Raw genomic sequence first — 72,089 nt, 5'->3', positions numbered from 1 at the left:
CTAAATCCCACTGAGAGCCATGCTCTGAAACCCCAAGGTTTCCTCCTCAAAGTCAGATGTGGCTCTACCCCTGGGCTTGCCTCACAACAAGCAAGACAAGCACATGGTAAGTGAGTTGAATTTTCTGACTTTCACTCAGGAAATCCAGAAGTCATTTTACCTGAACTAATCACAAGGCTCCTAGACATCCTGAGGACTGCAGGAATTTCTCTTAATCACAAGTTTCACCCAATGGGGGCAGCTAGAAATGAACGTGCACAGCATTCACTCCCTAAGATAAATTTCTCATAAATTTTATTTATAATGCAAATAAAAAGGCAAGGTTACTATGCTCATACCCAATCAAAGACAGAGCAGAGTGATTGCTACATTTTATTACCATCTCCTTGACTTGCATATTTTAATAAGTAGACAACATACACATATTCTCCCAAAATTCACAGGGTATCGTGGGAACTATAAATTACAGTCAACATTAACCTGCTTGAGATTGACACTGTTACATAAAAACAAATGACATATTCGACTTTAATTTTTAGTTTACCTTGGTTTAACAAATGAATGGGGAAGAAAAATATAATAAAGGAAAAAATGTGTTTATTTTATCATCACAAGAACTTCTGTGAAATAGAGAAATCATTATTCTCATTTTACACAGGAGAGAAAACGAGGCTCAGAGACCACAGAGTAGGCTAATTAAATAATGTCAGCCAAGTCATGGTCAAAACAAACAAAAAGCTACCCTTTAGGATAGCCACATTTCATGTAAAGAGTTAGAGCTTTTAGAACCAAAACACCCAGGTTCACATTCTAGGTCCATTACCATTTATTTGCACAGCTTGGTTATGTTTATAAGTCTCTTGGTGAGCTGGTCACCTCAGCCATCAAATGGTGACATCTCTTTTTCCGATTTGCTGCGAGAATTGAATGAAGTAAAGTATGCAATGTATGTTGCACAACTACTACACCTCTTTGCCTTTTTATTACTACATCTTTTCACTCTACCTGCTACTGAGGAGTCACTAGGGTCATAATGTCAGATGTGATCTCCCACCCCATTGGATAGATCGCTAGGAAGAATAGCTCAAAGTCAGACACACAGTGCAACAAACCTAGAGCCATAATTCCACCGCCTTGTGCCTCCTTCCTTCCTAACAGCTTCCTTTAGGAACTGAGGCTAAACTGAGCCTAAACCTGGGTTGCTGTACTCTTGGCAGTGGAGACGCCATGCTGCACATCAGCACAGAACATCCCCAGAACATGTCCTAAGTATCACTTCCTCCACTAGCTGGTGCTGCCTCGGTACAGCATGGCCATTCCAGGGTCCCCATGTCCATGTGCGCATTAGGTGAATAGCACAGCCACATCCTCTGTGTTCTCCACTGATTACAATTTCCTTTCCATGGTGGACCCAAAGAGTATTTGCTGGGATCAGTGCTGTACAAAACACAGTTTCGTTGACATGGCCTCAGTAGTGACAACTTGGATGTGGAAAAGGCTTTTAATCCATCTGGACTCTTACTGAAAACCTTAAGTTCTGGAAGTTCTAAGTGTTGATCATCACCACATCCAGTTGTCTCACATTACCCACAGGTAGAGTGAGGTTAAGAGATGATATTTTCCTAACACCAGCCAATAGATGGTGGGAAATGTGAGCCCTGAATCCATTTCCCCAAGTACCATGCAATGCTGTCTGCAAAACTACAGGCCTTTCTGTGTTCAGCATGGGCCACAGATTGGAGCACAGGAATTTGCCTGACACTTTGTAAGCCATTTGTTCATCTATAAATACTCATTGAACACTTTCTTTCTCCTTGTGTACTAAAGATTGAACCCAGGGCCTTCACACTGAGCTACACCCCAAGGTTTTATATTATATTTCTGTCTTTGTTTCAGACAGGGTCTCTTGATAAATAGCTCACTAAATTGCCCAGGATGAGCTCCAGCTTGTGATCTCTTGCCTCAGCCTCCCAGCGTGCTTGGATTACAGGAATTACAGGCATGTGCCACCTTGCCCAGCTTGAACACCCTCTTGACGCAAGAAAACTCAAGTGCCAAAGAATTTAAAGCTCTGACCGCTCTTTTTAGGAGTTCACACTGTAATGGGATTTCAGACATACAAATATCAGCATAAGCAGGCAAGCTCATCCTACTCTCAGAAGGACAGAGGGAACAAAATAAGACAACAAAGAGACAGAGGAGGCTCCCAGAGGTCAGGGGCTCTGGAAGGAAAAGAGGCATCTGCATGTCATTAAGGTCTGCAAGGAGGATTGGAGAGGACATCACAGCCCACAGGCGAGGCTACGCATAGACACAGAGATGTGGGCTAGGATGCAGTGCTTGTGGAGCCACCACATTTCCTTGGTGGTATCAGGGCACGGAGGGGGAGGTTTCTGACTTGTCACTTCCATTCTTATGCTTGCTCATTCACTCATTCACTCATTCATTCGCTTCATAAATATTGGTTGGCATGCACTGTGGATTCTGGGCATGGGGGATACAATACCAGGTCCTTTCCACCAACCCTGCCCCAAACCTCTGCTCATCCCTTCTTCAAGCACATGTGCGTTCCTGTTCTCACTCTTGGCTTAATAAGCACAGTAGAAGACAGTAACTGTTTGGAGTGTAGGAAAATCTCTACTAGTTAAAACTCTCCATGGTCTGATAAAACTCTCCCCTAGCTTTTAAAATCACCTGCCCCCCTGGCTCCAGGCTGTTCTCACAGTTCATAACTCCCCGCAGCTGCCTTCTCTTTCCCGGGACCTCTCCAGGCTCATTAACTGCCTTTCAGATGGTTGCTGTTTTTCTGCTCCATGGGTGTGCGAGGAGGGTTCCTGCTCTACCCAGAGTGCCTAGAGTGATTTGCAGTACTCCAGCTCCTTTTCACAACTCCAGAAATGTGCTAGTAGCTGAGGCCAAGTGCCTTAATAGACAATCTGTCTCTGAGGTTTAAAGAAATTCCATCAATCTTGAGAGGTAGATCTTCAGTTTTCTTCTAAGAATTGACTTTGAGGAAACAGAGTGTGAAGTGCCAGAAAAGCCCTAAGCTTGGAGATCAGAGGAAACTGACTTTCTCTCTAGCAATTTATTTTACCTCTTTATGGCTCCGTTTGCTGTATCAGTACAGTGGAGAAAGTATGTAGAGATATCTACCACATAGGGCTATTACTATTTAAGTAAGGTAGCTCAAGTCAAGCTCCTGATAGGTAACTGGTAACTGGTGACCATTCTAGCTCTTACCTCGGCTTCAGCCCCACAGTGCTTCTGCTTCCTACGAGCTGAGCCATGAGGTCTCAAGTTTCCAAGGTAACCAAGGACAACAAAATTCCCCTTAGAAGAAAGTTTAATAATTGGTTTCTTTGACTATCTCCTTGAACAGGTAACTCATTAATGTACCTACAAAGTAGATGTTACACTTCTTTGTGGATCAAATTACAAAGGGTGTTTACCTATGAAAATTCCTCTTGTAATTCTAATTTATTAATGAAATCAGAATAGCTGTTTTGTAGTTAGTTATCCACTTGAAAATTGCACTTCTTATAAATAACAGGGTGGGGCAGGGATATAGCTTACTGGCACAATGCTTACCTGGCAAGCTTGAGGTCCTGAGTTCGAGTCCCAGTAGCAAAATACCAATAAAAGAAAAAAGCGAATAACCATGGGTCCCTGGGCAGGTAATTTAAGTTCTTGACTCTCAATTTTCTCAATATAATTATGTGTGTTATAGAAATATCATGAAGAATAAGTAAGAAAAATGTACATAAGGCATAATTCTTCTCAATGTTATCTCTCTAGTAATTAAAAAATGAAATAGAAAACCATCCCTACTGTCAGTTCAGTAGTGTTCAGGAAAAACAAAGCAAAAGAAAAAACAAAAGAGAAAACAAACACAAAAAGTTAGCTGTAAAATAAAGAAACATTCATTATGAATTTTATTACTCCAACTACTGTAAACTGTGTAGGAATCGGAGCTGCAAAGCTACCCATTAAACTGTCTGCTCTTTCCTGTTTAAACAAGGCCCCTCTTGGGTCGTGGCAGCCTGGGCCTGCGTGGGTCTGCAACCAGGAAGGAAGACGTTTCTACGGTAACCATGGAGGCCTCCTCTGGAGGTTTTCTGGGAGCGGCCAGGATCTGGTGCAAGTGACAAACCCCAGTTCCCTTGATCGTGCACAGAAAGGTAGCAGCCATGGTGTCCAGCAGGAGCAGAATGAGAGCATTCAGGCATGAAATCCCTTTCAATCAGTCGCTTGTTCCCCCAGATGGAGAATTCCCTTTGTGCCACTCTTGAAAAATGGCCAATCTAGGCTCAGTGGTGTATAAATAATAAATGTTCCAGGAGAAAAGAGATTTTTTGTGATTTGGGGAGGGAGGTGATTAGCATCCTGTCATCATTTGGTTCAAATTTTGAAAAGGCTTGAAGTTGCAGGAAATCATAGAGGAGAGCCCAATAAGCTGTATTTTATAAACTGCGCATCCGTGTCCAGGTCAGGCACAGCGGGTTGGGGAGAGAAGACTGGCTAAAGTCACAGAGTGAGGTGGTTGGTATCAAAACATAGCCTAAGCTCCCACTACATAAAGCTTGAATTGTATGACTTTGACTGTGGCCGCAGAGTGTGGCAATTGCTCTCATGGACAGCTGAACAAGAAGCAGTGGGAATATTAAAGAGGAGTATCTGAGGCCACCAGTTAGAAAGAGTTTGAACTGAGAATCAAGAACGTGTAAACGCTGCTCTCATTTATAGAATGGTACAATGTTGTTGAGTACTTTATACGCATTGTCTCAATAAAATCTTCACAACTGCTCTCTTGGATGAGTACCAATCCTAGCCACTTTTCTTGATGGAGAAATGCTTAGAGGCCTTACTTTTCCACCTGTTAGTAGGTGACAAGGCCATGATCAAACTCAAGTCAGTTTGACTCAGCACATGCTCTTTATTGACTCCTTAGCTCACTGCCTTCCATAAATAAATGCCAGAGTCGGGCATGTAAGGGAAGTTGGGGATTGTTCTGCACAGAAAAATATAATGCAAAGAAATGCAGAGAGGTGTGCTGTGTGCTGCGTCCATCTGGCACCTGTTTATTCTTAGTGAACCCACAAGCGGTACAAAACCTTGTCGTGAGCTCAGGAAGCCTTGGCATTGCTTCTGAACCCTGAGAACACAGCTCTGTCCAGAGCGGGACACTATGTGACTTACCAACAATAAAATCCCTCACACAGTTGGTGGCCTGAATGTATCCCCTGTATCCTTCTGGAACGTGGAGTAGTAAAGTCTATAATAAACCATTCTGTCTTTTACAACTCACTTTTACAGCCCATGGGTTTCTGGAGGCTCTGATCATTTGTATCCCTCTCTTTTTGGACACACAGCGTATAAAGAATTTCCATCTCAACTTCTTTCCATGGGGACACGTTGACCCTAGGTGCCTAGAGCCAAGTGGTTCCAGTTCAGTGAACAGTCTCTCATGGAAAATCCATGGTTGAAGTTGATGGAAAAATTGCCTGCCCATAAGGAGGCCACAAGAGCCCATGCCAAACAGAGTGAAAAATGAAAAAGGTCATCCAGAGGTCAAGGCCAAACTGGCTACGTGTGGATAGAGACTCTCCAGGATGTAACAGCCGTAGTCGCGTGCTTGCTCATAAAAGGGGAGAGAAGTGGGGAAGGAGAAAGAGAGAGGGAAAATGAGCTAGCAAAGCTCACATTTTATAATAGATGTCGTATCTTCACTAGGATCCCTGTTTGCCATTGTACAAGGGAGAAACCAAGTGTCAGAGAGTTTACAGTGTCCATAAGACCATATATGGAGTAAGTGGTCAAGCCAGGACCTGCATACAGAACTCTCTGACCCCAAACCTCCGCTATCTCCACGGCACTTCAAAATGGTCAATCTAGTGGTCAGTTGCAATTAAAAATGTTGTCACTATTTTGTCTTGTGGTCCTGTGAGGTTTATTGGCTTTTTTAGCCCATGTTTTGGCAGAGGGGGCAGTAGAGTAGGAAGTCTTGTCTGAGCCCTGTGTCCATGATAGTTCCAGAGAGGTCAGAAATTCCTCTGTCCCATAGGTTAGTTAGTCAGACAATTAATGTGTTCAAGTGCCAACTCTGTGCAAGGTGTGATGCCAAAGGGGTGAGCAAAAGGTGAAGACCACCCCTCAGAAACATTCTCACACAGTAGCTAGTACTATGAAGAAGCAGGACACGGAGCCCAGTGAGTGACAAGGTTGGGGAAGGAGGAGCTTGTGGTACCATTGAAGTCAGAGAAGGTTCCTGTAAGAAATGATAACTAGAGTGTTAATGAGGTAAGACCAGTGTGGTCATCAATTATGGTATGTCAGCGTGACCTGAGTAAGAACTACCGAGCAAAGCAGTGAGCTCTGGGTGTGCCTATGGATGATTGACATGTAAGCCAGCAAACTGAGAGAGTAAGACCCATCCCAGATGTGGATGGCTCATAGCTTGGACGGAATAAAAAGGGAAAGAAGAAGGAAGTGTTTCCTTTTAGGAAGAGCTCCAGTCTTTGCCGTCATCTTTGGACATTGGTCTCAGTGTCAGCCTTCCAACATGGGCTCACACTGGTGACTCCAGAGAGAGCTTCTAGGACGTACTGGATCCACAGGCTCGCCAACACACAGGCAGCCATTTTGATTTCTTCTGCCTCTAATCCCACAGTGGCCACTGTGACTCTTCTGCTTCTAGTCCTGGAAGATTACATAATGGAGCCGTTTGTTTAAATATACATAATTTTATAGTGATTCTGTTCCTGCAAAGAACACTAATACAACTGGGATAATAGTTGGAGCAGAGGAAGGTAAGTGGGGGAAGATGCGACAGGGAAGGAAAAGTAAAGTAGGCAAAAAATATATGCTTCAGTTGTGGGACAGCATAAGACGCAGTGCTATGGAAAAAGAGAAAAATGGTAGCTTACTTAACCTGGGGTGGAGGGTGGTCAGAAAAGAAGTGATATTTGAGCTGGGCACTGAAGGATACACAAGAGTTTGAGGGATGGATGAAAGATTGCTTGATTGTATACACAGAAGAAAAAATGTGCCAGGATTCAGAGATGAGAGAGAACGTCATCTGTCTGGGGAGCTGCAGGACTTGCTTATGTTAAGGAGAGAGAGAAGAGGGGCAAGAGGAAAGTGAGTTGTCAAAGACAGCGGAGTTAGTGGCACACAATACTGCTACTGAGGGACATTATTGAACCTAGGCATGAGTGAGTGGCAGATTTGCTCTGATGTGGACATCAACAAGGCAATGGCTGCATCATAAAAGGGGCAAAAATGAAAAAGAAAGAAAAATGAGCTAATATTTATTGAGCACCTACTGAATGCCAGAAAATTCAGGTAGGACTCCATCCTGTAGATGAGAAAACTGAAGCACATGAAGGGGTATGAGTCTGGCACGTCACAAAGCTAGTTAGCCGTGACCAGAATTCAGACTCTTCTTCCTGACTTCTGGAATCCTCTTGTGCGTCTATTTCCAAGGGGTTTCTAGTCCCATTTGAATGTGACCCAAGCAGGTCATCAAATTTGACAAACAGCAATTGCATTAATGATGACCCTCATATGTCAATGACAAAAATTTAACTTCAATCCATTCATCAGAATTGACCAATGTAATTACAAAAATGCAGATCGCTCAGACAGGCAAGAGATTGAACCTAAACTTATATTTCTCACCATGTACAAAATTAAAATCAAAATGGGTCAAAGATCTAAATGTTCAAACAGAAACATTGAATCTGCTGGAAAATAAAATAGGTTAAAATCTTGAATTCAAAGGGATAGACAAGGACTTTCTGAACAGATCACAAGTTGCACAAGATATCACCAAGAATCAACAAAGGAGGTCATATCAGATTAAAAGGCCTTCTGCACAGTATGGGGGGGGGGGAAACAGTGTAAAGAAACAGCCTATAGAATGGGGAAAAATGGCAGTTATTAAAAAAGGACTAATATCTAGGATATAAAAAGATCTCAAATTAGACACCCTAAAATAAAAGACCTATTATGGCCTGTATCTAGAAGCTCCACCTAAAGCCTTATGCAGTCCTGGGAGTGCTTTGCAGAGGTAGCTGGATCTACAGCATGTGGTGCTGGGATTAAGGATGCGTGATTACTAAATCTGTCCACTGATTGGTTGGGCTGGGATGAAGGGTGTGAGTACTAAACCTACCCTAGGGTGGTCAGCCTGCATGAAATATAAGAGCAGAACAACGGCTAGTGTGCTTTTGCCTGCCTCCTTGCCTAGACTCTTTCTCCTCTGTGATGCTCCTCTGCCATGCCATGCTGCCTTGGAGCCAACCAACTATGGACTGAAACCTCTTCAAAATGTGAGCCAAATAAACCTTCCCTCCTTTACCTGCAAGGCATAAAACTGGGTTACAACAACCCCATCCCATACTTTTCTACTGTAAATTTGTACTTTAGCCTAATAGTAGCTGGCTGTACGTCTCAGTAGCTATGTGTGGGGGATACAGGAAACAGTCTTTGTGTTTACCCATTTGGTATGAAGAGTGGCAAGGTGTGTGCATGTGTGCAAAAGTGTCAATCTGGGATTTTTTACTCACGTTATGTTCCATCTAACAGATTTTCCAAATGTTTACCTGAGCATTACAGGGTAAACCCACAACACTCTCATATTCTGTTAACAGGTATTTTACCACAAATGAAATTGAATGTGACTCACAGTAGCTGCATCTGGGGAAAGCAAAAACCCATCTGTGCATTCATCCACCTTGCAGATGAATGGCAAGGTGTGTACCAGAGATCCAAAGCAGCCACAGGTGAGTTTTACTCATAAAATACTCGTTGCTAAATTTCTATGCATTTAGGATTTATTTTTTGAAAAAGTTTTCTTTTAATTTTTCTGGTAGAAGTAGCCCAGTTCATTATAATGCAAAACCAGATTGCAAGTTTTGGAGGAGTTTGAAAGTGAATTGTCAGATCATTCATGCATGGATGATGAAGATGATAATGACTTTGACATTGGCCATGTGAGCCAAAGTTCCTGTGACTGAAATGGAGGAAGAATCTACCAATACAGACACAGAGAATGCAGACCACATTGATTCAGATGACAAAATAAACAACAACGTGAGTACATGTTTGACTAGTAGAAATGTACAAAATGGTCATGCAATCAAATAGTACAATGTAATGTTAGAAATAGGTCTGAAAAAATAATGCGTATCTTGGCAGGGGTGAAACTATTGGATAAAACGCCAGCACTGCCATTCAGTGTTGGAAATTGTAACAGATTAAATGTTACAAAATACTGTGAAATACACAAATGCTAAAATACTAGTAAAATGTTCTGTATGCACCAATAGCCATACTAAAAAATATATTTACTTTGACGCCTCACTAGCTGAACTGAAAGTATTCATAAGCCTGCTGTACTTAGCAGGGCTTTCTCATGGATATTGCAGGAATGTAAAAAGCTCATGGAAAAGCCATGGGTGTGGGCTTGAGGCTTATAGAATAATGATGACACTGAGGCAATTTGGTTTCCTTCAGAATTGCCTGAGGTTTGATGACAAAACCACCCACCAAGAAAGAAAAAGAACTGATAATCTGGTTTCTATACGGTCATGGTTTGAGATATTTGGGGTAATTTTCAAGCAGTTTATACATCATCTGAATATATGACTATTGATGAACATCTTGCAGCATTTTATGGCTGCTGTAGTTTCAGGCAATGTATTTTTAAAAACCCTTCAAAATATGGCATAAAAATGTATGCCCTTATAGATGTGAAGAGTTACATTTTCAATTTAGAAATTTATCCTGAAATTCAGCCACTAGGTCCTTACTCATATAGTACTAAACCAAATGATGCTGTGAACAGACTTGTTGCTCCCGTCTCCCAAACTGATCAGAACGTGACGTTTGACAATTCGTTCACCAGTTTCCCGTTGATGTTACATTTGCTAACAGAGCACAAGTTGACCAGAGTAGGAACTGTCAAAAACAGTTTGCTTTGTAGGAACAAAGCAAAAATTTCAAATGAAATGTTACAATTTCAAAACAGAGAATTGCATAATACAATCTTCGGATTTCAGGAAGATTTATGTTGGCCTCATATATGGCAAAGAAAAACAAACCAGTACTGCTGATGTCAGCATTGCACCATAATGGAAATACTGATAGGGAAACCTTGACAAAATGGAAACCTAAGATGGAAACTTTCTACAACAAACCCAAAGGTGGAGTAGATGTTGATGAGTTATGCAGCAATTACAGTGTCACTTGAAACACAAAGCGTTGGTCAGTGGTTGTGTTTTACTCAATCTTAAACATGTGTAGCATAAATAGTTTGATAGTTCACAAAGAAAATAACAGTGCAAAATATCATGGAGAAATTGTCTTAAAAGCTTGGGACTGGAACTCATAAGAGATCGTTTACAGCAGAGGAAAAACAAAATGTTTCTGCAAAAATGTTCCGGAGCACACTGGTGAGCCAACAGGTGACTAGGCAGGTGCAGCATCACAAAGGCCTACTACAGCAACAACAGGAAAATCAAAAACATGTCACCTTTTCACCAGAGGAAAAGATAGGAAAACCAAACATACATGCTATTAGTGTAAGCAATAACTTGTGTACGGCACTGGCAGTTTTCATGTGTGAAGGCTGCCTTGGGTGTGACAATTGAAGCAAAGCTTATTTCTATGGCATATTTTTGTTTTTATTTACTTTATAGTTCACATCAGTTTTTCTTTCTTATGTTATTTTAGGTTTCATAAGCAAATAAACACCTGAGGTGAAAATGTTGATGTCTATTTTAAGCAGTTGTTACATATTTGATATTTTATTCTATTAATATCTTATTTTCCTACTAAGTACACATTGTGCAATATAGTAGGAAGCTCCTGACAAAACAAGAAGATGAGAGAGATGACAAGAATGGCCTGCCACACAGGAAAAGAAAGCTAAGCACTTGGGCTGTCAGGGTAAGTAAGATGTGTGCATGGAACAAGCAGTTGTCCTGTGTGAAGACTGCCTTGAGTGTGACAATTGAAGCAAAGATTTTTTTTTAGAGTTCTACTGGTATATTTTCATTGTAGTTCATATAGAAATTTATTTCTGGTTTTATCTTCGGGTTTTTTTAAAGAACTACACAGCTAATGTGAAAACGTTGGTGTTTACTCTAAATGTGCAATGTATATATATATGAAGAATTTAGTACTTTTTTATTGATATTTTACGTTCCTGTTAACTACACATTGTATAACATAATAAGAACCTCCTGACAAAACAGCAAGACCAGTAAGGCCTACAAAAAGGCCAGGAAAGTAAAACACATGTGCTGTCGGTGTAAGCGATAGGTGTGTATGGAATGGGCTGTCATGTGTGAAGACTGTCTCAGGTGTGATAATTGAAATAAAGATCATTTTTTTGTAGCGTGCTATTAGTATTTTCATTGTAATTCATATAGGAATGTAATTATGTTGGTTTTTTCTAGACTTTGTACACTAAAAATTAGTCGATGTTGAAAATTTTGATGCTTTTTTTAAACATTCAATAAATATTTAAAATTCAACACTTTATTTTTTGTTAAGTATTCATTGCTTAATATAATAAAACTTATAAAGTTAATAATTCATCAATAGAAAAATTCTAAAGAATAAATGTGGAAGGGGCTGGGGATTTAGCTCAGCGGCAAAAGCGCCTGCCTGGCAAGTGCAAGGTCGTGAGTTCGGTTCCCGGTACCGGAGAAAAACCAAAAAATAAATAAATAAATAAATAAATAAATAAATGTGGATACTATACACCCACAGTAATGCACCTTTATGACAGAATTGGTGTTATGAGTGTCAGGTATTTTGTCTCAGCAAGGAGCAAAGTAATTTAGGATAAGACCCAATCAAAAAATAGGCCAGTGAAATGAATAGACATTTCTCAGAAGAAGTATAAATGGCTAATAAATACAAGCCAAAAATGCTCAACCTCTCTGAGAAATGCAAATTAAAACACCACTGAGGGTCCATCTAACTCCAGAAAAAAGGCCATCATCGAGAAATAAAATAATAACAAAAGCAAGGAAGGCTCTGGGGAAACAGCACCCTTTGACAGTGTTGGTGGAAATGTAAACTAGTGCAACCACTATGGAAATCAGTATGGTGATTTCTCAAAGAACTAAAATTAAATATTTCATTTGACCCAGTTATTTTCTTTCTAGGTATTCTCCCCAAAGAGTTAAAAACATTACATTACACTGGTACATGCACACCCATGTTTATAGCAGCACAATGCATAATAACTAAATTTTGGAAATGTCCCATATATCCACCAACAGATGAATGGATGTAGAATGTGTGGTATTTACACATAACAGAACATTGCTGTGCCAATAGATAAAGTTGAGTCATTTGCAGGAAAACAGATGCACATTGAGACCATAATGCAAAGTGAAGTGAATCAGACACACAAGTTTAAATAGCACATGGCTTCTCTTATATGAGAAACTCGAAATGTAGATGAAGAACAATATGAAAGACAGACAATAGGAAGTAGGGAGCTAGATCTTTTGCAATAGGGAAAAGGGCAAGAGATAGACGGAGGGGTAGAGAGGGAGGAGGAGAGGATGTAAAAGGAACTAAAATGTGTTGTGCACATGGACCAACTTCCCATGAGGAATATAATCATTGTGTACTGAAAACAGGTACTAATAAAAAGTAGAAAGCAAAGACCCACCTGACCCTCAGGAGCATCACAACCCACTAAGACCATCTGTCCTCTTATTAAGCCCAATGACTTTCTTCCTCCTTATATGTGTCAGGTGCATGATTATCTACAGCTCTGGAGCCTCGGGGCTCATAGTCTCCACCTCTACCAAAGAACTCACTGAGTTTTGCGACATCAATCCAAGGAAAAGTCTCTGATTGGCTCCATGTGGTCAAGCGTTTGCCAACCAGTCAAAAGCACACAGCCAAGACTACTTCAAGGAACCCTAACTTGTCTATTGAGGGTCCATCTCTGAAACTCTTTCTGAGTTGAATGGCCACTTTAAAGTGTATCCACTAATTTAACAACAGTGAATCTCACTGATGGGAGGTTAAAAGTGCAGTAGACCCTGAACGAGGTAGGATGTAGCTCTCTCACTGTCTTCTATGACTGTCACAACATGCATGAGAGGTGATGACCATCTCCAGGCAGAGAGAAGAAGACTGGGAGTCAGCAAGGACATCAGCTTGTCCAAGGTCTCACAACTAGTGAGCAGCGGAGACAGATTCAAACCCTGGATTCTGACTCCAAAGTCATGCACTTAATTCCCTTGCTTGCTACAGTCCACTGTGTGTGCCTGGTGTGCCAAATCCACACCCAATACAACACAAAACTCCTAGGACTCCTAGGACACACCTCTGCCCCCGCCCAGCTGTGTAAACTAGAAACAATACCCACCTGCCCCGCCACCTCGTTCACTTTTGTGGTAATGAGATTGAGACTACAAGTGAACATTTAGAAAAAACTTCCTGCAAAACAAAAGCGAGCTAGTACTTACTACTTTATTTCTCATAATCTTCATATGCCATGATTTTGAAACTTTCTACATTTAAAGTGTAATCTGTCCTTTGAAATAAGAGCAGGTTTATGAAGCACCAATGAGCAGGCAGACCCAAATTTGGGTTATATATATATTTTTAGAGCTCCAGATTGACAGAATTTAACTGAGGAAATGGGAGTGTGGTTAATTTATCCTGAATTCAAATGTTGGGCTCTTCACAGTTATTTAAAACAGACGTAAACACTGCCCCTTGGGTGGGGCTCCCCCTGTGCGGACACTAGCTGCTTTCTGCTTATTTTCTCATTTCACTTGGTTCATTGGTAACGCTGAGAAGAATGATCAGCAACAACAACATAATGAGATCTTTCTTTCATTTAGTCAGTAAGCTCTCTGCCCTGCTGCCGAGGCTCAGATGGTCCTCCTTAGAGTGTGGGTTAATCCCCATCCCTAGAAAGTGCAGAAACTGCCAGCCCTTCGGAGATGCCTCTGACAGCCAACATCGTGTTTATGGCCCATCAGCTACAAATTTGCCCAGACTGAGAACTGTGACCTGATCCTTCCAAACCCACACGGGCAGTCAGTCATGGCCGGCACGTGGTTTCTCTGGATGGTGTCCGGCCTCAGGCCCCTTCTCCACAACGTGCCACAGCCTTCACCTGGGGCCTTCACACCTCTTCCCCAGGCTGTTTAACACCGCCCTGCCCACCAGCCTTCCCCGCCAGCTGGAGCCAGGACAGGCCATATCAGCCACGCTTTGACTTCCTTACCACAGGGTAAGGAGGTGCATGCTCTTTCCTCTTTCCTACTGCTCCATCACCTGGCCGTCTCCTCCCTTGGCCTGTGCACTCCCATTCTCACACATGCGCCAATACCCGCCCTCTCCTTCTCACAGCAATTCTGACAAGCACAGTCACCTCTTAGGGCAGGTCCACTACAGGCCTAACTCTGTAAATCTTTTCCACATATTCTCAGCAACCCCCCTGTGATATATTTGTTCCTCTACTATGCTGACATTCATAAAGTTGAAGAAACTGCCCAGAGTCACAGGAACTCCACATGCAGGTACCAAACTCCTGTCTACCTGACCCCTGAATGTTTTCTACTCTGCTGCATGGGCATCCTGCAACCCTGTTAGTTCCCTGTATCGGTTGCTCCCTTTCTACACTCCACTGTCTTTGCAGTTGCTCCTCCTTCTACTTTTAAAACCCTCCCTAATTTAGACAACCGGTGGCCATGTACCTCCAAAGACTGGCTCATATATCACTGCTTTCTGGACTCCCCGTGATATCATAATGAAAGCCTTGCCCACTCTTCTATATGTGCTCATAGAATAGTGAAATAAGGGGCTGGGGATTTAGCTCAGTGGCAAAGCGCCTGCCTGGCAAGCGCAAGGTCGTGAGTTCGGTTCCTGGTACCGGAAAAAAAAAAAAAAAAGAATAGTGAAATAAAACTGAACACAACCATGGAAAAGTAGTTGCTTTGTTGGCATGAGTTGTACATCCAGAGGAGGCATGGAGACTCAATCCAGAAAAGCTGTCTGAGCCTAGATCCTGGTTCTGGAGTCAAAGAGCTGAGTCAAAGAGCTGCTTTACAGGCAAAATCTTGCAACAGAACACAAGAAGGGGAAGGAATAGAAGAATGAAGCTGATGCAATTGGCTAAATGCAAGATACCAAGGCAGCAAATAGGACTCGCAACCAAGAAAATGGAGGAAAAGGGCCAGACCTGGTGACAGAATATCAGGGTAGGTGAGTGAAAAGGAGAAACTGCCAAGAGAATACCAAGACTTTGAAACCGGATGTCACAGAAGGAGAATGAGCAGCCTTGAGGGAGTAGAAAAAGACTGGACACAGTAAGACATGGTGAGGTATTGCCCAGACCACTCAATAGCCCAGCTTGGACAAAGTAGCCAGTGCTGGAACTGCCTTCTTAGAAGTTATCAACAGATGAGAGACAACAGAAGCCAGAAGAAAGACTAAGATGAAGAAAATTGCCTGGAGAGAGGAGCACTTGGCCAAGGACAGAGACTTTGAGATATATCTGGGGGAAAGAACCAGGAAGAGGTAGAGAAGAAAGGGTGTGCAAAGGAAGGTAACAGTTTCTACAGGACTAATGATGTCTTGTGCTGTGTGACAATAACAAGTTTATTAATTTTTCCAGATCCCATATTCCAAATTAAACTGGAACGCTAACACTACATTATAGAATGATGAGAGGATTAAGTGTTCCAGCCAGCTTGAGCCACCCCTGGTATAGACGTGACTGGTTCAGAGCTACCCAGCAGCCATTCCCATGGTGAATGTGTTAAAGATAAGTTTTGTGAAGCAACCAGCCCTTTGCTTAGGGTTTATCCTGCATTCAGTAGTGATATATTTGTCAGTAAAGGAGGCTCTGGAATGGAGGCCTCAAATGAACAGTGTTGAAACATTTGGGAGGAAGCCTGGGTTATCTGCTGTGGTGATTGGCTGTGTCTATTTTAGCAAAGATAAAATAAAGGAAAAAGGCTCAACTCTACTGGTATCAGTGCCTACGTGATACAAGTTCAAAAGCGCAGAAGAGCCTGTCAGATGCTGGACAAGACTGAGCTGTGTTTTCCTGCACACTAGGTGCTATCAGACTGGTATTTACACTCAGTCCACTTCACAAGCATCTGGAAAAGCTCAGAAAAGGGAAAAGTCCACAGAGAGGTGGCTGGCAGAGAGTTACCCAGAGCAGGCCTGATCAGGGTATTAAGAAACCAGTAGGCGACATCCATTCCAGAACCACCAGGAACCCAGCCTCTCCCAGCAGAAAGAAAACCAGACCCACAGAGTGGGACTGGCAGAGTGCTACATCAGGTGGAAAGACAAGAACAGTGCAAGCTTTAAAAGAAAAACCAGTGTTCAAACTCCAACAGCACCATTACAAAGTCTTCTGTAGAGTTCAGGCAAATTATTTAGCCTCAGCCTGTTTCTCCATATATAACACGGGAAGGGCAATACTTTTTCCACATTTTGGGGACTGTGGACTGAATAAGACAGGCATAATGCCTGAATCAGAAGTAATCTATGCACGGTAGCTTTCTTCCCTTCTACAGAGCTTGATTACATGCCAAAGCCACTGAGATCCTCATGGTCTTTTTTTCTCCACATTCAGGAATGCTGGGGGTGGGGGGTTACACTCCAGACCTTCAACACAGAACATCCACATAAAGGGGGGTATTTGACAAAGCTGAAGCCAGTCTCCAAGGATACTCACAGGCCAAAAGATGGTTTCTTTCTGCTTCATCTCACCAGGCTCTTCTGCTAGTTTGTGAGCATTATCTTGATGGAAGCCAGTTACACAAGAAAGGCCTCTCATCAGCTGAGTTTAGGACCCAAAGGAGACATGTGATAATGACTGCTACTGTGGATTGGGGACTGCCTTATGTTTCCTTGCGCTGAGCAAAACAGACGACATCATCATCTTTTTACAGAAAGGGAAAGCTCTGTAAGGAGAAGAGCTAAGTGGTTTGCTCAGAGTTACCCAGCAGTGCAGAACTGAAACCCAAGTGGACTCTGTAGCCTGAGCTCCCTCCATAACACCTTGCTACCTTCTATAGCTGAAATGAGGAGTGAGACGGCCAGAGAGGCAGGAGGTCTGCGCCGTGGGTGAGACTCCAAGCAACTGCAAGTGGAGAGAAGGAGGAAGAACCACACTGAGAAGCAGAAACTGAAAGAACCCAGCATCTCACCTAAGCCTCCCTGCCTATAAAACAGGGCAGTGACCCAGAGCCTGCCTGCTGCCTAGAGTTTCGGGGTGGATCAAATGAGATTTTAAACTTGAAACCACTTTGCAAACCATCAAGTCTCAAATAAATGTAAGTTATTAGTAATTGTTATATACATTAAATAATTAAATCTCAGCTATAATAATGAAACTTAGAAATTACTCTTAATGACTATTCATCAAAATGCATGTTGGTGGTAATTATGCTAATTAAAATTCTCCAATAATAATGATAATTATCACTGATACTGAGAAGCGGCCCATCAGGTGTGGACTCACATGAAACTGTAGTATAAACATCACACATGAGAGTCGGCCAAAGCGTACAGAAGCAGGGTAATTAACACGGGTGGACTTGAACAAGACAAACAGATCAGCCCTGGTTTCCTCTGTGAGAGCTCTGCTGCGCTGAGGTGAGAGGGCCTGAGAGTCACCCAATCGCCCAGTGTTTACAAGAGCTTGAGTTGCACTTGGCCTCACAGCTGTGTGTTTGTGCATCTCTCTGTGTGGTGACACTTTGACATCAAGCTTCTCCACGCTGAACTCTTTGGGATTCTGTGCCTGTGTCATTCTCTAACACGCCACCTACCACTTTGCAAACTCTCAAGTCTCACTTATTTTATTGCCCGTGTTGCCCCGAGAACCAAGAACTTTTTTTGTCCTGCTTCACACAGATTGTCTTTAGTAAAGCTGTTCTGGAATTTTCCAGGAAAACCAGGAATCTCTTTCCTTTCTCTTCTCCACCTTCTCCAGACCTCTACTACAGAGCATAGTGGCCCATCTCAGTGGTTTACAAGCTATGTTTCTTTAAAATGTTATATTTATGCTTCAGTTGCCGCATCTGTAAAATGAGACTAACAGCACAGACCTTCATTGCAGCATTAAGTAAGACACCTGTGACTTTCCGAACAAGGTTGCACACATTATATCCAACTCGGGTCCATCGTTTCTATGACGGTTGGAGTCATACAGTCACCACCCCAGTCCCTCTGCCAGCCACCTTTCTGTTTTCTTATCATCTGTACTTACCACATCATCGCTGCTCTTTTCATTTTTACTAAAGTGGAAATAAATAGAAGATACTCTAACTCTATGGTCAAGAATAAAGGAAATAGATTAGGATAATTACTGACTATGACTCAGAAGATTTTACTTAATCTTAGTTTTTTTAGATGCTTATCATTGGCTCTATATGGTCCCTCCTCCTGCCTCAGACTCAATTTCCCCATCTGCAAAATGGAACTAGAGACCCAAGGCCTGCCTGCCAGTGAGGCTCCACCCTGAGTTTGGAACAAGAACACAGTTGTGAAACTGCTTTGAAAACTGAAAGTCTCTAATCAAATATAAGATACTTTGCTATTATTAGAACCATCTGGAATTGTTTGGACTTACCAATTGATAGACTCAGTCAACACTTACTTGACTTACACGAAAAGCAGTTGTTATGCTTGGGTCTTTGTTTAAGCCCTTAACCCTATTCCTGTTATGAGTCTTTTCTTCACATTTGCCCCAGTTTGAGATTTTCAAGTTTCTTTTCCCCAAAACTGAGGGAAAATAGGGATTAAGACTGTAGCTCAAGTTGAAACACTGCTAAAGATTTTCAGTTTCAACTTCCCTTGGGGAAGTTGAGGGAGTTGCTTGTGCGCCAGCTAATAGCCCCAGCTAATAGCTGAGTATTAAATGCAGCTCAATTCACAGTGTCCCTTGAGACTTCAGGAAGCCTTAGAGGTTACTTCAGGCTAACAGGGAGTTTATAGTAAGATGGTGAGGAACTTTCAGAAAGAGAAAGAATTCCATAGATGAAAACAGCACAGCACTAAAGATCAGAAGTCCTAAATTCCAATCTAGTTCTATAACCTTCCAGTTTGGATAATCTCCCCTATCACACCTTAGTTTCCTCATTTGTAAAATATGTATAACCTCTGATTTATTAGTCTTTACTGCACAACAAATCACTCCACATCTTGGTAACTGTAAGCATCAACAGGCGATTTCTCCCCTCTGAGAGTGGCTTGGGCGGTTCCGCTGGTCTTGCCCGGCTATGCTCATACAGCAGCACTCAGCAGACCAGTGAACGGAGCCCTGGCCTCAATGGACAGAGCCAGCGCCTGAGCCTGTTTCTGTGGAGGGCATTTGCTCCTCAAGAAGGTATACTCTTCATGTGACAGTGGTGCTCCAAGATATCAAAACCAGAAACTGCGCGGCCTCTGAAGACAGCCTTACAGTATGATATTCTCCATATTGTGTTGGTAAAATCAAGTTACACAGTCAGCCCAGAATGAAAAGTACAGAGAAAGATTCCACATCTAAGGGGTTGAAGAAGGAAAGTAAGCCTGCAGAAAGGGACACGGGCACAAGGAGACATGCTGCATTGGCCACTTTCTTTTTTAAACCAGTCTTACACATCTGTTCTGCCTTGGGAGTTATTTAAAAAACAGATCAGCTAATGTTATTACAGGTACTTTTAAACAGTGAAGTGTTATGTCATACAGAAAGAAGAGAGCTCAATTTTTGTTCTAATATTTTTATTTGTGTTATTTAACTGATCTCCAAATGATCTGGGTTAAACTTTCAGATTTTTATTCTCTTTGAAGTAAGCAGTATATATAAAGAAAGGACACCAGGTGGTAGAATTATGAAAACAGCATTTTGTAACCCATAATGAAGCAATGGATCCAGGCTGTAAACATCAATGACTGCTAACATTAAAAAAAATCAAGATAACAGGATTGCATATGTACTAACAAGGAACACATTACTAGCTATAAGATTCACTTGCTAAAATTAAAAAAATACTAAATGTGATCAAGCCTCTAGTTACAAATGCCAATTGGTGGTACAACATACTACACTGTACCACAAAGATACAGTCAGTCAAATCCAGACTGGAAAACAATCGGTGTGTTTCATGAATAAATTGTAAATATAAAAAACAAATAAAGAAACCTGAACACTAAAATAGAACAATTAAAACGTGTGGAATTTATTTGAGTCTTAGTTCAAATTGACTGTTTGAAAAATGACATTGTAATACTACTGCAAATTTATAAATCTGATAGTACTAAGACATTATATCTAATTTTAGGTAAGAGCTGACATTATGATTTTGTATTTTAAAGATATTCTTTAGCTTCCAGAATATATATTGAAATATTTACCTGTAAAATTATGTGTAGCTGAGATTTATTAATATAGTGTGGGATTAAGTAGATGAGATACAGGTGAAATAAGAATGTCCATGAGTTGATAACTTGTAATTGGATGATGAGTATATGAGGATTCATTACACGAATCTGGCTATTTAAGTACATTTAATGCTCTATGGTAATGAAACATCAAGCCAAAGACATTACCATAAAATTACAGACTGCTATCTTTCATGAACATACATGCAAAAATCCTCAGTAAAATATTAACAAATGGAATTCAACAATGTATAAAAAGAATTACACACCATGACTCCTGATACATAACCCAGAAAGACAGGTTCAAAAAGAGTCAATTGATGCAACCCATTATATGAACATGCTACAAAGAAAAATTACATGACCAAATCATATGATCTGGTTGTAATAAATGCAAAAGACATATGTGACAAAACCCAACACCCACTCATGACAAAAACTCTCAGTAAACCAAAAATAGAAGAAAATTTCCTCAATTTAATAAAGAATATATACAAAAATTATAGCTAGAATCATACTTACTGGTGAGAAAAAAGAGAAATTATCTCACTTACATCAGGAACAAGGCAAGGATGACCTCTTCTGTTACTTCTTTTTATCATAATACTGCAAGTCCTAAGAAATAATAAGTCCTATTGCAATGCTATTGCAATGCAATAAGGCAAGAAAAGAAAATAGAAAATTGCTATGTGAGAAAGAAGACAAAAACTTGGTTTTAGTCGCAGACAACATAGTACTCTACATAGAAAATATGAAAGAATTGACAAAGTAAGAGAAAAAGGCAAAAGAAAAACCCTCTTGGAATTAGTAAAGTATAATAATGTTGTGGGATACAAGATTAAAATGCAAAACAGTCAGTCACTCTTCCATATACCAGCAATGACCAAATAAAATTTGAAATTTTATACAGTATCATTTATATTAGCACCCTGAAAAGTTAAATATTGTGGTAAAATTCCAGTAAAATATGCACAAGTTCTATAATGGAAAAACCACAACAATCTGACAGCAAAAGTCAAAAACCTAAATAAATACAAAGCTGTCTCATGTTTATGGATAGGAAGACACTCAGTCTTGTCAGGATGTTGGTTCTTCCCAATTTGATTGACAGATTCATTGTAGCCTCAATCAAAATTATAGCAAGTTATCTGTGAATTTTGACAAAGAGATAGCAGAGCTTATATAGAGAAGGGAAAGGCCAAGAATAGCCAACACAGTGTTGAAGGAAAAGAACATAGTTGGAAGACAGACGCTGCCCAACCCCAAGACTTACTAGAAAGCTACAGTATTGAAGACAGAATAGTACTGGCAAAACCATGAAGATAGTGAAAATATCAGTGACTGCCAGAGGTTGGGGGTTACAAGGGATGTGTAGATGAAGCACAAGAGATTTTTAAGGCAGTGAAAACCCTCCGAGTGATGCTATAATGACAGACATGCCATTGTACACATGTCCAGACTTATAGAATATGTAACTCCAATACTGAACCCTAATGCAAATCATGGACTTGGAAAGATTTTGAAGTACTGAGGTAAGTGCATCAATTGTAACATATGTGGCACTATGGTGGGGAATGTTTATAAGGGGAGCCAGAAGTACATGAGAAATTTCTACACCTTCCTCTCAGTATTACTGCAACAAATTAAATCTTTAATAATAAGCAAATAAGGAACCTGTGTTTGAGTAGCAGTTCTCCTTAGCAGTGAACCCCTACACACACACATGCATGCACGCACTCACGTTCATGTGCACATGCAAGCACACATGCACACATATATGCACACACTATTTTCTAGTGATCCTGTGAGGTCTCCTTAGCTCATGATTGTGAAAGCATTCTACAGTCCATAACGTGCTATATACATGGAAGGAACTGTTTTGTACTATGACCTTGAAAATAATTGGGCTGTTTTGGACCCTTTTGGCATTCCCTTTGTAACAGCATCTCTTCACACTTGGTCTGCTCCCAGGAATGAGCAATTCAGCACAATGAGCTCAAAGTCTCTTTAGGCAGTGGCAATGAGGTTGGCCATGGTCCAGAGATTATTCCTAAAATTACTTCTTTTGCTTTTGTTTTAAATTTAATGGGGGAAACTTCCAATTCTGAAGATGAAGTAACCAGAACTGGATTTACCCTCCTGCTATGAACAATCAAAAAGCAAGCAGTACTTAGGAAGCAGTGATTTTCAAGGCATTGAGCATCAGGCAAAAAAGGGCAGTGGTCACAGAAAGACACACATTGATTCCCATGCTTGCCTCAGTTTACTGCCTGGGAACAGTTGCTAGACAAGATAAAGTAAAGGACATCAACACTGGAAAGAAACAAGGGAAAATGACTTTATTCACAAAGGACATCATTTATGTGGAAAATCTAACAGGTTCCACCAGAAAAAAAATACCTACTAGAAGTGAGTTTAGCAAGGTTAAAGGAAACAAACATAATACAAAGATAATTATATTTCAATACAAAGGAAGAAAATTCCAAAATTAATTTTTATAAAATCATTCCAATAGAATCAAAGTATTGACTGCTCAGGAATAAATATGAAAAGGCTATGGAAAAACTATGGAATAATTATACCCTGAAAACTGCAAAATATCACTGATAGATGTTTAAGAGGATCTACATAGATTACTGTGAGCATATGTTAAATGACCTAATATTGTTCTTCAGAAATTTAAAAAGAAGAAAGTAAGGCTTCTATCTGATTTCAAGGCTTCCTATAAATCTACATTAGTCAAAACACTAGTATTGGCACAAAATATAGGTCAGTGGATCTGTGCTTTTCAGTAAGGATTTGAAAATTAATCAGTCAGGAAGGTTAGTGTTTGCAACAAATGATACAGGAAAAACTGGATATGCACTGCAAAAGTATTCAGGGTACAAGTATTCCATAGTTTCTCCATAGTTTTTCATATTTATTCCTGAACAGTCAATACTTTGATTCTATTGGAATGATTTTATAAAAATTAATTTCTGATATGCACAGAGCAGAAGGAGGGTAGTGAGGTTCACATCTTTGTACTATTCAAAAGAATTTGCTCCAAATGGACCACACACCTAAATGTAAATGAAAACTATAAAATCTCTAGGAGAAAATCCAAGACCACACCTTTGTGGCCCTGGGCTATAGGAAGAGCTCTGAGTTTCAACTGTACACAGAGCCTGCCGAAGGTGAACACAGATTACAGACAGTAGGAGTTGCTCTGCTGGTGAGGTCATTGCAGCTGGTCACTTGGATCCTGGAGAAAAAGGAAAGACTAATGAAAATTTCTATGTAAAATCTTTACAGCTCTCTGAAGTACACTAGATTGATGTGGGTTTTCTGTTATTCTATACTGCCGGAAAGACCATATATGAAAAAATGTTCCGTTTTAGTTTCTTTTATTTTAGGTCCAAATCCAGAACTTGTTTCTTTAAACACCATCTCCCTTCCCCTAAGGCAGTTTTTTCTCTGCAATAAGAATTCAAGCTTTGAAAACTTCCCTCTTACTGCCAATATCCCCGACCCACTGTTTTTGCATAACCAGCTAGCCAACCACAGTGAAGAAACTGAGCGATATTTGGTTTTAGTTTATAACAAAGGGTTGGGGGATCTGATTTCTAGAGACTTTTCATAATGTGGTGCCTTCTTAACCTCTGATTCCCAAGAAGACTAACTTAGTTTCTTCCCTTTATTTGCAGATTTTACCTAAGAATAAGGATGATGCTAGACTTCGAATTTTGAACATCCTCAAATGTCCTTGTAGTAAAGAATTGGTCCCAGGGTTGTCCTGTTGGCAGGTGGTGGCACTTGCAGGAAGTAGGGCTTTGCAGAAGGTCCTTAGGTCTTTGGGGCATTCCTTCAGAGGAGTTGGTGGGACCCAGTCTCTTCCCCTGCCTGCCTGATTCCTGGCCTGTGACCTAAGCAGTTTCCTCCACCATCATGCCTCATGTCCAGAGTAATAGAGCTACCTGATCTTGGACTGGAAACTCCAGATCTGTGAGACAAAGTAAACTTTTTGGCCTCAGATATTTCATTAGACTGATGCAAAGCTCATTGATGCAGGTAACCATCTTATTGGTCAGTAATTCAGTTAATAATAAATTATATGATTTATAAGATGCTGATGTGTTTGGTAAGTAGATAGTCACATTTACACTTGGCTCATTCCTTGATTCTTTCACCAAACTATGACTTACTGAGCATTTATTCATCCCCATACTCTGTAGGGTATTAAGATGCTGTGCACACATTCTAACAAGGAAAGGAGATGAAATGTCCTCACCTCAGTGCCTTTGCAAATGGATCCTTCCTACCTGCATAGTCTTCCTCTCCTTCACATAGCCAGTTCCTAGTCTCCTTCAAACAAACACTCAAATGTGACTTCCTCAGATAGAAACTCCCTGACCCTGAATCAAGTTTAGTTTCCTCATTATTTATTTCCTTGTATCTGTCCATTCTTTGCCTTCCAATCTATGTCTGTTTTATGACATTATGACATTTTATGACATTTATGACTGTATCCTCAGTACACTTGGCAATCATTGAAAAGTGTAGATGCTTCATAAGCTTTTGTAGATTACCTGAAAGAACAAATAAACTGATAAAGGACACAAAATAAATGTTGAGAGGAATGGCACAGAAGGTGTCCTGGGAGACGCGTCAGATTGAAGAAGGATTAGGATTTAGATAGGTTGAAGGATGAGGGAAATGGGTGAGAAGATGTTAATTCTTTACCCTAAATGCTCGTCCTCTCAACTGAAAAACAGCCTCCTAACTTGTCTCATTTCTGGTCTCTTCAATTTTTTAATTCAAAAGTTATTCTGCTACAAAGTCAGTTACATCACATTACTTAATGTCTCCAAAATGCAATGGACTGGCTACCAAAAGTAGCATGGTACCACTCCCCTCCCCCAAATGATCTGGCTTCCAACTACCTGTCTGTGTTTGTATCTTAGTAAATCTGTTCACTTATTATATGATGTAATCATGATGATATCTCCCTCACGGACTACAGACATCCTGTTCTTCTTTACATCCATGCCAAATCTTTCACTCCATTCTCCCTTTATTGACTTTCCTTTTCTCTGACTCACTGCGAAAGTGAGCAGGAGAAAATAACAAGTTACTATATTATGAGTGTACTAACAAGTATGCTAACTCATAAAAGAGGATAGAAAATACATGGGGTGTTGGGAGTTAGGTGACGCTTTAAGGAGGATTTCTCTCAACTGTCTGACAGAAGAGGTCTTTGGAGTACAAAGGCAAAGGAAATAAGAGAGTGATTAGGAAGGTACCTGGGTATGAGGCAGTCCACAAAGAAAGCACCAAAGTGCAGAGGTGGCAACATGGCCAATGATCCAGGTTGGGGAAACAAATCATCGGCCCCAGCACAAGGTCGTGATGTTTGTTTTCTCTTGACACAGACACGATAGGGTCTGACGCAGAATCCAGGTGTAACTCACATTAAGAAGCTGGAGAGTTCCCAAGGAACAGCAGCCAATGAGCTAGGAGGAAAACCGGGGCGTGTGGTACACAGTCAGTGAAGAAAAGATCGACTCTGTTGACTGTTGGGCCAAATGAAATGTGGGCCACCAGATTCCACAGTGTAGAAACTGGTGACCTGTACAAGCAAAGTTTTCTGAAGAATGAGGTGAAAGGCCAGCTGAGGGAATGCTCTAGGAAGGATGACAGGGGTGGAGTTGAGGACAAAGCACAGAGAGAGCTGTCACAGTTCTTGGTTCACCAGTGACAATCTCAGGTTTCACCCACAAGCTAGAGTTAGAAAGCCCCCATGTAGATGATAAATGAGCAAATAAATCTAAGTAAAAACAGCCCCTTACAGGATCTATTAGCATCCTGCACCGTCATCTCAACAACAGTAAACTCCTTTCTCAGCTCTCTTGATGTTAGTGAGGATCACAGCTCTCCCTGCCCAGAGAACAAAGGCCTAGGGAACTCTCCCTAAGATAATCCTGCTCTGCTGGAGCTGCACAAAACAATCAGAATTCGGGCCCTGCTCCCAACTTTAACCCAGCTATACTTTCTCTCTTCCAAGACAGTCTAAAATAGAGGTAGGAATCAAGACACTCACTCAGTTAATGAAGCAGCAGCAAGTCATGCTGATGCAGGCAATTATACACTCCATTTCACAATCTCTCCGGAGTTTTCCTCCCTATATATCCCCATTTTCAATGCTCTGGTTCATAGGGTCATTGTTGCTGCCTCAGACTATTGAAATTACTGTCCAAATAGCTTCCTCGCCTCTGAGATAACCTTTCCCCAGTCCATTTCCCCTCACATTATCAATATATTCCTCCTAATTAATTCTGTCTTTCCTTTAAAAATGTCTGATGTGATCTCATGGTCTTCAGGTTAAAACTCAAATTTCTTTTGATGTCCTTCAGAGCTGGTCCCCAGAGCTGTTTTCTGAATGAGTGAGTGGAAGAATGGGCTCAGACTATGGAGACAGACAGACACATAGACAGATAATGAACCACAGAAGTCAGCGCATGAGCTTGAGCAGGTGGCTTCTAAAGTCTCATCAGACTGTAAGACTTTTAAATCTAAGTGGACATGTTCTGCTCATGCAAAATTTATACAGGTATGAGGCAGGATAAAAAGACTGGGCCAAATAGAAAGTGAGACCCCTTGTCTGTCACTTGTCCCCACTCTGCCTTTACCTGTCCTGGAGTCTGACACTGCAACTGCATTCATTGCTCAGACAAGCCATGCTCTCTCACCTCCAGGATTTTGCAGGCATAGTTCCTTCCTCTTGGGTTACTTAAGGACTAGCTAATTATACTTATTCATCAGATCCCAGATACTTCCTAAATTCCCTGATATGGGTCACCTCTATTTCATTGACCCACCAACCGTGGATAAGGGTCTTTCACGCACGTCTTGTTCTATGTGCCTTCCTTCCGAACCCTTATCACACTATAGTATGATTGTCACGTTACATATCTGTGCTCCCACCTTGCCTGCTAGGACCATGTCTATCTGCCTCAAGGATGATTCAGTAATTTTTATTGCATGAACACTGATGTGGATGCAGTCTGAAGGGTTGGTGGAAATGCCCAAAATAAATACTAAAAATTTCCAGGTATAGAATTCTTTTGCTATGTGACAGCCCCGAGGTGGTTGCACAAAAGTCCTGCTTTGCTGTATCCCTCCCACTGCTGGACATGCGCTCCGTTTTGGCCGCAGTGCCTGCAAATTGTGATTCATGCTGAAAGCACATCTGAATCTCTCATCTTTATAGCTCTTTTCTGAGAAAATTACCCAATCTGGCAGTTCCTCTGGCCCCAAAGCTCCTTGACAGATCACAACAAACGAGACCAGATGGGAGGGGGCAGTGCACTCCACCATCAAATTGTCCAATGCCTGAAAAATGTTGGCTTTGAAATGATGCAGGTCCTCTCTTGTACGCTGTCTATAATCAGAGGAAGGTGGTGTCTGCTGGGCCAAGGCAGTGAGTTCTCTGTGTTCCTGGCTGAGCTGTCTCCACAGCAGAGTTCCGCGCCAGGTGGAGTGTCACAGCTGTGGAATCAGAGAAGTTGTGCAAGAGGAGAAAAAGGTTTTCCAACTCAGCAAAAGGACAAGGCTTGGACTGAATGAGCTCAGGGAGACTTGGAGTCCAGAGCAAGGCCAAGAATCATGAAATAGAGTATACGTGGCAAGGCCTGAGGATCTTGGGAACTGCAAGATCTAATGGGAAGTAAATGAGCAGAAACTTAGGACAAAGTACGAGTGTGGTCAGAGACATACAAGGCATTCAAATGCTTTCTCACAGGCTGGCGTTTGCTGCAAAGCTTTTTAGAGTCAGACTACACTGATTTATTCATCAAGCATTCATGCTGCCTTTGTACTCAGCACAACTCTCTTGGTTTGCACATCTACCCTAGGTTCTCTTATTATTCCCCGCTTAGAAAGGAGGAAATTGGATTTCAAAGAGGTGCACAAGCGATCAAGGCAGGCTTTGTGCCCAGGACCTGTCTTACCCGAGCCCCTGTTCTGGATTTCAGCCCTCCACAAACCACCTTACAGGCTGAGTAATTCTAAGGAGTTGCTCTGTTTTCCTTCATCTGAAGAATGAGTATGTTATAATCCATGACATCATCTGCATGAAATAACTCATAGCCCATGAAGCACTATGCAAATCTGGGTTGCATATGCTTATTTGCTTGCTTGTTTATACCCTATTTCATTCAACAGCAAGGCCTACAGGAGATGCAGTTTTGTGCAGTAGTTGAATATTGGTGCAGATAGACAGAGCAGATTAAATTCTGTGCCTGATTAATCCTCGTAGAGGCAGACTCTATATTTGCAAGCAAAACCTGATGCCCCCATCTGACTGTATAAAATCATTCATCCAGCTAACCCGTGTTAAGTCCCTGCAATGGCCAGACCTGAGTACAGTATATAAATGATGAACAAAACATACATCCTGCCCTTAAGGATCAAGTCTACAAGAGAAGATGGAGTAACCGACAAGCTATTTTAATAGTGTGGTCAGCTCTATAGCAAAAAAAAAAAAAAAAAAAAAAAAAAAAACTGTTGCAAATTGGGGACTCTGACCCAAGGATAGCTCACCCTAGGAAATGCTCCTGGAATTTCTGAGCTATTTCCTAGAAAATGAATGGGCTTACAAAGCAAAGCCCAAGGGTAAATGAAGAGCAGGTTATTCACACCCAGGAAGAGAGGGTGTATGAGTTGGCAGAGTTGTGGAGTTGCAAATGATTGGCCTGGCAGTAGTTTAAAGGGGTGGAGGAGGGAGGATAGGATATGTATGATGAAATTACCAGAGTTAAAACCACCTCCCTGGCTGCACTCACCATGTCCGTGCCAGAGCACACCGAGATGTACTAGCGTCTTCTGGAGCCTTCGAGAATCATGAGTATCACTCACAATATCAACTCCTCCAGTTGTTTCTATCAGTAAACCAAACCCAGCCTCCTCTTACATGACTTTTCCCTTAAAGGCACAGACAAGCTGCTCAAATCATGAAAAGGTTATGTCCACCTTCCATATTTCTGGAATTGAACTGTCTCAACTTCAAAGCCTGGGTTTGTCATTCATTTGTTATATAGCTGTGGACAAAAGAATCATGTATCTTCTCATACCTCAGTTTCCTCATCCATCAAAAGGGGCCAGTAGTAGCACCTACTACATAATGTCTGAGAATTAAATAATACATATAAGTGATTTGGGACAATGCCTCCCATACCAATTACTCAATAAGTGTTCTGTAACATAATCATTATGATAATCATCTAACATCAACATCTACAGTTCTAGACATCATTTCAATTATTTCTGATCACTGGGCAAATTTACATAAAGAGTAAGAACAGGAGAAAACATAAGAATTATTGGTTAATAGGAGGAAAAAACTCAGGACACAAAAATCCAGGCCATAAAATCTCATGTGGCTGCTATGGCAAAAATTCAAGTTTGATTTCCAGTTTCCTAGCAGCCAATGCACAAATGAGTGCAGTTCATAATCATTTTCACAGGACAGTACTAAGTGGACGTGTTCCATGGACGTGCTCCTGTGTGAAGATGTACAGGAGATGCCACATGATGTACAGAGCACCCTTTCCAACAGTATCCCCGAAACAGGGAGCAGTGGCTTAGCACTGCAGGGGCCTGATGATGCAGTTCCCCAGCCTTCTGATGGCTCCACCTAGTCCTAAAAGAGATCCCAGAGCATCCAGAGAGGCCAGTGGGCTGTTTCCCTTCCAAATGCCCTTGAGAAGACCACTCCTACCCCTCCACCAGTACAGGAGACAAGGATGGGGTAGAAGAAATAAAAACTCAGATTTCTTCCTGATATGGGCCTGGAGCAGATAAGTCTTTGGGGCTGGGTAAGGATCTTAAAATAAATACTATTTGTAGCCCTGTTGCCCTGGGAAATCAGCTAGGAAGGCAGTGTAATGCATAGGTGAAGGCTCTTAATTTAGCTGGACCACTCTGCCATTTCTGTTACCCTGAGGGAGTTATTTATTCTCTTGGGATCTCAGCTCCACATTGAAAACTAAAACACAGGGGAATCAGGTAGCAAAGAATCACCACACCTAGGTAAAGAAGCAGCTGTCTGTACACCCAGCCTGGTTGGTGGCGACTGATGATCACAGGTAGTTCTGATACAAGCAACTTGCTTCTCCGTTGCTGTTCTGGGAGGTTTCCGCCGCTGTTCTTTTGGGAAATACTGGTGAAGACAGTGAATGGACAAGCTCATAGCAGGGGATTCCAGTTTTCAGTCAGTAGTACTCTCCTCTAGCCTCTGGAAGGGGAAGCCAGAGTGTGCCCTGCTGATAATTTGTCCTGTGACCCAGCCCGCATCACCTGTCCTCCCACACAGCAGCTGCTTTTCCCAAGGGGGAAGATGGCTCCCTTACTGAGTAGCTACTCCATGCTCCCCACACACTTATTCTCCTTTCTATTTTATCATTGTGCCTCCAAGCTGTTCTCATAGTTTGATGTTATTACCCATATATGGGGGATGAGAAAGTACAGGATCTGAGGACAGAACCAAATTACACAGAGGCACATGATAAGCAAGAGAGGCAGGATTCAAACAAGGCCTTATGCCTTCGATGCCTGTGATCTTCACTAATAAATAGTGGACACCCCGGGCAACTTACGGAGGTGCTCAAGGTTCGCAACTTTTATAAGTATCTATTATCATTCACAGAAATGTTCATGACCTTAGGCTTCCTGTTGCCACAGAAAAACCTCTACCATCTCGAATATCTATTTTAGAATCTGTCAGTAGCGACAGGTACACAATTGCTCTTGCTCCTCTACGACTAAACTGCCCTGAAACTATCCCCTTGAGGGCAAACACTGGTTCTTAGTTTGATTAACTTTCCACGGACAAAAGGGAGACAGCAGAAGTAGCAGAGCCCTCAGCTTCCCCAGGCTTTTGATTAGCCTTAAAAAAAAACCTCAAATGGTGAAGAACAATCTACTCCTACCAGCACCCATATGGACAACACCACAGAGCCGGTCAGATCCCTAGGAGCCTGGCCCTGTCTCACTCTCAGAGGAAAATATCCATCACTTCCAGACCTCCAAGCCCTGCGGCCTCCCAGTTCCTAGAGCAACAGCACCCATTGCCTGCCTTTCCCATGAAATATCAAGGTGGGTAGGGCCAGAATGGGTCCCTGCGTTCACTGGACACCTACTTACTGAACCACTCAGTGAATATCCTGAGCAGCAGGGGAGGAGAAACAGGGATGTCAGAATTCAAGGAGACCTGGGTTCAAGTCCCACTTCTGTCATTTAGTATCTCCATGACCTTAAGCGAGTCATTTACACTCTTGGAATCTCAGATCCACATCAAAATCTGAAAGAATGAAGCTGCTAGGATGGGACTGGCCTGGGGACTTCAGGATCACCAGACCTGCTGAAGCTGAAGTGCCAGTGTGCATGGAAGGATGAGGTAGATTTACCATTAAGCCAATGGGGGTTCAGATCACAACTTTACTACTTACAGGTCCAGGACCTTGAGATTTCACCCCATCTCTCGGATGATCCATTTGCCCACATTAGTGAATGGGAGTGAAAAGCACACCTGAACCACAGCAGGTCCTCAAAAGAGAGTGGACTATTAATGGTTACAAGATGCCATGTGAGGCACTGGGGACACGAGGATAAAAACACAGCATCCTGTCTGTCATCAAAGTTCACTAGCTGTTTCCTGTCTCTGTGTATCCCTTCCCTTAGCCATAATGTGGGACAAGGCTCCCTTCCCTGCCTTCTTTATAGGGCTAAAGATAAAAATAGTAATGATACAACAGCAGTGACTGTCACACATAATGCTTACTGGGTGCTTACAGTAAGGCCAGCTGTGTTATTGAGCATGTTATCGGTCATATCTTGGCCCACTCTTGCTTTGAAACATGTTGAACTTGCTACTGGATACATTTTGACATGAAAAATTTGTCTGGTACTCATCCTCTGTTTGATATTCTACACACAAGCTAGTGCTTGTCAGTATCCACCACAATTTGTCTAGTACTCCTCACACCTCCTGGAACCGGTTACTGAGGCACCACTACACACGCATCATGTCATTCAATCTTTACGGTTGGCAGAATAACGACCCCAAGACGTCTGTACCTTGTGAATATTACCTTACATGGCAGAGTAGATGTTGCAACTGTGGTTAATAAGGTTTTGAGATGGGGAGATTGCTGAGGGTTGTCTGAGTAAGCTCAATCTAATCACAGACAACCTTAAAAGTGAGGTAGGAGGAAGGAGTCAGAAGGCAAAGTCCAAGAGATGTGAAGTGTGGGAAGGGGCTGGCAGGTCACTGACTTTGAAGATGAGAGACAGAAACCACCATCCAAGAAATGCAAGTGGTGCCTTAGAGTGGGGACAACCTCGGCCCACAGTCAAAAAGGAAGCAGAAACAGTAGTCCTACAATCCCATAGAACTGAATTCTGTCATGAACGTGGATAAACATGGAAGTAAGTCACCCCCAAGCCTCCAAAAAGGAGCTCCATGCTACTGACCTGTAGGTTTCAGCTGCACAAGGCTGGAGCAGAGACTGCTCAGCAACACTGCCCGGGGTTGAGGCTTACAGAGCTGTGAGATCATTCATGGGCACTAGTTTAAAGGACTAAGTCTGTGAATTTGTTGCAGCAGCAATAGTTAAAAGAAAAGTACAGCACTGTGAGAAAGAGTCATCGTAATTCCCTGCTTACAGATGAGAAACTGAGGCAATGAATATTTGATCTTACTCAAAAAATCATACAACTTGCAACCAGCAGAGCTCCTGAATGAGTCTGTCTTCAGAGCTTCGGTTCCAGGAAACAGTCCTTGGCTCCGGGTAAACACTCAAAACACATTTTTTAAATAAATGGATGGGTGGATGGAGAGTAATATTGGGTGTGAAAACGAGAAGGACAAAGAATTATCCTTTGTGTTACACTGAACAGATCCAACCTGCTGTTTGCGAAAAGGTCTGAGAAATAAGAGGCAATGTGAGCAAGGAGCCCTTAGCTGAGATGGGTGGCCGGTGTCCTCTTCTGGCTTCTGCAATTTGTTTTTTGTGTGACTTAGACCCATCATGACTCCCCTCTGAACCTATTTTCTTGTCCATAAAACAAAACTGATGATCCTGGTACCACCTCCTCTCTTGTACCCTGCGGAACATGGAGACGGCAAAGGAATAAGTGTGCTCATGATCCATCCCTGCATGGGATCAGCAGATATTTCCCACTAGCTCCCTGCGCGGGCAGCGCTCTGGATTTGGGCAGACAGCGATGAGTGAGGAAAGGAGCTTGTCACAGCGGCAGATGTGAAAACACCCTAAGGACCTGATGAGGTGTTAAGGTCACGTTAGCCCTGGAGAATGGTCTGATCAGCTTTCTACCATGTATGTGTGTCTGGTGGGTGGGAGTCCAGGAAGACTGGAGCCATCTTCTGCAGGACAGCAGGAGCTGGCCAACGGTGTGTGGAAGGATGGGTATCTAGCCAAAAGGAAGTCGAAGTCACCATGTCTTGTTCAGAGCTAGGCATTCAGAGGTAAGCATTAAAGGTGGTCACAAATGGCCCCCCTCCTCTTCCCCTCTGTCCTGCCTCCTTGAAGTTAGGTGTGGCCTGTGGTGGATACTGCCCAATGCATGTGAGTCACAGCGAGGCTTTTAGAGTCAGTGCCCACCTGCTGTATGACCAGAGATGCTATAGACTGGCACAGTTCAGTGGGAATGTAATGTAAGCCACACATACAATTTTAAATTTTTTAGTAGCCATGTTAAAATAAAAGGTGAATTGACTGAAAGAAATGTTTCAATAATGTATAAATGTATTAACACAATATATTCAAAATATCACTTTAATATGTCACCAAGCTAAAAATTATTAATGAGATAGTTTATATTTTTGTACTAAGTGTGAGACTGCTCTAAGTGTGCATTTTTCACTCAGAGAATATCTCAGCTTGGACTGATGCCATTTCAGATGCCCAGGACCCACATGCTGCTGGTGGCTACTGTGTTGAGCAGTGTAAATGTGGCTGGTGGAGCTCCCAGGATCTTTGGCCTGTTGGTGAGAGACAAGCTGCAAAGGTCCCATCCAACACAGCAGACATGCGGCACAGGCAAGAGGCAGCCATTGTTTTCACAGCCATTGAGCTTCTGTTGGCTGGTGCAGCATAACTTCCCCTAACCTGTACCCATTTTGTGAAATATAAAGTGAATCCCAGGAAGACTAGACAGCAATGGATTTCACATGATCAGATTTTACAGACAGTACTGGAGCAAAGAAAATCAGTAGAGATTTAGTTCAATGCTCAGACAAGGAAGCTTGGTGTAGACACAACTGATGCTCCTAAAGGCAAACGTAAGGCTCACCATTGTCTTACATAAGAAGTTGGTTTGCATGGCTTCCTTCAAACTTCTGTGGCATTAGCTTCCTGTGTAACCACTGGCTGCAAAGGATATTCACACAAGCCAGAAGTGGCGATGCACAACTATAAGCACTGAGGAAGCTGAGGCAGGAGGATCATTGCAAGTTCGAGACCAGCCTCAGCTACAAAGTGAGCTCAAGGCCAGCCTGAACTGCATAGTGAAACCTTACCTCAAAAAGACAAGAACAGTCTCACAGATGCATCGTAGTGGAAGGGTTTGTTCTTGTAAAGAATTTTGGACCAATTTCCAGCTCATTTTCAAATCTCAAGCTCATTTTCCTCTTGTTTCTCTATCTCAGGCTCCACTACAACACCTCTAGCTTGCTTAGAGATTTTCTTTTCTTCATTTTCCCCTACTACAAGATGTAGCATAAAGATGACTAGGAAAAGCCAAGGGTTGTTGGGAAAATTCTTCACCCCCTATGGAGATGAACAGGGACTGAGATGAGCAGGAAAGGCTGTGCAAGCCCCTTCTATGGAACTGATCTGTTGCACTTTGAAAATCCCAGTTACTTATCTTTTAAATGAGCTAAGGGCAGAAGTGGGGACAAGTGAGCATGAGTCAGGCCATTACCACAGAGAACTATAGGAGCATTTTGGAGAAAAGTGTGATCGTCAAGAGAGAAGCTTGTTCAAAAACTGCTTTGAACCTTTCCTCTAAATTTTTTTTCTAGAATACTTTGTCTTGCAGTAGCTTTCATGTTATGGGATCAGCTTCAGCCACAAGCCAGTCTCCGTAGCGTGGAGGCAGCAGCCTGGTGAAGGCATCAGGAATGATTTGTTAACTGCCAAGTAATAATGCAGACTTCAGACGAGATCCAGATTCTACCACTTTCTCCATGATCTTGGGAAAATCCAATAACTTTCTGAGCCTTGGTTTCCTCATCAGTAAAATGTAGGCAATAATTCCTATGCTCTGGGGTGTTAAGAGGATTGACCGGGAGAACAGATGTGCTAACTGATATTTTGTAAATTTCAGTTCAAAATCTGAGTAATGTCCTACAGGGAAGTGGGGCCAGGCCATGTAGGATAAAGATCTAGCTCTGGCACATTCTAATCACATGGCCTTGGACAACTCACACAGTTCATTTGTCTATATTCCATCAGATGAGAGAACTGTTCTTCCCAAATTAGACTCAGTGATGTATTTGACATATTTGACGTATTTGATGTATTTGATGTATTTGATATTTAATTCAGACTTCATCCTCTAGAAAGTTGTCTGAATCAAGGATTTAAGTGCTGGTAACTCATTTTGGAGATGAAGTCAAAGAAGTTCATTTTGAAGATTTGCACCTGGTTCTGTCTCACAACTGAAATTTTATTGACTTTGCCTGGAATTTTACGGACTTTGCCATCTTTACCTAAACAACATGGTTCAATGCCTCACTCCTCTTCCATGGCTAAGTTTTGGTCAACCAAGGTATCTCCATTATCACTTACCCTGGTTGCCTCAAGTTGTTTGAATAAATCCCCACTCTACAGCATAGGCCCAGAATACTCCAACCCCAATGTGCTCCTACAGTCAATGCTCCAATGGGCTCTCCCCAGATTCTCAGGTGTGAAAACTGAACAGCAAGAGTCCAATTCTTTTGTGCACTTTCTACTAAGCCACGAGTCTCAATTCTAAGATTTAATGAAGTCAAAGGAGATCAATAGGATACTAGAGTAAGTTTGTACTGGAATGTGTGCTTGTCCTTAAAGGACAAAGCTTACATTCAAACATGAATACTCCAGTTTCCTAAAATTTACAGTCAGTCTAGACCTCTGTTCCTGTTTAGCCTAGACATGAGTCAGATTGCACTTCAGAATAATGGGTTTGCTGAAAAAGTGAATACAAGCAGGTCACAAGGTATTGCTTAGTGCTTATTCTCTTCAGTTGTAAAACACAAAATAGGTTGGAATCCATCAGTACTGAAGGAGGAAAAATGGACTGGACAGCCTTGGATATTCCCACTGGCTTCTCCTACTAGAATTCAGAGCAGATGGTGTCATAGCAGCCGTATTTCTTCATGATTAGGAGAAGGTGCTCTGTATATTCAAAGTCCAACTCTATGATTTACCAGTTGTGTGATTGTGAGAAAGTTATTAAAACATTTGGTTAATTGGTTTCCCCAATTGTATCATGGGAATAATAATAGTAACTATCTCATAGCATTGGAGTGAAGATTAAATTTGACTTAACCACTTAAATGTAAGCTATTCAAATCTTTCCCACTGCTTACTATGCACCTGACAAATATTACCAAGCGTTGTAGCAGCTGAACCTTCACTTCTATGATTCTATTGTAAGAAATTATGTTGGAATGTAAGTAAGTGAGTATAAAAGCAATAGATTAGGAATATTTTATGGGCATAGCAAATAAGTACTCATGCCAATTTATCAGGAATCAAGATTTCCACTTTCAGAGCAAGGAAATACAAGTATAAATTCAATGAAATTGAATTCTATGCTGCTTATTCAGATTGAAAATGGATTATTTGAATCTGTTGTCATTAAAAATAATCTTCTAGCTTGCCCACTAAAATGGCCTGAAAGTAATGAAAATCACTGTTATGGCTTATATACACGTGTCCCCTCAAAGTCTCATGCATTCATAGGTGGGGCCTTTTTGGCTGGATCTAAGGCATGTGACATTAGGATTAAGGGTGTGTTTACTAAATTAGTCCACTGATTGGATTTAGCATAGCTCTGAGTGTGGGTAATGGGAAGGCCCACCCTGGGTGTGGGTGGCACCACCAAAAAGACTTGCTGCCTGGATGGGATAAAAGGGAAAGGGAGGCTTGCTTCACTGCTCTGCTGCTTGTCACTGTCCACTGCCTGCTCTGACATGGACTATTTCTCTTCTGTGATGCCCTTCTGCATACCACCTTACCTTGTAGCCAACAAACTATGGACTGAAACCTCTACAAACTGCTAGCTAAAATAAACCCTTCCTACTGTAATTTTGGGTATCAAGTATTTTGTGTCAGCAACAGAAACAGAAAAAAGCAATTAAGATGACTGCATAGCAGTGGACATACATAGCACTCTGTGGCCTAATTCTGTTCTCCACAAAATAAACAGAGACTCTTCCCAAGATGGATCATGATTAAAGTCTGGAGAATGCAACTCCAGGGACTTCTTGTACCAGAAGCAAGGAAGCCATCAAAGTCTACTGAGGGTGTGATAAAAGACTCAAGGCCAGCATAGTGGTTGTCACCATGTACTGTAACAATCTGCATATGAAACCTGTGCACTCAGAATGGTATTCAACAGGGAAAAAGTAAGTGACTTCGACCTTCACCATTAACTCTCCCTAGGTATCTGCTCTCTGAAAACTGTTGATGAGAAGGAAATAAGTATTTATCCTGTTGTTTCTGAATAAAATAATTTCAAGGTAGTCAAGTATCCATACTCTGTTCATGTAATGGCATTTTACAGAAGAATTCTAACCAATAAATATAAAGATAAAAGAATTGGGAAAACTGAATTTTCAGCACCTACTGAAATAATTGAGTTAAACAAAATTATCCATAGATGAAATCATTGGATGAGAAGATAAAGGAAAATTTTGGAGTAGAGATATCAAGCAGACACCATCCAAGCCCTTCATCAAATGATCAGCACTAAAAATGGGATGATCAGACATTATGTGGCCTCTGTTTATGATACAACAATGAACTAATCCAGGCTTTACAGCTAAATTCTAGTTTAAATAAAGAGGAGGCAGCAGAACCACAATTGATAGAAAGGTTTGCGAAATCAGTTAAACATCAGAAAGAAGCAAACAGACAAATTCAGAATGTGAAACTCTTTATGCAATTTGGCTTTTCCAGTAAGAAAATGCAATGAAAAGGGGAAGGGAACAGACAGTGAAAGCTGTTTTAGATTATACAAAATGAAAGAAACACACCAACCAAATGCAATTTGTGTGGATCATATTTAGGTCCTGATTTACACAAACCACCAATAACATCAAACAGAGATAAGTGACGGAATTTGAATATGCAAAGCCTTATAGCGCATTTCTTTAGGTGTGGTGATAACCCTGTGGTTTGTGAAGACCATGTCCATAGATGTAGACTGAATATATATGATGGATATGACATGGGGTCTGGGATTTTAAAAGCAATTGAGCTGGATGTGGTAGTGCAGCCCTGTAATCCTAGCACTTAGGGTGGATGAGTAGAAGGATCACAAGTTCAAGCCCAGCCTGGCAACTTAGCAAAACCTTAAAAGACCTTGAAAAATATTGAATTTACAAAGAGCTAGGGATATAGTTCATTGTGAAGGCCCTGAGTTCAAATACCCAGTATCAAACTCAAACAAATAAGTATCCCTCAAAAGAAAACCAAGCATTTGGGCAGAATTAGGGGTGGAGGCATTGATCAAACCAGGAAAATGAAATCCTGATACATGTACCTGATATGTGAAGTTTATCATAATACTACCATATTGATAGTATTATTATACCCTCAATATTGTTGCTGTACTTATATTTGTACCATGTAGTTTGGAAATCTTTCATAATGAAAAATGTTAACACAGGAAAACCTTGAGTGAGACCTAATATATGTTTTATTAAAAATCATTTGCATGCTTTAATTTTTCAGTAACAAAGTCCCTGATCCACCACCCATGACCATGCATGCCATAACATTGAGTTTGTTAACCTAACGTGTTTGTATGCATGTGTGTGTGGGTGTGTTCTGTCACTAAAAATGATCATTCTGGGTGAAATGAGTGTGTTAATTTGTCACTCTCCACACTGTGGCTTAAGGAAAGGACAAACTATATATATTATTCCACTCTGAGCCTCCAAGTTTACACAGAGCTCAGAGCTGATGCACAGAACAGGAGAATATTCATAGGGATCAACCAGAGTACATTTAAAATGCTGCTGGTACCTGGGCACTGATTCCAGAAATTCAGATGCAGAAGGTCAGTGTGGGTCTGGAAAATCTTTCTTAGTCAAGTTTCGGGTGATTCTGGTGTGTGGTTTGGAGTTTATACCTTGAGAAACATTTACTTAACTGGGCCTTATTAAACTATCCCACAGGGTAGTTTCCCAGGGGAGGTAGGGAAGATGTAGTTGATAGACCAATAGATGGCATGGACGCAGCTACACGCTCCAGTTCCAGAGGCTCTGGTTTCTGAGGCTAAATAATGAGACGGGATGATTAGCAAATGTCAAAGGAAGCACAGCAGCTCCAAACACAGCATTTGATTTCAATTTTATTTTTATTTAAATGGAAACTGCAGCAAGAGTCAAAAGTAAAGCTTCTTTATTACAGACAGCGCAGCCATGGATAAATATAAATCCTCACTTTCCAGGCGGCTTTGTGAGTGGATAAAGGAGCACGCAGCACTAACTGGTGTGACTGTACAAGACATGTGCTTATAATAAGACTTAAACGAACATGGGCTTCCTCAGAGTCCACTTTGTAAAATCTCTCCTCCTCCCCACCAGCCGCACAGAAATCTGTGTGAGCCTGCCTGCTTGGTGGCTGGGGCGATATTGTTTCCATACCATTCCTCAGCCTGTGCCAATAGATTGCTGGTGGGGAGCAGTTGCCTCATGAGCCCAGAACTGCCCACCGCCAGAGGAGTTCATGCAAAGGGCAGATAGAGGTTCTTGTGTGCTGATTTGCTGCCTCTGAAATCCTGTTCTGAGTCTTGGAGAGAAGGGGACAAGACTCCCTTTAGCCCTGTCCCTTCAGTACCCCTTTGAACTCCCTTTGCCTCTATGAAAATGTTTCAGGTAAAGGCTGTGGCTCTGGATAGAACATCTTTATTGCATGGCAAGTCCCACCAGTGCATGAAGCCACAGGCAGGAGGGCTTCTCTGATGCCTGGCTGATGCACAAGACCCTTGTCCAGTCTCCTATTGTAACCTGCACTAACCTCCCTCATCTTATAATCTCAATCACAATTCATCTACTGCTTATTTAATTTTCTTCTTCCTGCCTTGAACATGTTGACCATATCCCATTCACTGCCATATCACAAGCATCTTGCATTAACCTGTCTCAACATAGCCAGTACGCTGAAAGAAAATGAATAAGTACTTAACTAGTAGATCAGAATTACTCAACTAATCCAGTTCAGTGAAGAATATCTCCACATTGAGATACTAGAAACACTTCCGGGAATAAATGCCACAAGACAGGACATGAACACAAAGCTTAGCCTTTCAGAGAGCAACCACAGGTGAATTTTAAAAAGTCTGCACCAATTAGCTTGTAACTAATCGGCACATTTGGGGAGCATTTTAAAAATAATGCATTTGTCTTGGTATGTACATAGTTTGTCAAATCATAAACACTGCCAAACTTTGTCTCTCCCTTGAGCATTAATAAATCTTACATAATGTCCTTTTGAAAAAGACAGGCAAACATTAGCAGGAAGATAAGGTCATGTAGCTCAAGTACTATGTGATTAAATTTATGAATAATAGTTTTAATGAATGGATTAACATCATTCTGGAGGGAGATGCTGCCATTGGTTCTTTGCCTTTCTTCACTAATGACCGTCCAGATTGTGTGCTGAAGACCTATAAGGTAAGGCTAAGACCACTAATACATTCACTCACTAAACAAGCACTTACTTTGTACTCAGCTTGGGAAGGTTGCTGATTAGTAAATACCTCATTACAATACAAGGAGAATGAATCTATAATGAGGTTGTGAAACAGAATCTCCAAAGGTGGGTCTAGAAGTCATTATTTTCCATAAGAGCTCCAGCTAATCTTTGTCATCAAAGTAGACTTGGGAAACCATGAAAAATGGCAGAATGACTTTTAAAATATCTTTATCCAGAAGAATTGAAAGGGGAAAAAATAAAAAGCAAAGTGTTAAAGTATCTCTATGGCAAGACCAGTGGGTTGAAATCTAAAGGAATAAATGCAGTGATTAGTAATGTTAGGGTGCTGCAAAGTGAGCTGGAAGTGTAGCCCAGTGGTAGGGTACTCACCTAGCATGCTCAAGGCCCTAGATTTCATTCCTACCACCAGAGAGACAGATGATAGATAGATAAAAGATAGACAGATAGCAAAAAATTGCCTTTGACAATTATAGAACAAAATAACATTTGTGGCTGGGTTTAAAAGGTTTGTTAAAAGGAAGATATATACCCATATTCTCCCACTTACTATCTTTACAATAGTAGCAGACAAAAATGACAGTAGCAAGAAGATTCTTTTTTGAGCCTCTATGTCCTCATCTATTCAATGTGCTTGTAGGACCTGCTATGTAGGGTTCTGTAGGGTCTCTCAGTATGGCTGCACAGCACAGAACTCAACAAGATTATTTGTTTGTCATGTATTTATTGACTATTGTAAAGCACTCTGTCTCGTATTTATCACAGAGCATCATATACACAACAACGGCACCCATTACTGTAACTGAGTTGTGACTATCCTGCTTATCCTCCAGAAAGACAGAAACTATACCTGCCTTTTTTACTGTTATAATCTTTATTTAAACTTTTGCCACATTTCTTATCATATATCACTCAAGTATAAGCACATATACACTTCCTTTTAAGGCTCTGCATTATGACAGTCTACACGTGAACTACTATAGTTGGCACATCGGAGAGCTCTTCAGATCTCTTTCCTTATCGAGTGTCACTGAGAATATCAACCAGAGACAGACTCTCAGGACTATGTCTGCTGCTACACTTGTTTTATGAATCACGTATTTTTAACATCAAGTCACAACTAGCCCTGGTCTAGTCTATCCTTCACTGAAATTCTTCACCTCTGAAGTTGTAAGTGTTGTTACTCTGTAACACAATGTAACTAACACTTAGTATTATCATCTTGAAGTTGAAAGGATAGTTAAGACTACTTTAGATCTTTGATCCATTTTGACTTTAGAAACACTAAATCTACTAGAAAAGAAAATAGGTAGAAGTCTTGAAGACATAAGGATAGGCAAAGAGTTCATGAACAAAATCCAAACTGCACGGGAAATACTTCAAAGAATCAACAACTGGGATCTAATCTTATTGAAAAAATTTGCACATCAAAAGAAATCACCAACAAGGTAAAAAGAAAACCCACAAATTTGGAAAAAAATTTAACCAACATTCTCTCAGATAAAGAACTTCTATCTAGAATATATAAAGAATTTTAAAAATCAGGTACCCCAAATTCAAAGACCAAATTGAAAAAGGAGCATCTGAGATGAATACACACTTCACAGATGAAAAAATACAAATGGCAAAAAAAAAAAAGAAAAAATGTTCAACGTCATTAGTCATTCAAGCAATGCAAATTAAAACAACATTGAGATTCTGTCTCACCCAAGAAAGAATGGCTACCATCAAGAAATCAATCAAAAGCAAATGCTGGAGAGGTTGTGGGGAAAAAGGAACCCTTCTCCACTACTGGTGGGAGTGTAGACTGGTGCAACCACTGTGGAAATCAATGGGGATATTCCTCAAAAAACTAAGATTAGAGGTCCATTTGAGCCAGCTATTCCCCTTCTGAATATTTTTCCAGAAGAGCTGAAAACATCATACTACAATCATATATGTGCACCCATGTTTACAGCAGCACAGTTTGTCATAGCTAAATCTTGGAAACAACTCAAATGCTCATCAACTGAGGAATGGATAAAAGAGATGTGGTATTTTTATGCAATGGGGTATTAGCTATAAGGAAAGATAAACTCAAGGCTTTTGTAGATAAATGGATGCAATAGAGACCATACTCATAAGTGAAATAAATCAGACCCACATGTGTAAACATCATATTGTTTCCCTAGTTTAACAAACTGAAAGAGTAAATAAAGTCTGAAAGGTACAATAGATATTGTGAAAGGGAAAGAAACTGATCAAAAGGACAAAATAACTGGGAGGGGGGAAAGAAGGAAGAGAATATATATATATATTCTCTTATATATATGTGTATAAGATAGCTAAGATAATTGTGCTACTAATTTTTATTAGTTTATTGAAAGGAACAATTAATGGCTAATTGTTTGATCAATTTCGTGTGCCTGTATCTTGTAATCTGAACAAATACTTTGAAGATAGCAATAAGCAATATAACAATCATTGTTAATTTCCTGTTATCTTGTTTTGAAATTCTCTATTGTTTTTATTGGTTTTTTTATTCTTTTAAAATAAAGATTATTTTAAAACATATTGGTTAACAGCATAGGCTTTTTGGAGTAAGAAAGCCCTATGTTCAAAGCCCTTAATTGTCTGACTTGGGAAAGTTATTTTGTTTCCTCATAAATTAAATGCAATAAGGGAAAAGTGTAATAACCTAGCACGAACTCACTAAATGTCAGTGATCAAGTGTCCTCAGCGATTGTCTGCTCATTGGTTCATACTTGGTTGTTAGAAAATTCTCCTTGTGCTGAACCAAAATCTTACTCTAATTTTAGTCTTCCCACTGATCTAAAATATGCCTCCTGAAGGTGCAAAATGTCTGCTTACTTCTATCTTTATATAGTCTCTTCAGACAGTTGAGGATATTAATTATGTCTCCCTAGGTTGACCAGCCATCCTGGTTTCCCAGGACTCTGCTATTTCTTGGGATATAGGATGTAGCTGATAAAACAAGGAGCATGCCTGGGAAACTAGAGTGGTTAGTGACCCTGTCACCCACCTCTCTCCTCCTTCAAGCTGAATATCCCCAGCTTCTTCAAACATTGCTTTGGTGACATGTCACACACACCTTTGTCATCCTGCTCTCTTCCTCATGAACAATATTTTCCTCAATGCATGGCACTGCTATGTTACAGACGTGGTGGGAGAAGCACTTCAAAGTGTCTTCTCTTGTGATGTGTGACGTCAGTTCTCCTTCTACTCCTCCACCATCTCAGGGGCAAAGTGTTTTGTAAAGAATTCTCCTAAGCACATAAATCACTACATGTAAGGTCCCCTTCTTTATTCATTCTTTGTTTCTGCATTCTCTTCCCAGCTAGGCACTCATTTATGTTATTGTTTAACACATAGTTGTTTTTCTGCCTATATTTTCAATTTGCATAAATGGTATTATGCTATAGCCTCCCTTTTAAAACAAAAAGCTATTATATTATTAAGATCTGTGCCCCTGGGTAGACAGCTAATTCTTAACTTCTAAATGCTGCCCACTACCCTGAGCTTACATTTACTCCTCATTTTATAAACCCATCCTGATGTCCAATATGTGATTTCTAATGTCTACTCATATATATATAATATTGTGATGAAAATCCTCATTTGCATCCTCTTTATGAAACATTGGGTTAGTTGGAGTTGTCAAAATTTTCTTACACTATCTTAGCTAGGGCTGGGGATTTAGCTCAGCGGCAAAAGCGCCTGCCTGGCAAGTGCAAGGTCGTGAGTTCAGTTCCTGGTACCGGAGAAAAAACCAAAAAAAAAAAAAAAAAAGATTTCTATCTTAGCTAAAAATGTATTCAGTGAAGGGGATTTGTTATTTTTAGATGATCAGAAGAACATATGTTCTAGGCTGAACTTCCAAGAATGCCTCCTAGAACCTAAGCACTCCAAGCAGCAATGGTCTAGAGACCTGGAAATCAATGCCCCCTCTGCCACAACCACAGCAAGCAAAAGAGATGCCCAACATCCAACTTACTGGTACTTACATGAGGACAGGACCTTTGCTACATCTTCTGAGAAGCAATTTGCGTCATTTTAAATCTGTGATCATACTAGCAACAAAAACATCAGAAGAAGCAAAGGCCAGATCTTTGCCTCCTGATTACCACTTCCGCCTTTCCAATCACTTGTGAATGCTTGAGTGTAGAGGAGGCAAGGGCATTAATGTAACCTAAGTAGTAAGGGCATCTGGGTAGTAAAGATTTTCATTTTCATCCTTAGTGTGAAGGAGGCCAGGTACTATATAGTAAGGTAGAAAGAAGTGGGATGAACCAATTTTTATAAATGACCACAAGCCAAGAGTCATGGACACGCACACAGTGAATTTACCCAAGTAGCACCAGATTATTGGGTCATGGACATGCACATAGTGAATTTACCCAAGTAGCACCAGATTATTCACTAGCATGTCTGCACAAGTTATTCTCACATAAGTGGTATGTGACAGTTCCTAGATCTCTTTTCCCTGACAACCTGTGTGGCATGAATTGGATAGGTATCCCTCAAAAGTCATTGTGTTTAAAGCTCTGTCCCAGGGGAGTGCTACCACGAGATGGTGGACTCCTTAGGAGACAGGCCAAGAGGGAAGGCTTAAATCATGGAGGGGCTGGGCCCTAGAGTGCATTGTAGGGCCCTGGCCCTTTCCACTTTCCCTTCAGCTCCCTGGTTGATGGGATGAGAGATTTTTTCTTACCATTCTCTCCCACCATGATGTGCTGCTTCACCACAGATGCAAAACAATGGGGCTAGTCACTCACAGACTGGAAATCCAAAACTGTGAGCTAAAAGAAATCTGTTCTTTTTATAAGTTAATTATCTCAAGTATTTCATTATAGTGATAGAAATGTGACTAACACAACACAGTATCACATAGCTTTCTACTTTTTTGCCAACCTAGTTACAATGCCAAAACAAAGAACATATTTTTAGTCTTCCATTACCCCATTGAGGTGGTCTAAGTTTGATTTCTAACAATTTTTGTCTGGGGCTTATGACATGATCTGCTGCCAAGCTAATTCTCCTTAAGGGGTTTTTCTCCTTTATAGATTGAATTCTGGACTGGACATTTATCATCTCTTCTAAATTTCATCTAACTAGTAGATAAGCAAATGCCCAAATCTATCAAGACTCTTTTTTGTATTTACTTTTCAATTTTCCCTTTCAACTCTGAAAGGATAAAGGCAAAGATTATGTCTGTTAATTTTCTATTCTACTAGTAGAAAACTGAAGCTTAATCTTAGTAACTTGCTCAAGACGGCCAACAACAGGTAGGAGAGGCATGATTAGAACAGCGCATGAAGGCAAAGCCTTCCACATACACGATCACATCACACTTGGCAAAGCCATGTAGCGTATGGGCTATCAAAACTGGTCCAGAGTCCTTTCAGTTTAATGATAAATATTATTTCTGGAATTAGAATAGTCCCTTTCCCAGCTTTCATAAATATAGCCAAATGTAAAGAGATCAGTTATGGTTTACTGAAAATTTGTCAGGACTTCAAAATCACAGTTACAAAAAAAATGATTTTCTTATTAAAAATGGTTGGAGAAGGGAAGAAAGTGTATTTTTTTATAACTTCCGTACTTTTGAACTTGCTGCCCACTGTGCCTCTCCTCCTACTGGACAGCTCGTCTCCATCTCCAATGTCTTATGTTTTTCCCACAAGAGAGGCTCCAGTCTGGGCATGGGGGCTGCTCTTGACCCCACCCACATAAACTCATGGGAGGAGGAACACATCATGTGATATCATTCCCGTTATCATGGATGTCATGAAGGGAGCTTAGAGGAAGACACCCCTTTTCTGGCCTAAGAGTGTCACAAAAGATTCACCAAAGAAGTGATTCCTGAACTGACTCTCCAAGGAGGAGAAGGTGTGCAAAGGGAAAATGGGGAGAGGATTTCCGGCAGAAGGAAGGACAACAGCACAGGCAGAGAGGAGTGGGACAGCATCTTTCGTCTAAAGGCAAGGCATACTCTTCCCCAAATATAAGGCAACCTCACAGTCTTTGAAAGTAAATCTGGGTCTTAGAGATTACCCTTGAAGTATTTTCTGAGCTACTCAGGGAGAGATGGAAGCCGGCTTGGTATCACCGGTTACCCAGCAGTACAGCAACTACTATACTAACCAATGTTTCTCCAAATTCTTTAATGATAAAAATTGTTGAGGGCTTTTGTTAAAAACACACATCCCCGAAGCCCTGGGAATTTCTTATTTAGTGGGTCTGGGATGAAGCCAGAAACTCCTAAATTTAACAAGAGCTCCTGGAACATTCCCATCGGCCCCAAAACACAGCAGTGCTGGGCTGGCTTTGGCCAGAGGTCCAGCCTCACTCCCCAGCCCCTCTTCCCAGGAGAAGAGCTGGATCCCAGCACCTCCGGGTCAGTGAACAACTAAAGTGTGTGAAGCACTGCCCTGCACTGTGCAGGGAGATGTTTCCTCGGAGAACTGGACAGGTGCCCCATTGGCCTTTGTAGACCCTCCCCCAGACACCTTCCCTGCGTACTCATCAAATCCTTTCAACAGTCCAGAAAGAGAGATATTTTCTACATGTTTCAGATGTGGAAACTGAAATGCAAGGCATTTGGAAAACTTGTAAACAATTATGCAGCTTTAATAAATAGCCACGTTGCAATATGACTCGAATTCTTCCAAACCCAGAGTCTAAGCTCGTCCCATCCTCCTGGCTTCTGGAAAGGCCTTGGTCAACACTGTTCTCCCAAAGTCAGTGTGCGCAGGTCTTAGAGCAGGCACCTTCTCTAGGAGTTGACCCCTCACTGACCTCCACCCCTCCACCTGCTGCCCCGCCCCCAGCAGCCATCCTGTTTGTGCCTCACCACCCTATTGCAATTTTCCACCCGGATTATTTGTGGCTATAACAAGCAAGGCCACGCCAACGTCTGGCATTAAAAGTAGCATGAGCCTTCATTCCTGAGGTAATGAGACCATTTTTTCCAGGTTCCTTCCTCTAAAGTTCATGAACTTAATAAAAAATAAAACAAGACCGGCTCTATTACAGCCCAGATCTGTGCTGCAGGAAGCCAGGGCTGATTGGGTAAAGGCAGTGCCTGGATGAAAAGAAAAACGTACTCAGAGTCCAGCTCTGTCTTTACCTTCCACCAGATCCACAGAAAGCCAAAGAAGGCAGTGCCAAGACCACACTCCAGCAGCCATACATTAGGGGCAAAATGTCACAGAATGTAGTCAGCCTTGGTGTAAACATGTGTACAGCATTTTCTCCCTCTTGGAAATACACCTCTGGAGAGAGCTGACAGTGGGATGTTCAAAGTGATTGAAGATTTGCATCCATCCAACTCCTATGCACCACAACCACTCAGAATAGCGTGACAGCCCCAGGAATGGGTGCACAGAGTCACCCCTGGCTCTGCCCTATGTTTACTCCTCAATGTCAGGGCCAAAGTCAAGGCTTCTACAGCTTCCCAGGTCATGGCCCTTGTCACTACTCAAAAGGGCTCCTTCTCTGAGATTCTGGAGTCTGGGACCCACCCTGGGATCCTGACTTCCACTGGCTCACCATCATACCTGCTGTTCTAAAGCCTACTAAAGAAAATACATTCAAGAATCATTGTCACCAAATGCATGGGGACTGCTGCAATGGGATTTTGCAGTGGAAGAGAGAAATTAAGAGATTTCTAACCAAACAGCTGAATGGAAAGGAGTGAGTGGAAAATTACCGAGAAAAAAAGTCAAGGAAAATGAGTGGGGCAGGAGGTTATAGCTGAACTTACCTAAGAAGATTCTTTCTGAACACAGACCATGGCAATCAGACCAGGGGGAGAGGAGACAAATGAAAACTTGGTCAGATATTGAAGAGGGTCAGATAAGGAGAGAGTGGGAGGATGGTTTTTTGTTAAAGTGACTTCATAGGATTCTTGCCAAAACTGGATTTGTAAGAAGTGCACAGATAGGCCCAGGAGAAGAGTCAAGCAAAGAATCTTTGTCAAGCCTCACTGGACCTTGTAGGAACATAACTTCCCTGTCCATCTGCTGCCAGCGACATCCACACAGCTATTCCTAAGGGAGCTTCTGAGTGTTAGTTACTTGCTCTGAAAGAGATTCATCCCTGCTTTCACAACCTGGCTTCCCCTCCTTCCCCACGATGCAGACACAGTCCTCTCCCCAGCCCACAGACCCTTCCTTCTGCACCAGCCTGCCACTCACCTTTTCTACTTCAGCTGCCACACTGCCAGGGAACTCTACTTGGCATTACTGCACTGCACCACAAAAAAATTAATGAAGTCTATGTTAGCTTCAGTTTGCACATCACAGTCCGCAATGAGAAATCTACATAAAGAGTACATAATCCCTAACACTGTGTAACACGGCTTGTCACTGAGCAGACACCATCGCCTCCTTCCCTGTGTGAAGTCAGAAGCCTACATCTGAGGCCCAGCAAGCCGTGTAATTGCTGTATGCCCTGAGCCACAGCACCTCATCTGTGAAACAGAGGCATAAAAAATAGCAAATCTTTAGTGTAATCAAGACTTAGAAGCAAATGTGTCAGTAGCCTTTGGAGCCTCTGTGCTCTCCGTGTATGAAAATGGCACAAGTAGGCTTCAGGTCCTACTCCTGCTGCCCGAGTTCTAGGTGATTTTGCACCATGAGCTTCATCCTGTTGGAGCAGCAGCTCTGCTGATGACAGGTTTAAGACCTGCTAGGCTCCTAGAACCTGGGCAATTGCAACCTAATTCTCAGCTAAGCCCATTGAAAAGATTGTCGAGAGATCCGGGAAACAACAATCAGGAGCTCTAGCAGCCAGGAAGGTTTTATGCAAGGGAACTGTAACATGATGGGGTCTGGAGCTCAGTGCTCCAGGGCCCTAGGACCCCAGCCCAGATGTGGTGGGCAGGGAGGATGACAAGTGTGCTGCATTTCCTATGAGTTCAGCCACCAGGCCTGGAGAACAATGTAGTCATTGACTGTGAAAGGTCGCTGAGACTCCAAGGACACTTGAGGCCTTTCACTGGGCTGAGACAGAGATGCCTAATATTAATCCTACGTAATACCAGGCTCTGACAAGCTGCTTTCTCATGGGCCTGCTGGCTCCTCAATTGGCCATTCACTGTGACTCTGTGCATCTTCAAGGAAGTGCTTCACAGAGAGGAAAATCCTCATTTCTTTATCTGTGACCCAAGCACTCCCAAAATACATTCACACTCACAACTACGATCCTTGCAGGGAAAGGTAACTGCTCCATTTTCAGGGTTACTTAATTTTTTGAGGAGTTGGCTCCAAGCACTGTGAGATCTTATTCTTCCCTTTATTAACCACACATTAACGTGGCGCAGAATGTACGAGATACACACATTGCTGCTGCTGCGTGACTGATGATGTTGCTGGCCCATGACTTTCATGGAGCATGCATCTCTGTTCCCATTCACTTCATTTTAGGGCTCCAGAGTTCACACACTTACTCAGCAACTACTAAATGAGCATCTTTATTCCAGGATCTGTAGTGAGGGACACAAAGGCAAAGAAGATAGAGCTTTCTTGCCCCTTCCACAGCTTCCAGGCTGATAAAACTTTGTTCACTATTAGGTTAATGAATACTTTGCTCAGAGAGGATCAGGACCCTAGGGGGACACATAGCCACCATCCTAATGTCTGCAGGAATTTGAAGCAGCTCTTTAGAGCCCTTGGTGTGTCAGACAAGACAAGACAGGAGGAGACAGAAGGAGGACAAGAACAAGGAACATACCGGAAGTTCACCCTAACTACAATGTGAAGAGGAAGTTAAGGAGAAACATGGCAGATGCACAGCCAGGTCACCACGGGCAGGGCCATCATTCCACTCATTGCCACCATCCTACATCACACAGGTTCCAGAACTTCAGCTTCTTGTTTGCAACTTGCAGCCCTCAGGGAGACCACAGGATCAGCTCGTGGAGTCCCACATGAGGCACATTTTCCCCAGGACATCCTGCCAGGGAGAATGAGGCCACACACATCCATGTCACCAGACTGATTATTGTGAACAGAAAACCCAGGGCAAGTTGGGTAGGTGAAGGTGGCCTGCTAACAGGGACCCAAGGTGCAAAGCCCAAGAGATGGCAAGAGAAATTGGATGATTCCATTCCTCTCTCTGTCCTCTCTGGCACAGAGTCACTTGCAGGACCCTGGGCACCATGAATGAACCCTTGGCCTTGCAACATGAGTTCTCACCTCTGGTTTAGGTTAAATTCCAGCCCAGCAATGATCATTTCTTTAGATTAAGCTTTGAAGAAACATGAAATGCAAGAGTAGCATTGACGAGTAGGAGATTGACAAACACTTCAGTTTTTAGAAGTGAGAAACTACTAGAAATCATTGAAAGGCTTGATATTAAGGCTGAGCAATGTGCAGATGAGGTGGTCAAAGACGAGGCTGAAGACATAAGTGAGGACAGGAGTCATGAGCTGGAGCTGCCGTGATGTGTCCAAGCTGGTCAAAGCAACTCGCTCACCCAGCTGCCTTCTTATGCTCAGCTATGAGCAGCAGTTCACCGAAGCCCTTAGCTTCTCTAGGATTCAACAAGACATGTGCCCAACTCTTTGGCAACCACTTAACACACATGCATCAAAGAAAAGAAGGAAGGCATAACTACGGATATATACACACACAAGGTTGCTAAGATAATTGTACTACTGACTTCCAATAGCTCACTGAAAGGAACAATTAATTAGGACTTATATTGTTTGATCAATCTTATGTACCTATATCTGGTAATGATAGCAACTACTTTGAAGATAACAATATGCAATATAATAACAATTGTTAATTACTTATCGTCTTGTTTTGAAATTCTGTACTATTTCTATTTTTTTATCTTTAAAATTAAAAAAAAAAAAACACACCTTGTGTGTCTGCAAAGGGGTGTGTTCACAGCACACAGGGAGTCACCTGTCCAGGCTGCAGCAGGAAAGAGAGGCATCTAGGATAACGCACGCTGACATATGCTATAGGCTATATCTTAAATGTTCCCGGGGGTCATGTGCTAAAGGCTTGGTCCATGAAATGGTGCTAGCAGGAAGTAGTGGGACCTTGGAGAGACAGGGTGGTGTGAGAGGTCCTTAAGTCACTGGAACTATATCCGCAGAGGCGGTTGTGGGACCCCAGCCCCTTTGTCTTTCTCTGCCTCCTGGTTCTGAGTGAGCAATTTTGCTTTGCCACATGTACCCGCCATTTTGTCCTGCCTCATCAAAGGCCAAAGCCATTGGGCCAATTAATCACAGACTGGGAGCTCCAAAACTGCAAGCCAATATAAACCTTTTATTTTTAGAAGTTATCTCAGATATGTGTCACAGTGACAGAAAACCTACTAACACAGGACAGAGAGTGTCATGTAGCATGGTGCTGACTCAGGACCCATAGGCCTGGGGTCAAATTTCAGGTCCTGAAGACTGTTAGCTGTGTGACTCTCAGAAAGTTCACCTAAACCTGCTGAACCTCAACAGAAATATGAAAATAATAGCCCTTAGCTCACAAGTTGGATGTGAGAATTTTAAGAAAGTGCTTATATATGCAAGAATAATGCCTATTATATGGTAAATGTTGCATCAGTGTGAGCTGTGAGTAAGTAAATATGCAGTTAATATTTTTATAAGTGACTTTATATTTGAGTAGTTTTAAATCTACTAAAAAATTAGCAAAATCTACTAAAAAATGTAGCAAAACTACAGAGAGTTCACATAGAGACCTCCTCTCTCCAAATGTAATTTCCTCCATGATTAGCATTTTGCAGTCATGTGGTACATGTTACAATTACTGAGGCAATATTAGTGGCATGTTCTTCCTAGCAAAGGTTCATAGTTTACATTAAGGTACACTTTTTATGTTGTACATGCTAGGGGTGTTAACAAGTGTGTGTCATATGTCAGTCATCACAGTGTTGTACAGAATAATTTTGCTGCCCTACAAATCTGCTGTCCTCTGAGTATTCATCCCTACCTCCCATGGCGCCCCAGGCAACCCTGACTTTTGCCATGCTGGCTGTATTGCCTCTACCAGGATGACCTATGGTATAGTTAGAGTCGCACAGTGTGCAGCCTTTTGGCTCTGCTTTTCCCACTTAGCAAAATGCAGTTACATTTCTTCCAGGGCTTTTCCTTGACTAAGGGGTGGGTATATTCATACCATGCTGAGTGACAGAGTTAAAGGAATCCCAACTAAGTGTCTCTGGGCCTTTGCTCCTGTCTCACTGCCACTGATGAAAGCTGTGAACTTTGTCTTCGACCCTGCCATTCCCTTCTCCAGCGAGGTCCCATCCCTTGGCTTCTTGTCTCTCCTTAAGTGACCCCTTTGAAACGTAGATATTCCTGGCAGCTCACCTTTTAACTGTTTCGAGCCTCTGAGTGCACCCACTAGAAGAAGCCTTTGCAACACCAGGAAGGGGGCATCCTGCAGGGTACCATGGGAAGTGAGTCCCAGGCCCCTCCTCCACCGAGGCACTGGAATGGTAAGGGGACCACACTGCCTGAGGCAGAGAATTAAAGCACAAATTTCAACGAAAGATCTTTTAGACTTCATCCTTGGACTTATGCCATATGACTATTTATTTAATGCATAAATGCTATCAAAACTAACAACAGTAAAGCCTAGCAAGACTATTCATTTACCAACATGTACTTCCTGGGCACCTATAAAATATAAGATGTTATGCAGGTAAAAATAATATGAGCTTGGCAGAGCAGAGGCCCACATGAGTGCCCAGAGCCGTGGAGGAACGCTTCCCGTGAGAGAGGGAGCATTTGATTAGGGTCCTGAAAGATGAGCAGAGAGGGGAAGGAAGGGACCCGGAGGGGCCCTGAGGAAGGGGTGGGGTGTGTTCTGAGAGGCTCAAGCAAGTCCACCTGGCGAGGACTGGGGACCCCCCAGGTTGGGCAGAGGAAGGCTGGAAACTCCCAGGTACGTGGCCCTGGTAACGATAGCCCTGAGCAGGGGTTGGGCCCAGGATTGACCCCCAGACTCCACCATTATTTCCGGTGGGCCACTCCGCAGGAGCCCCGCCCATCCCATCACTCCTTGAGCTCTTGCCAAAGGTGCCTGCAGCGGGTTCTTGGAGAGCCCAAGGGCTCCTCCTCGTTTCCTCCCTGCGTCCTTGGCGGCCAGTGTCCTCATTGTGCCCCTTAAGGAACAAACTTCCTCCTGTCCTGAAGGTCAGACAATAGAATTCTCATGGGAGGACCTGCTAAGGAAAGAGACACCCAGGCTGGGGCGAGATGCTAGCTGCAGCCCGGGTGGTGGAGAGCACTTTCCTCTCTGGAGTTCCAGCTCTGACTGTGAGCCCTGCACCTCCAGCTCCTTGCCCTCCATGGCAGCCAGCACTGGCCTGGATAGACTTTCACACTAAATCTCACAGTCCTGGAGGATGCAGTATTACTAAGCAGCATCCCCTGCCTGTCATATCAGGGAAAGCCCAGGTCTGCAGGCCACTTCACTCAAATGCCCTGCTAATGAAGAGGCGCCTGGATGAATGGTCAGGAGGGTGTGTGACATGGGGCAGTGGGATACAAAGAGAGCTGTCTGATTGAGGTCATCAATCACCAGTCCTTTCAGCACTGGTCTTCCTCCCTGCACACCATCTCTATGAAGCACACACACGCACACACACACACACACACACACACACACACACATCCACACAATACTTGGTCCTTTCATTGCCAGAGCCTACTCCACTGCCTCCCAACTGCCCACCTTTCCCAACTTCCCGTGTGCCCACTAATTCTCCTCCCATCATACACCTCCGTGTCACACTGTCACATTAGGGACACAATGAAAAAAGCAAGGGCTTTAAAATCAGACAAACAGGAATGACTTCTCTCAACCTCCTTTTACTCACCTGTGACCCAGAGATTTAAAATAAAAAATGAAATAGGTGAAAGAGCTATGCTGAGGATTAAAGGATATACATATGTGTATTAGTGACTTTGCTGTCACTGGGGCAAAATACCTGCACCCACAGGTTAAAGAAGGAGAGGTTTAATTTAGCTTAAGTTTTAAGAGGATTTGGTCCAAAGTCAGCTCGTTCCAAGGCAGGAAGATCATGGCAGAGCAAAGCTGCTCAGTTCATGGTATCTGGGAAGCAGAGCAGGGGTGCAGTGCTAGAGAGGAAGTGGTCAGGGCCCAGATACAGTGCCCAATGTCCCACTTCCATGGCCCAGGCAGGCACCCAAGCACTTGCTCCACAAATCCTCAGGGTGGATACCAAGCCAATCAAGTTGGCAACCCACCCTAATCAGCACCGTATGTAAAGTAACCTAAACAGTGGCTGACATATAGACTCATTTCAAAGTGTTTCCCCCCTCTCCCTTCCCTAACAAATCAAATTAAATGGCATGCAAACAATACCATCTTTGGACTGTTCTGAGAGATCAGAGAGAAGTGGTATGAGAAGAACACAGGGCTCAGAGGCAATTCCTGGGTCACATTTGCTGAATTTTTATCACAGTTAACAGAAACTCCAACTCAAATTGCCTTGAGGGTAGAGAAAGAATGTATTTGTTTAACAAAAACATCAATATTTTTGAGAGCTATCCTCTGTTTCTTCTGTTGAGTAATAGATGTGTCTCCAAGGGACCAGCAAGTAGCAACTGTCTCTTCCATATTCACTCCAGAGGCTGCGTTTCAGCCTCCCCAGCACTGGGTGTAGCCAAGCAGTAGAACATAAATGAAGGAGATGAATACCATTCTCAGGTCATTGTCTTTTAAAAATGTGCTGATTATTTTTCCTATCTTCTACTGGAGTGACCACTTTGAACCTAGAAATAGAATTTATATGTTGCTGGTGGTGGACTTCTAGAGTATTATGTAAGAGAGAAACGCACATCTATTTTATATAAGCCCTTTATTAAGGAATCCTCGGTATAGAGCACAGCTTCTAACGTACTCATATGAGACTTGTTCAATTTCCAACACTGACACCGAGGATCCCATTTCTTTTATTGTCTCTGGTCTGCCTCTACTAGTGTCTATCTTATTCTAAGAATCTGCATGCACCCCTTTCCCACAAGGCCCCGATTCCCCTATCCCATCCTAACCCCATTCCCTATTCCCAAAACAGCTGCAAAGGTGATAACCAAAATTGCTGCCATGGGTATAAACTTCAAATCCTTAAACAACACATTCAGCAAGGAGTGATGTTTTCTTCAATTAGCATTTTAGCCAATAAGTAGACCAAAAGACAGTAAAATAGCAAGCAAACTTTGTGTCCTAGAGTTGTTCATTCTCTCCTGTGAATATCTTGCTTAAGTGATTTAGCTAGAGCCACTAGACAAGGATTTACACTGAGCAAAATGGTGGGCTTTCCATTCAAGTTCTACTATTCAGAATGCTCTTCTGGGGCCCTTTCAGGTCCCATTGGGAGAGGCAAGCACCTATTTTTCACACTGTGTCCCAGCAGGACACACAATGGAATAAGCTAATTCCCCAAAATGAACTCAAGTGCAATTAGGAAGTAGAAATCAATACTGGGAAACTAAACAATGACAAATGTCCACTCAGTCACCTTTGCTATTCGTGTCCAGACTGGCAACTCCAGCCAGAACCTATGACCTCTGCCCCAGACAGGGCTAAGGCAAAGTGAGGGAAGCAGGGTGCTGAGGTGCCAGGCTGACGGAGACACTCGTGCTCCTGTGCCAGCCCTGTGCTCGCAGGATCCTGACAGTATCTCCTTCAGTGTTACTCCCTATGTGCCTGCTTGCCTCATGCTTGTCCTGACCCTTTGCCCTGAGGCTCATGAACTGGCCATGGAGCTAACAGGATAGTCCGTAGCTTTGCTCACCTTCAGTGTGATTAAGACAGATCTAGTCCCCTTCTCCCAGCCCTGTCCTCTTCTACTCCCTGTCGCAGGAATTACACCACTACCTACAGCCTAGGGAGACCCAGGGTCATCTGTGATGTGACCCTGTATACCCCGCTAAATCCTAACCACTAACCCCATACACATCTCCAGAACCCACCACTCAGTCAACCAAACCACCTTGCTCTTTCCTCTGGACATCAGCAACAGCCCCTTGCTTGTCTTCCTAGTTTGAATCTCGCTTCCTTCCAACGTCTTTCTCTTAACACAACCAGAATGATCTTTCCAAACTTGCCTCTCCTAACTCATAACACAGTCTTCCATCATCTGCTCCATCTGCTTCTCCAGCCTTGGTCATTACCGCCCACCCTCCCCAACACACTAGCCATATGGATCTTCCCTTCTCTCTCCAGCCCCTCCATGCTCACAGGCCTCAGCCACATGTTGTTCCTTCTCCAACTCATCTTTCATAGCTCATTTATTCTTCAGCTATCAGCTTCAACTTCATTTCCCTTCAAAAGGCCTTTCTGACCCATAAACTAGGTAAGCCATTTCCCCGTAACATGGGCTTCTACATTAGCAAGAAGCAGCCTTCACCCCAGACAGCTCCTGCCCCACTGGCAAAGTGGCAGAGGGGAAAGGTGCAGACTCCCACGCTTCTGAGAGGCAGAGCTGAGCTGCCTACGGCAGTGACCCGCAGCCCAAAGCACAAACTTACTTTCCCCCTTCCTCCTTCCTCTTCCTAAACCCTTATGTCAAGCTTTGATTTGAGAGGAACCCAGGGAGAACACTGAACCGAGGAGGTTACTATTAAGGCTACTGAGGACAGCAGGAGTAAAATTTGGAATGTTTCCTAGCACACAATCAGTGCTTAATAAACTGCAGCTGTCAGTGTTGTCTATGAAATTCTTACTGGAAAGACTGAGAAGTATAACCCAAGAAATAAAGACTGTGGTGGAACTACACGGGTTTGAAAGTGCAGAATGAAAATGGGTGAAGGGACCCTTAAGTTAGGGTACTTTAAGGTCCTTTGCAGAGGGAGTAACTCTTAAACTAACTTACTTTTTCTTTCTTCCTTTCTTTTTCTCCTTCTTTCTTTCTTTCCTTTTCTTTCTCTCCCATATTGGAAGGACTATACCCAGAGCTTTCACAATAAGCTACAGCCCCAGCTGGTTTTTTTTGTTGTTGTTTTGTTTTTTGTTTTTTTTTGAGACAGGGTTTTGCTATGCAGTTCAAACTGTTCTTGACCCCAGCTTTTTTCTTTTTCTTTTTTCTTTTCTTTTCTTTTTTATTTTGAGACAAGGTCTTGCTAAATTGCCAAACCTGAGCTGAAGTTGCCATCCTCCTGCTCAGCCTCCCGAAATGCTGGGATCACAGGTGAGCTGGTGCTGAGCTTTCTTAATGGCCACAGATTAGGACAGAGAATTCCCAACAAGGATCAGACCAAGTGCATGAACATGGAAATGTGACAAATCAGGGCATCTGTGGGCAGTATAAGCTGTTCTGTCTGATGCAGAGGAAAGAGAGGGTTGGTGAAGGGGAGCAGGTAGTGACCTGATCAAGGAGCCCCACACAAAGGAGAGGCAAAGTCCCAGGCACTGCCCTGGTGGTCAACAGACAGCTCATAAGGGACTCGCGTTCACCCTCCATCCCCACCTGTGCTGCCCCACTCCTATGTATTTGTGCTACACGGGCTTCATGGAGCCAAGGCTTCATTCATGAGCCACGCCCTTCAGCAGGTTGTAGAGACCAGAACTGGAGACTGTCTCTGCCAAGTACCAAATGTGGGCAGGAGCTGCAAGCTGCGGATGGCGTTCGGGTGAAACAGGAAACTCTTCTGGAGAAGGAAGCCTGGAAGTGTGGGCTTGCTGAATGAAAGACAAGTGGCTTCAGAAAAGTGGTGAGTGACAAGGGAGTGGAATCAGACACACCTGTGTGGCCTCAGCACATCCCTTTGCAGCCTGAGCCTCCTGTCTTCAGCTGCTGAGGCCCCATCTAGCTCTAAGTGGAAGGATTCTGAGGCAGTATGTGAATCTCACTCTAACGTTTCAGAAAGACTTTCTGTATCAGTCAGGGTTTTACTGGAGAAACAGTTATAACACAGGATGTACAAATTATAAGAAATTACAAGACTGGCTTACAACAGTCAGCCAGAGAGTTGTATGGGGAAGTGTGCAGAGGGTGTCTGCACACTGAAGACCAAAGGAATCAGTCCAGGGCCCGGAGTTCACTGCAGAGTTCCGTGCAAGTTCGTACGAGGAGGCCGATGAGTCTGCGAAGGAAGGCTGAAGGATCCAAGGCGGAAGCCGAAGAGTCTGCACTACAAGCCAGGAGACTAAGTCCAAGCTGAAGGTGAAGACTGGAGCTCCTCCAAAAGGAATGGAAGTACCTCTGTCCTTCTTCACTTCCCTTTTATATTATCTAGGTGATGATCCACCCTAGGGTGGCTCCTCTACACCCTAGGGTGCAGAATTGCTGAGCCAATTGCTGAGCCAAGTTTAGTTATGCTTCTAAACTTCTCAAGTTGACATAATCTATCAACCACTACACTTTCTTATCCCCAAAGTTCCTCTTTCCTTGGAATGAGGAGATTCAAAGAAATGACTTTGAACTAAAAGGAGTTTAAAAAAAAAAAATAAAAGTAAAAAACTATAGCTGAGTGTGGCGGCTCATGCCTATAATCCAGGCACTCGGGGAGGCTGAGCCTGTATGGCAAATTCCAACCCAGTGCAGCAATTTAGCAGCTTACCAAGACCTTGTGTTTAAAATTTTAAAAATTAATACAGTTAAATTAAAAGAGCTGGGGATGTAGCTGACTATGAAGGGTACAAGTTCGATCGTAGTACCAAAGAGAGAGAGAGAAAAGACAGGAAGGAAGGAAGGAAGGAAGGAAGGAAGGAAGGAAGGAAGGAAGGAAGAAAAAAGACAGGAAGGAAGACAGAGAAAGGAAGAAAAAGAAGAAAGAAAGAAAGAAAGAAAAGGAAAGAAAAAGACAGGAAGAAGAAAGAAAGAAAGAAAGAAAGAAAGAAAGAAAGAAAGAAAGAAAGAAAGAAAGAAAAAAAAAGAAAGAAAAAAAAAAGAAAGAAAAGGAAAGAAAAAGACAGAAAGAAGAAAGAAGGAAAGAAAGAAAGAAAGAAAGAAAGAAAGAAAGAAAGAAAGAAAGAAAGAAAGAAAGAAAAGGAAAGGAAAGAAAAAGACAGGAAGAAGAAAGAAAGAAAGAGAAAGAAAGAAAGAAAGAAAGAAAGAAAGAAAGAAAGAAAGAAAGAAAGAAAGAAAGAGAAAGGAAGGAAGGAGGGAAGAGATAAAAGACAGGAAGAAAGAAAGAGAGAGAAAGGGAGAAAGAAAGAGAGAAAAGATGAAGAAAGCAAGCAAAGCTCAGAGGTCTACACACCTAGTGTTAGGGTGGATGATGACTCTAACCAAGGACACATGAAACAATAAAGTGGGGAGGGTCTGGACAATTTAGCAATGTAACAAGACCATATGTCAAATTTTTTTTTTAAAGTTAGAAAAGAAAGGGAATGCAGCTCAGTGTGAAGGTCCTGGGTTCATTTCCCAGGATTACATAAAAAGGAAGAAAAGGAAAAAACAAGGAGGAAGAGCGGATAAAGACAAAACTCCAAGGTTTGTCTCACCCGACTTGAGAATGGGCAGTGATGTTACCATGGGACACGTGACACAGCAAAGTCGTGTGGGGCATTCTGGGAAGTCAGACTTGATACTTGGGGACCGTGGCCTGTGGACTTTCACTTTTCCCTGGATACCTAGCTCAAAATTGCCCTTTGAAAGCCTGCAAGCTCTTGCTCAGGCTTGCTCAGGTTCACATCCCTGCTGGGTCCTCCATCAGCCCCAAGGGGAGCTTCCCTGAGTACCCGAGGACGTGTGTTCTCACCTTCCACTCCTTTGCGCATGCTGCTGGTCTACTCCATAAACATGTACTGAGTTCCTTCCCTGATTTGGGTTTTAGTTCATGGAAAAATGAAAAAGGAAGACGTGGCCTTGCCCTCATTGGACCTGTAGTGGAACATGAAATAGATGAACTGCACAGGCACTAGCTAGAAAATGGTATGAAGAAATGGAACTTCAGAGCTGTGTGCGTTGCATGGGTGGGAACGCCGGCTATGCGATGGGGAGAGGGAAGACTTGATGGAGGAAGCAGTGCCTTTGCACCCTTCCTTTGAAGGAGAAGATGTTATGAAGCTTTACTCGACTATTGTCTCTGTGAAGCCATCTGCCACTCCCCAATAAGACAGTCACTTCCGCCTTTGGGTTGTGCATGTGCCTTGCAGAGGAGACTGATTATAGTATGGGAGGAAACTACATTCTTGCCTTTAACTGTGTCTGGTCAGTCTGCTCAAGAACTAGGAGCTCCTGTAGAGCACAGCACTGAGTTTTTCCTTTCGGCAGCTCCAGCGTTGTTACAAATCCAAAAGAGAGGTGCAGGAAGCTGGAGTGAATTGAAATGTAAATCTACTTCAACTTCAAGATACGTTTCAAAAAAGAGTAACTTCTTTCAAATTAGCAATCCAAATAATGTTCTGGCTCATGCTCTTTATTTTTTTCCCCTATAAAACAAATACTTTTCTAATGAGTTTGCATTGATATATTATACAATTAGTAAAAATAAACCACATATGAAAATTCTAGACCTGCCCTTCAAGTAACGGATCATAAAAGTCCTTCACTGGATTTTAAAGACATTCATCTATAATTTCTCTGTAAGCTTCAAGTCTGGCTGTCAAAGTGACTGAAGCGGTGTGGTTTCTCATTTCAAATATGCATTTTTATGATGTGGTCTCCCTATGTGGGAAGGAACACTTAGGAAAAGGCAGGTGGGTTTCTAAGGATTGAAACAGAAATAGAAAGAATGTGGTGAAACTCCATCTCTCAGAAGTAAACACGTCTGTCTGGGCCTTTTCTACTCACAGAGTAGAGTTCTGACAAAACAGGGACCAGAATTATTTGGTTAGGTATCTCTCTGGGTAGGAAAGTCCCTTAGACTTTCCTTTGCTTCTATCAAAAGCCTGTGCTTCTTTCAGGTCCCATCTCAAACATATCCTTGTTTATTTCACCAGTGTGGTTGGATGGCTGGAATTTGTGTGAGGTCGTAAATCATGCCAGTGGTAAATCGAGCCAAGAGAACGAGGGTCTCACCATTACTCCGACGTGTCTTCCTCCACACCAAGGTTGTCCGAAGTACATGGGACCCGAGTATTTGGGAAATGTTATCGATCTTGCTTTCACACTTCCTACAGAAGTCTTAACACATGTGAATATCAAAAGGCTATAGGAAATCCTGTGGCTTACCTGCAATTTAGAAGTTAATTTATTTTTACTTAGTGAATCATTTTCTGGTCATTTGAACCTTTCCCCCCATAATACCCATTATTTTCTTCTAGCATTATTGTTACATAAAACACAGTCAGAGCCAGGTGTGATAGTGGTACATGGCTGTAATCCCAGCACTTGTGAAGCTGAGGCAGGAGGATTGCTGAGAGTTGGAGGACTATATGGTGAATTCAAGTACAGCTTATCTCAAAAACAAAAACAAAAAAACACACAAGCTGGGGGACATTGCTCTTAGTCATGACTATTTGCACCATTCCTTCCCTGTCTCTTAACACAGGGGAGACAAATAAAGGCAGTTATTGGGTCAGTGAGATGTTCAGCTATTTCCATAATTGCTTATTTTGTGGCTTGGAATAGAGTTCTATTTTCAGTTTAACAAGAACCCTAGCCCCCTCCCCCACCAAAAAGGAGTCAGTGAAACAAAAGATAATTTCTAAAAGAAGAAAGAAATTTTCAGCTAGTTAACCTATGGAAAGGTATGAAGTCTAAGTATTTAATGCAACACAAAGTAAAAACAATAATTGTGAAAGGTGCTTTTTTTGGTGATTGTGTCAGCTGGAATTCCTTAAGTTTTTGTCTCTTACTTTTTTTCCTTGTGTTTTCCAAATGTTCTTCAGTTAACATGTTCTAATTTTTAATTTTAAAAATACTTAAGTCATGAGAATTCTGTTACCAAGTTGGCATGCATCTTTAAAAATTATATGTTGAAATGTGGTGTTTTGTTTTTTGTTTTTTGGTTTTTTGGGTTTTGGTTTTTTGTTTGTTTGTTTGTTTGTGGTTTTTTTTTTTTTTTTTTTTTTTTTGCATTCTAAGACTGGGAAACTTACCTGGAAAATTTTTTCCACACTGTAGGGGTAGCCCATTGCAACCTTCAGTGAGCCCACCTGCTCACCCCCACTGGTGCCTGAGTCTGTCACTTTCCTGAATAGCGGCACGGGCAAGTCCACCAGCTCACTGATCTACTACTGTCAAGGCCTGACCCAGAACTAGGACCGTGGCCACTTCGACCCCTGGAGGCACAGTGTCTCTACCACTGAAGCCTAACAAAGAGGCAAAACAAAGGCAGAGGCAGTGGTGGGTGTCTTGGGTGGACTCCCACCTTTTCATCAGACCAGCCTGTCTCTGAATCCCAGCTCTCTCTCTTTCTGCTGTGGACCCAAATAGTCGTTTCTGAACATGGTCTCTTTCTTTTGAAAAAAGACTGGCCAAAGTAAGATGACAGGGTGATCAGGAAGCTTAAGCTAAGAAGCAGGTAACTCAGGTACCGGCTGGGCCTCTGTTCCTACAGAAACCTAGGAAAGGTTTCTGTAGCTCAGAGTTTGTAACCTCCGTTTCAGTCCATAGTCAGCTGGCTCCAAATCAGGGTGGCAGAGACGCAAGGGAGAAACAGTTCATGGTGGGCAGAAGGTAACAAAGTAGGCAAAGGATGACCACAGCTCTTTCTGTCCCTTATATTTTATCCAATTTACTTAGGGCAGGTAGCACTCACACCCTTAATCCTAGTGCACTTGATCCTAGTATTGCACCATGAATCTATCCTAGTGTCCTACCTGCCTGGCAAGTGCAAGGTCCTGAGTTCAATTCCTGGTCTCAAAAGAAAAGAGAAATCCCAGCATCCTACACTCTGTATTCCACCAATGACGACATGAGGCTTTATGGGGACATGTAGATGCATACTATAGCATTCACTTTTCCTAAACAAGATTTTGTTGCATTTGATATGACCCCTCCTCATCATTACAACTTTGTCCCACTGAAGTCTTCTGCCTAAAATGCAATCAGCATCTAGATAGCATTACCAAGATGTGCCATTTTGACTACTACAGTTCTGTTACCATGAAAGACTTCTAGCCAATGGCAGACCATGATACAACTGTAAACATAATGATGGAGTAGGAGTAGAGCATCCTGGATTCAAAACTTAACTCTGAAGCTTGCTCACAGTGTGATCTTGAATAAGTTGCTTGACTTCCTGAGCTCTGGCCTCCTTATCTGATAAACACGAGTTTAAAAACATCTACCTTAGGGGCTGGGGATTTAGCTCAGTGGCAAAAGCGCCTGCCTGGCAAGCGCAAGGTCATGAGTTCGGTTCCCGGTACCGGAGAAAAAAAAAAAAAAAAAAAAAAAAAAAAAAAAAAAAAAAAAATAAAAACATCTACCTTACAGTATTGAAGGTCTTAAAACACATAAAATGTAAGAAAAAATAGTATATGCCTAACACATGTATGTGTTCAATAAATTTGGTGGTGGTGGTGGTGGTGGTAATGATAAACAAATAGCATAAAACACATTTTCAAATACTAGGAGTCCCATTTAGTGTTTTTCACATGACAGGCTGGGTCTTTATCCCAATAGTACTGCCAATCCCAACTCCTAGGTACAGCTGATCTTTGGAACCCAAGAATATCAATCACCCCAAAACTCATCACTAGCAATAAGCATGTGTAAGATTTTGACATTTTTTACTTATTTCATATTATTTTTATGTCACTGAGATCCAATAGACATTTTATCTCATACTTTTCCACAACACAAGTATAAATTTTTTATCCTTTAACAACCACACAATATTCTATTGTAAAGCTCTGCTATTTTATTTAACCACTGTCCTGGTCCTGGATATTTAGGTTACCTCCAATTTTGGGTTATTAAAACTAATATATTCATGAATGTTTTTGTCCAGAAGATTTTGTCTTCCTTTGGGATTATTTTCCTTCTGCTAAACTTATAGATGGAATTACTGGACCAAAAATGATGAACTCACAGTACACACTGCCATACTGCTGTCAAGATCCTTCACATATTTGAAGCTAAACACCATCAGACCCTCGTATCCCTCCTCATTCCATGCTTCCATCCTCAGTGCTTTACTGTTCCTACTGCTGTCCTCCAAACCTAAGAACAAAGTCCTATGCTGGCACCCAGATTCCTCAAGCCAACCCATCTTTAGTTTTGCCTTCCAGCTACACTTTCCTTGCTTTACAGTCATCCTCCCCACTGTTCCGCTACTGCCGCTCTACAGACCCTGTTGCTTGGTTCTGCTGTTCATTTGTATGTTCTGTTCCTGCTGTCCAGGATGTCTGAATTAGTTTTCCATTACTGATTAAAAAAAAAAAAAAAAAAAAAAAAAAAAAACAACTGAGAAAAAGCACTCTGGGGGCTGATGCAGGAGAATCAGTAGTTCAATCCTAGCCTGGGCAATTTGATGATTTAGCCAGATCCTGTCTCAAAATAAAAGATAATGTAGGTCAGTGTAAAAGCCTTGGGTTCAATCCCCAGTGCCACAAAAAGAAAAAAAGAAGAAAGTGTCATTTTGGTTTACAGTTTGGCAGTTTCTGTCCATGCTCATTGGTCCTGCTGATTTTGGCCCTGTGGCTCTGCAAAATACATGGCTGAGAAGGCTGCTCACCTCATGGTAAATGGGAAGGGAAAGAGAAGGAGGAAAGGACTGGGTCCCAGTGTCCCTTCAAGGTCACACTACGGTGACCTCACCTCACCCCCTGCAAGCCCCACCTCAAGAGGAGCTAGGACTCCCAGGAAGGGCCAAAATTAGCCCAGGGGAAACTCTGGGGAAAAGACCAAGGAGAATAAATAAATACCTTGACGTCCGTCTTTTCTCTCCTCTCCGTCCCGGGGCTTCCACTAGCAGAACTATCTGGATCCAGAGACCGAGATAGCCACTGACGCCCTCCACACAGGGCAGCACCTGAGCACAGGCTGGCGGAGGCTGGAGGGTGGATCTGAGGGGCAGAGCCCAGAGCCACTGCTCACTGGATTAAAGCTCCTTGCCCTGTAGATTTTGGCAGGCACACTCCACTCTCTGGGCTGAATAATGACTGTTTCACTTCTCAATCATCTTCTACACCGTAGCGCAACCATGTTACTCTCCTCCCCAATACACACCAGACTCCCACCCAGCCCCCCTCCATTGCCTACAGAGCCACGTATAAATGCGTTAGCACAATTCATGCCCCGGTGCCTCGTCTTCCCTTCCTGGGAGCCACATCTCCCTTTCCTGCTACTTCACAACCCAGCCTTGTGAGTGACTAGTCCCCCTTGAAGTTCGGCACGCTCTCTAACGGCTCTCCACTTTCCCTCTGAACCTGCTTCCCCCACTGGCAATTTCCTATTCCTTCTGTAAGACTCGAGGGCTACTTCCACTATGAAACTTTCCCTGCTTCCCCCAGACAGACGCTGGCCTTTTTCTTCAAAGCTCCCTTTGCAGCTCATATTTTATGGCACTTTATATTATAGATGTTTATAACTCTGTCGCCCCAAATAAACTATAAACTTCTTTACAGCCAGGGCCATGTCTTACTTCATCTATTTCCCCAGTACCTACCAGAGTTGCTGGCACATAATAGACACTCAATGCTTAATTAATCATTGAACTGAATCACTGAGTTGAATAAAGATACTTGCAGTTAATATGGATTTCTCATTTTCTGCATAGGTTTGCCTTTTAGTGTATGTTTATTGTAGGACATAGGTGTGAGACAGAAAAGACACTTATGTCCCAAGCATCTCTCAGCATCAGCTAGTGCTGGGTGCCGTCTTCCCCTGACCAGAGCCTTGCATGAAGGCGGGCATCCTTGGGAGCTCAAGTAGGATATGACCCGTGCAGAGCCTACCCATTTGACAGATGGATCCTGTTCATAGGTAACTTGCCAACAAGCCCTTAAAGGCTCTTGTGTCTGCTTCCTAAATCCATTTTGGAGCAAAAATCTATTTTATTAGCTGAAGACAGAATAGACCAATTCTAAATATTTGGAAAAGCTTAATCTTGCAAATTAGCTAGCTGTCCCCTGGCCACATGGTGGTCACTTGTGTGGGAGGGAAGCAGGCCCATTTCAGGACAGACCTTTCTCTGTTGCTTGAGAAAACACAATAAAACATCCTTCCCCTTTCATCCACATCTGGCGGCTGCAAAAACAGTGACCCATGGAATTCACATTTTCATACTTGACTATGGCAGGCCAGCGTCCAGAGGTTTTTCTTGCTGTGCTCATGAAAGGGCAAAGCCTGTCAGGATAAGAAGGCTTCTGATGGAGTGCTTATTGAGAAAACATGCAGAGATTTCTGTTTCCCCAAATTAGAGAAGGAGCTTATGATAAGAATTCTTTTCATTGATTTCTCCTCCTTCACGGCTTCCCTGCTGTCCTGAGGTATAATTAGGAGCCCTGAGGTTCAGACTGGTGAAGAAAGTCCTAGAAAAAAATCCTCGTAGTTGAATAACTCAAGGGACTCTTACTCTCAAAATTTCACAAAGCTTCAAGGAATTCATACTGAACTCATAACAGGGTCACCATGCTCAGTGAACTGGAAAAGGATTTTTCTTGCTGTTGTTTTAGGCTGGAGTTTCATCAGCTCACCTTGTTCATATTACCAAACACATGCTAATTGTCTGATTATCTTCCTGGGATAAGAGAGAAGGGTGCCTTTCTCTAAGAGGAAGGTGCCTTTCAAGAGGCAGGTCGGTCCCGTGATGAAACATGGACATCACTTCAAATGGGACGCACAAAGAAGCCATGAGGAAAAAAGCAAGAGAGGGAAAGGGTGAGAAAGGTTCAAAAGGGGCCTAGGAAGGAGTTTTCTGGGTAATAGCAAAGGAAACAGACAGAAATAGAAAGAAATCATGAGAAAGGTTCCCAAGGAGCCTAGGAAGGGGTTTTTAGGGTAATAGCTTCTGAGGGACACTGACATATTAGTAAAAAACTAAAAGCCAAAAAGAAGTTGGTCAGTTTGAAAGGAAAATGCTACACTGAACTCAGCAAAAAGTCCTAAACAATTATCTTAGGGGAGAGATCAGAAGCAGGGGCTGGGACCACAGCGCTGGGGAGGTGGAAAGGTATCTCTGTGCTGTGCTAAGGAGCTGAGACTTATTTCTTCTTCACGAGGAAGAGACCTTGCAGGATCTAACTTGGGAATGACCTACTTGCTCTATGATTTAGAAATCTCCACCTGTCATGAGGCCCAGATAACAGGGAGCAGTGTGAAAATCAAGGATACCCGTGGTATCTGTAGCCCATGAGCCTTTGAGGACACAGAAAATGTTTACTACAATTAGGCAAATGGAAGTCTTCAGGCAGTGCCTGTTACAGTACGACGTCTGAGAAACTGTTAAATAAATGAATCAGTAAAACTTATACTGAATAAATTATTCAATACAACATTTGTTCAATGAGTTAGTCCACAACTCAACAAATTTCTCCGTGATTTGACATTAACACAGGATGAAATGCCTGCTCAGTATAATCTCCAGTCAACATTCACACTATGGTTGTCCTTTCAGTGAACACGGCAGCAGTGATTGTAGACCCTATTCTCAGACAACTAACCCTCAGCTGCCTGAAGTCCTTTCTTTTCTTCTCTGTCCTGTTTGTGCTATTCAGCAGGCTGGATTCATTCACCCTTTTGACCTTGACAATTTTACTTAAGGGTCAACTACTTCTGAATACTTTCCTGGCAAGAAATGATTATCACTTCTTCTACATAGTAGGTGAAGTCTTTATTAAAATCAGCACTTAAGATACTTGTATGAATGACTGTGGCCTGCCTCTTGGAAGGCATGAGCCGTATCTAATGGATCTGGCTTACTTAGTTACTGTCTAGCAAATAACTAAAGTCACAAAAGACATTCAAAGAATGTTGTGTTTCCTGGAAGGAGATTTTATGGTCCAATTTATGCATATGGAACTTAGGTACTTTTTAAAACCAGCCATTGAGGCTACCTACTTCAATCCTAAGAGCCCAAGAAGCATGGCTTGGCTGGTACACTGGGGAGACCTGTAGGAGGCTGGAGCACAAAGCAAAACATAGTGTTCATTTTATGTCTTCATTTAATTTATTTGCTGCTAACAGCATGAGAAATTACCTTCATAACTTCAAAAAATACAAGTAACCCCACCTCACCAGTGATGAGTTAATTCAGAGCTACATGATCATCTCATTAGATTGTAGATGGTGCACCCAGTCAGGATGGTCGAGAGAGAGAGAGAGATGTGTCATCAAGTCTTTCTCACAAACCACCCTGTGAGACCAAACAGAAGCCATTTTGACCTTGGGAATTTGAGCCTGTGCCTGACTTATCAGCTGTGTTCTCGCTTGTGAATAGACATCTGTGGATGCAGCCACTTAAATCATTATTGTACCATAGACAATTGTGCTCATATTCTCCTTGTTCACTTTCATTTCTCCCACTTCCTGTTCTTAGAGATGAAATCATCTTCATTTCAGTCATACATAGATTCGATTTGCTGAATCAGCTTATTGCTGTGCCCCATTTTATTAACTATGGCCTCACTGCTAATTTTATTTTGTGGCTATTCACTCATAGAGAATCCAATTTCTCACATCAAACAGTGCAGATCCAATTTCAACAACAAACTGATTAGCTCGTGGTATCTTCTATTTCTGCAGAAGAGTGGTCAGTAACAAAATTAGTACCACAGTCTGAGCCATTGTCAAATTTTATTTTGTGATAATTGCCCCCTCTACATTCAATGTAACCTGGAAAAGACTTTGGCATTTCTAATACATTTTGATGATCAGGCTTAAATCTATATTAGCAATAGGATGAGCCTTTTCAATCAGGTTTTGTTGTCACAAGTAGGAACGAAAGGGGAGCCGCTGGGGCTGACTGGTCCTTGTATGTCGAGCCCAAGAACAGATGAGGCTGAGCAAACACTGCGGAGATGAGACTGGAAAGCTAGGATCTGGCCAGCTGGGGAATGACATTGAGCAGATGCAGCTGCAGTGATCACTGCTGTTGGGGGATGACCCCACCCAGTGCTACCATTACCCACCAGTCTCCTGGCTCCCGGCAGGGATGGTTAGCCTGGTGGTGAGAACACTGTCTACACAGGGTCCAGCTGCATTTGGTTGGAGGGTGGTGCCTTAAAAACCAGCACACTTGTACTCTGCCTCCTTTCTTGCCTGAGATTTAGGGCAGAAATGGGCAGATAGAGGAAGGGGCAAAGAGCAGCCAGGCACCATCCTGACACTTCCAGGGTTACCCCTCTTGCCCCTCTTCCCACCACGTTCTTGTCCTAGGGCCTTCAGCAAGTTGCTTACACTTGCTGAGGGTCCATTTTCTGGTGTGTAAAATGACAGCATTGATAAGAGTTTACAAAAAGTAACACTTGGTGAGTGTTTGCTAGGAGCCAAACCTGAAGAAGGTGCTTAGAGAAGTAGGTGCATTGCCTCCTGGTACACAGTCAGGTAGGTGCTACCGTTGCCCTCACTTACAGCAGGTGAAGCTGGCACCTTGGAGAGGTTAGTGACTGCTCAAGGCTTTACACTGGGTGACCTAGGACTGAAAGCAGGAAATCTACATCAGAAATAGCAGTCTGGAATGCCTCCTTCTCTCGCAGCGTCAGATCTGAATTGCCCTTCCCAAGGCGTGGAAAGTTAGAATACAAAACAATAAATTAAGGCCACAGAATACAGAGCAGGACGGGCCTGCTGGCCTGGCCCACACTTACTCAGCTGTGCAAAATGAGGTCCTCTGGAAGGAAGGGCTGGGGAAGGCTCAAGGGCCCAAAGCAAGTTAGATGATGGTTCCGGTCCCCAGAGCTATGGCCTGACTTCTAGTCCTTCCTTCCTCCCCCTTGCACTGTGCCATTGACACAGCACTTGGGAAAAGAGTCAAAAGCATAAGCCAGAAGTGTCATCATGTCCACATGTAAGAGCCCACAGGCACACACCTAGCCCTTGCTCTCCTCTTGCCCTCTCAGATTTCTCTAGAAATAAAAGTTTCCTATCAGCTGCAGCTCCTGCAGCCACCACCGGCCTTTTCCTGGGAATGTAGGTACTTAGGGAACGTCTACTTGTGACTCTCATGATAAGAAAAGCACTGGGAACAGTGCTGGAACCAGAGGTGCAGGGCTCCAGTTCCTCCGCTGATGTTTTTAACCCCAATTCTGACTCACTCTGGCCTCAGGAGAGCTACAAAGTCACCGGAAGCCCCTTTTTTGCCATCTCCAGTCCTCCCTTTATTCCCCTCTCCTAGCCATCTCTGGGAGTGCCAGGGCTTTGGAGACAGGCGATTTAGGTTGGGGTCATAACTTTGCCACTTCAAGCTGGGTGGCCATTCAGCAAGTTACTAAAGTACTTATTTATCTGAGCTTCAGTTTCCAAATCTATAAAATAGGAGATAAGTCTTCCTTAAAGTTCTCAGTGAAGATTAAAAGAAACAGCGTAAACAAAGAGCAATGCTAGTCCACTCTACCAATGATCTTTCTTTCTCAAGAAGTGTATCTCCTGGATTAAACGAAGACTCAGAACCTCATTACTACTTTATCTTTTTATGACATTTAAGTTTACAAATTACTTTTGCCTAACATTACCACTTTTGATTTTTACTGATATGTTAGTAACTATCCCTTCCCCAAGTACTTATTAAAACTAAGTGTATCTCCCTCACAGTGTTGTTTTAAGGATTAAGTGAATTGGTACCTTCAAATGTTTAGAAGAGCATCATTTGTTATTATTTATGTT

Source organism: Chinchilla lanigera, unplaced genomic scaffold, assembly GCF_000276665.1.
Source record: "Chinchilla lanigera isolate Chin_1 unplaced genomic scaffold, ChiLan1.0 scaffold00063, whole genome shotgun sequence".
In the NCBI taxonomy this organism is placed as follows: domain Eukaryota; kingdom Metazoa; phylum Chordata; class Mammalia; order Rodentia; family Chinchillidae; genus Chinchilla; species Chinchilla lanigera.
Note: the sequence above shows the minus strand (reverse complement) of the source record.